Source organism: Myodes glareolus, chromosome 7 (genome assembly GCF_982192425.1).
Source record: "Myodes glareolus chromosome 7, mMyoGla1.1, whole genome shotgun sequence".
Classification (NCBI taxonomy): domain Eukaryota; kingdom Metazoa; phylum Chordata; class Mammalia; order Rodentia; family Cricetidae; genus Myodes; species Myodes glareolus.
Window position 1 is genome coordinate 41,249,632 of NC_142032.1, and position 72,089 is coordinate 41,321,720.

Here is a 72,089-nt window from a genome sequence, read left to right on the forward strand (position 1 = left end):
ATTCTACACAAGTCTAGTCTAGTGACCTAGTGAGTTTATTGGAATTGTTTATAAGAGCACAGATGATGACTTATTTATGTGAGCATGGATGACTTAAAGACAGCTGCATCACTTAAGACCCACCCAAGCATGGGTGATGACTCGCAGAAGCTGCATCCACAGAGCTCTTTGGGCCACTTGCTGGAAGCTCATAGCAAAGTCTCCTTAGCCCAGCAGGTATTTGCTGCTTTGACAATCTCAGGCAGGAGCCTTGAGCATCTTGAGATATTCTTGGCCCCTGAGCCTTATGGGACTCTCTCTTCCCTCTGGAAGTGAATGTTTTAAGTCAGAGGAAATGACTACCCAACAGAAATTTCTCAACAAACTAAATAGAACTACCATGTGATCCAGCTATACTATTTTTAGACATACCTAAATCAGTATATAAAACAGTCACTTGTTCATCTGTGTTTATTGTGACACTATTAACAGATGTATCTATGTTTATATGCACACATGCCTACACACACTATGAAGTTTCATTGATTTCTAAAGAAGTCATGTTACTTTCAGTAAAGTATATGAAACCAAAGATGATTATGATAATGTTATCGAAGCAAGTCAGACTCTGAAAGATGGGTATTGTCCATTACTGCTTACAACTAGGGCAGAAGATATGAAAGTAGAAGCTTTATATTTTGGAATAGGATGAGGGTCAAGGAAATGGAAGAAGACACTAGAGGGTAACAAGGGGTGAATGTGATGAAAGTGCATTACATACATGTGTGGAAATGTCACAGAAACTGCACTATTTTGTGTTTTTGTACACACTGATAAAAATGTAGTCTATACTGTGTAGTACTCTCCTCCTAACCCTGTCTAATCCAAACAAAGCACAGCAGCATAGAGTGGGAAGGTGACCAGATGGAAAGTGAGAGAGCAGAAAAGAGGTTCTTTTTAATTCATTATTTATTTTTAATATTTTTGTAGTTTTTAATCTTTTGAAAACTTAATTGATCACAATCTTTCCAAACCTAACATCATATTGTTTCTCTTAAAACAAACAAATCCAACCCCCCAAAAAAATCAGTGAATCAATTAATCAAACAAACAATAAAACAAAATACAATACCAAAGCAAAAAAAAAAAAGAAGAAGAAGAAAAAGCATGGAGTCCGTTTTGGGTTGACCAACTACTCCTGGGCATGGGCACTGCCTTGGTGGGTAGTTCATATACCCAGGGAAGCTCCATTAAAGAAAACTGATTTGCGCAACAGCTGTTTCAAATAGCTTCTGGGTGGGGTTATGGCTTTGTGTCTATCTCCAATTCGCAGTACCGGGATTTTATTTAGCAGGCTTTGTATAGGTCTTATGTTTTCTATCACAGTCTCCATGAATCCATGTGTGTATCAGACCTGTTACAACTGGAAGACACTCTCTCCTTGCAGTCACCCATCACTTCTGCCTCTTTTCTCTTCCTCTTCCATACAGAACTCTGAGCCCTGAGGAGAAGGCCTTGATGAAGACATCCTGTTTAGGGTGGAGTGCTCCAAAGTCTCTCATTCTCTGTCCTTGTTCAACTGTGGGTCTTTGTGTTAATTACCACCTATTGCAAGAAAAAGTTTCTCTGATGAGTCTGGAGTGATGAACTGTCCTTTGGGAATAACAATATATCAATAGGAGTCATTTTATTGCTATATGTGGGTCTCTTTACTCCTCAGGGATCACTGGTCATTGCCCTGTGCAGGAGGAGGGAGCAGAATCAGGGAATAGGGTTCAGATGATTGTGAGCATGAGTGGAAGTTGCCTTCAGGCAAACTGCTTCAGTGTTATAGCTCAACTATATTCCAGAGTGAGGAGAAATATATAGGATGGGAAGAGCACCAAGAGCATCACCTAATTTGCATTTGGCAGCATAATCCTATCATACAGCTGGGAGCACAAAACCTAATTATCATATGGGAGAGCATCTGTGGGGATTTGTGTCAAAGGTCCTGCTTGAGATAGGTCAGGCATCCAGGCTTAAGGACAGCTTCCAGATAAGGTCAGGTCTCCAGGCCCAAAGACACTATCCAGGTAGTGAGAAGCTCTCCTGGAAAGGGAGTCCTCCATTTTTCACTAAGCTCAAGGAGCTGTCCGGATATGGTAGACTACACCTTTAAGCACAGGGTACTCCAACAGCTATATTCATTTAGCAAAATGATAGTAGTAGATTTTCCCCTGGCCAATTTATCAATGTCAAGTATCTGTTCAATCTCATGGAGTGGCCTTTAATCCAACAAAAAAACTGATCACAATTGCACCTGTGTATCTTGCAGACAGGTCTCTGTTGTAGATCCCAGGATTCACAACTGTGTGAGAGTGATGATCCTTTGGTAGTACCTCCCAACACTGTGAACACTAATCAGTAGGGTGAAACTCCTAGTTAACCACCAGCTCAATTTTTCTATGTTTGATGACGTAAGTAAATGGTGTCTTTAGCAATAGGTCCTTACTGTCAGGTTGTGGAGGGTCAGTAATAGCATTACTGAGAGTCTATGGTGTTTGGGGGGAATCTAGGAGACCCTTTGGCCAACAACTTTAACACGAATATTAAAAACCGAAAGACAGAAATTGGGGGTCAACCCGAAAACCAGAAAAGCAAAGAAGCCAAGCAACAAGAGAAGCTTTTTCTCTACCAATGCTGGGTGACAGAAAACTAAACAACCTAAGCCTGTATCTTCTCTCACTTCATATTCCCTCTAGTGCTGGGATTAAAGGTGTGTGACTCCCTATTACTGGGATTAAAGGTGTGAACCACCACCCACCTGAATTTGTTTCTCCATTGATCTGTATATCCCAGGGTGACCTTGAATTCAGAGATCCATTTGACTCTGTGTCTCAAATCCTGGGATTAAAAATGTGTGAAACCAATACCTGACCTTTAGTGGATTTAGCTTTGCCTTTGTTCTCCAGGCAAGATTTATTTATCAAAATAGAAATAACATATTACTACAGTTTATCTCCTTGCACACCATTTACAGTGCATTAAGTGATAGTTCCTGATAGCTATTATGCACAAAGAACTTCCAGATCTAAGTTTAAAGAGAATCTGAAACCTTTATTATTACATCACATATTAAAATATTACATACTGGGGGCTGAGGAGATGGAAAGCAAAGGGCTTCCCACACAAGCATGAGGACCTGAGTTTGGATCATCAGAAACCATGTAAAACTTACCCTGTAACATGTGTCTGTGAGCCCAGTGTTTCTATTAGCAAGATGAACTGTGGAGACAGAAGAATACCCAAAGTTCATGCGCCAGGTAGCCTGGCTGAGAGACACTGTTTCAAAAAAGGCATAAGGCAAGAAGAAACACAGATGTGCATGTGTGTGCAAGCACACACACACACATACAGAAACTATAATACTTAAATGTTAATTAATACATATGAAAGCATTCAGACAATTGGGAAGATGCTGTACAATGTAGGTTCCAATATTTCTAATAACAGAAACTCTGTCGATAAACAATCTGCTTTGGGGCATTTGTCAAAGCTGTTTTATTTTTATTTATTTATTTATTTTTGTTGTTGTTGTTTAATGTAATTTCTGTCCTGGTTCACAGGCTTCATTCTCTGTCTAGGATTGGGACTTTAGCCTGTGTCTCAAATATGTTACCACAAGGTGGCGCTCAAACTTCTCTTAAAGTCTTTTTCTCACCCCAAAGAAAACTATGTCATCATCTCTGTGTGTGGCTTTTTACAGATACATAGGCATGGATAAAGTCTTCAGTTCCATGAGGCATTCTTTACACTTTCTTTCTTAAACTTGTTATTTTTCTCAAGCTTTTTGTTATTTAATATTCATATAAATATTGAAAATCACAATTGCCCTAAATATGTTTATTGTATTACAAGACTTAAATCAAATATGTATTTAAGTTAACCTATCCCAAATATTTAAATGGTCATAAATTTATTTTACTTTCCTCTTTTAAATATTTAATTAAAACCCAAACACCAGACTTGAAATTATCCTTATTGCTTTAAACATTTTTATGAAAATTTTGTTTTGTCCTTTATAAGGGTGGCCTTCAGTATCCTTTTTCTACATGCTGCCCAAGATAAATTTTCTACTCATATGATCAAAGACAGTCCAAATATGGAGGCACATTGATAAACATTTCAACTAGGATCAGCTTTGAACTGATTCAAAGAGTAATTGAGAGAAGTTAGGCCCATGCTGTCTATTTCAGTTCCTCTACTGGTGTAATTTAGTCAAGAAGCAAGGAATGAAGAATTCACAGTTCTGAGGTGCAGAAATGAGTCTGACAGAACACTGAATACTCAAACAAGTTTGTGCATCAGCAAAGTGTTTCTTAGGTGTTTATACTTTGCAGAAATTAAATTGCAGAGCTCAGTTCATAACTGAAACAACAGCAGAATGTTAAAGCAAAATGCACTTACCAGAGCCCTTCCAAGGCTTTGAACTCTGGAAACCAACTTCTTTGGATAAAGAGTTTGGAGTGTTCACAGATCACATTAGTAGATTCTGTGCTTATGACCTTTGCATCCAAGGAACTGGTTTTCATGCAGAAGAAACATGCATGAATGCACTGCTCTATTTTTGATGGTAAATTATTTCCTAGCAGAGCATCTCCATTTTGTTGAGGACAGACTTGATCAAAAATTATGTGATGGGGATAGGTGAAAAAGAACACGCTCACTTACATAAGACCTGCACAAGAAAAAGGCAGCCAACATTCCAGCATGAATGCAGGAGCACAAAAGTCACCTATGTAAGAGGAGCTATTAGCAGTTGGTGCCTGCTGGTAGAAGGGAAGTCAGTTTTCTTCAGAGGTAGATTGGCTCCTGGTATATTGACTGTCCCCAGTGAATGGCGCCACTCATGTGAATGTGGGCAGCATTAACTGGATTCAGTGAGGGATGATAAATGTAAAAGTGTATGGAATTGGGAGGAGGATGTACATGGATGCAGATCTGGGAGCCATAGGCGAGAGACGGTTTGAATATGATCCTTACATACTGTACATATATATGAAATTTTCAAAGAATAAACATTTATTTTAACAACTCAAGTTGAACAGAAGTCATGTGAGATTGCCTTTATTCAGCTTCACATTTTTAATTCCAGCTAGGCATTCTAGAAAACATTTCACAGCACTCAGAGGGGATAACCATAGGAATCAGAGCAACTTACTCTGTAGTCAATAGGCATACAAAGGGTCACTGAGGGACAGAACCTAAATCACTACTGGTCCCCCTTACCAAGTAAATATTCTAGACAAGTATCAACAGTGGAAAGCACCTGATCATGACAGAGTCACAAGGAGCATGTACCTAAATCAATCCTTTTCATATGGACTAGGAATTGGTGTCACATTAGGAGGCAAGTGATTCTTTCAGATCAAGCTACATGTTTTCTATGTGTGACATTAATACTAATGAATCACTTATGTTAAAAAAGTTAATAAAGAAAGAGTCACTGTATTGGTGACTACAGGAGATGTCCAATTGCTGAAAGGTTTCTCCTCACTCTGCTGGCTTCTTTATGAGTTCTTCTGAGATATTTTCATTGCGACTGTCTTGAGCTCAGTGTATTCATACATGCCTTGCTCACCCCTAGAGAGGAAAGAATATTGCATATAAACCTGATTGCACACTGAAAACAATTTGCTACAAGGTTTTTTTTGCTTATCTGAGTAGAGACAATGATAATATTTACTGAATACAGAGTAGTTCATATAGTTGCTAGCTGACCATAAGCTTTATAACCAAACATGAATTATCCAATGGAGAAAAACACTCTTAAACATGTCATTTATTTTAAATAATTATTTTCTCGGCTTATTTCCAGAGAAGATATCCATTGTTTACATTACATTATTTGGCCATATGGCTAACTACTACATAATTCAATCTGATTATATTTTATTGGACCAACAAACAAGGAGGAGGAGTTCATATTGCACTGTACGGTGACTGAAGAGAAACAATAAACCACCAGCTTCACTTGACCAAACATAAATTCTCCAATGGAGAAAAAATTCTTAAACATGTCTTTTATTTGAAATAATTATGTGCTTGGCTTATTCTCAGAGAAGAAATACACTGTGTACATTACTTTATTTGACCATATAACTAACTAATATATAATTCATCTGATTATATTTTATTGGACTAATGAATAAGGAGAAGTTCACATTGCTTCACTTGAGCCTGCATTCACAATCTGCATTGTCACAGAAGGGTGAGCAGGTAGTAGATGACCCAGATCCTCCTCCTTTCAGGGTTCTGTTCTTCTGAAGCTGTAGTTTTAACAAGAACTTTTTAATTTGGGCCAAACAACCCCTAATCTTCATAGGTCAGATTTTTGTTTCTTTGTTTCTTTTAGTTTTCTTTTATTTTGTTTTTAGAATACTTGTATTTCCTTTTAAGGAGAAAAAAAAACCTAAAGATTGGCTTGATGCAGGCTTTTCAGACTTTATCAGATGTTGGTTTTCTCAGTTATTCAATGTTAACAATACACTTCAAAATTTTCAAGTCAATCTCAAGTGATCAGAAGCTAAGTTGAGTCCATGTGTAGATGCCACAGTAACTTATTAGGGTTCTGCCTGAGGCCAACTTTGGAAACTGTTGCAAAGACGAGTGGCGAGTGGGCCGCCTATCGCCTAGTTCCCGGCCTCCTGGCTAATCCCCGAAATAATTATATGGAAACTGTATTCATTTAAACACTGACTGGCCCATTATATCTAGCCTCTTTTTGGCTAACTCTCACATCTTGATTAACCCATTTTTAATAATCTGTGTATCACCATGAGGTCGTGGCTTACCCGGAAGATTCTAACCTACGTCCATCTCAGAGAAGAGAGCCATGGTGTCGGCCTGACTCTGCTTCTTTCTCCCAGCATTTTTTTCGGTCTACTCCACCTATCTAAGCTTCTCTCCTATCAAAAGGCCAAGGAATCTCTTTACTTAACCAATGAAAGTAACACATAGACAGAAGACACTCCTACACCAGAAATCATAATTTCTTTTTACCTGATGGATGATTTAATTTACAAGGACTACACTCAGTTGTGATCTCCATTGTTTGGATAAGATCACAATGCAAGTATATAGGACTATTCCTAGGATCATCAAACCTATACACACACAGGTTTGTAAAGGAGCTGGTTACTTCTCTACCTACTGTGCTCAAGATTCAGTTTTGTATATAGACAATGTCTTATTCTCCTGAGCTATCAATAATGCCATATGTTGGTAGATTCTTTGGATAATTTAAACTTTTGTAATGCATGAAACAATTCCACACCAGTTTGGATTCAAAGGGTTATTTATTTGAGGGGAAAAAACTTACAGAACTCCACCCTATATGACAGCCAGGAAAGGAGTCTAGTCACTGGAGCAAGAGAGCTGCTGCTGCTTTTTAAAGAGAGAGAGACCATATCCCAGTGGGCTGGTATCTCAGCAGTTATTGGCTGAAGGAGCGGAAGAAGCTCCCACAGAGCCTCCCCCCTTTTGTTTAAGTAAGAGAGTTCTAAACCTACTACAAAATTATATACAATAAGAACAAATATCATATTCTAACCAGCTTAAGTCTAGTATAATAAATAACTTGGCCAAGTCATGAGAATAAAGTAACTACATTTATATAGTCTTTAACCCCATCTAAGATCTGAGAAAGGAAATAATGTTACCTGAGTAATTATGAAGTCAAACAACTTCCAAAACATGCAACAAATTACGGAGACAACTGGCTACCTGGGAAATCACCCAAAGTCACATTTGCAGCATTAAAGCAACCAACTATTCTAGGCTAAGGCCTAGAATAACTGACAGATTATCTTGAACAGGCAAGAAATTTTTTAAAACCGTCTTACCCTGTCTTGGCAAGATTTGACAGTTTTGTTTATCCATTTTTGGATACTATGTATTTTGTCAGTAGTTGAGGTATAGACAGTTCCTTGCCCCAAAGCCGGTTTTACCAAGAATACAAGCTCCAAGTAGAATGCCTTTGGTGCTCAACAGCCTCTCGGGAATAGATCAGTGTTGCCAGGAGTGATTGGGTCTCACTACCACAGAACTCTAAGATCAAATTAAATGCCATTTTCTACAGCTTTTTGAAGAGGTTGAAGATTATTTATACAGAATATAATCTCTATACATCTAAAGAACCTGATTAGTCTAACTATAAATATGACAAACTTAGATGACTATTGATCTGTAATTCTTAATACCTATCTAACTTAAAGACTACAAGAATAAACAACTGTGCAATAAATGAGGACAATGACCTCCAAATGTAAACAATGTACAAGTATACATTGTAATATGGTAAATATATATATATATCAATACATAAACGATACATGAGTATCTTAATTAGGGGTAGAAATGTACACTGCAATATGGTAAATATATATATATATTCAATATATATATATCAATACTATATATATATCAATACATAAAAATGTTTTAAACAGAGGTAGAAGCATGCATGTATACAATATTTAATATAATTTAATTTCGTATCCATATACAACAATCTATGCCAATGTAATTATCTATAAACAATAACTCACAAATACCAATCTATTATCCCCATCCAAGCCGAGCTGGCCAAGCCAAGATAGCAGCAGGCAGCCGAGCCAGAGGCAGGCAACCAAGCAGGGGAATGGAGGTGTGTGGGATGGTTCTAAAACCAAATGTTGGGCACCAGATAATGCGCAAAACAATCCCACACCAGTTTGGATTCAAAGGGTTATTTATTTGAGGAGAAAAAACTTACACAACACTGTCCTACATGACAGCCAGGAAAGTAGTCTAGTCACTGGAGCAAGAGAGCAAGCAGAGGGCTGCTGAAATATAAAGAGAGAGAGACCACGCCCCAGTGGGCTGATATCTCAGTGGCTATTGGCTAAAGGAGCAGAAGGAGTTCCCGCAACACTTTTGGAACTAGCTCTAACCTCAAAATCATGTTTGGAAAAACTTCAAAATCATGTTTTTCAACATAATTAAATGGCTTGACCCAGCTGTCTAAAGTCCTCTAAAATGTAGTGTTTTAATAAGTAGTTCATATCAAAGAGGCAGACAACTTAGTCCATAATTTTGACTAAATTGCTTTCCATTGTATTTAGTGTTACTGGGACACTGGACACTCACAGAATTCTATGTGTATTGTCACACCGAGGCTGACCTGATCCATCTTTCTCAGAAATGCTATATAAATAATTTTAATGTAGACCACAAGAGCATCTACCTCCTTAAATTTCTTCTTAGCTGATCATCACATGTTGATTCTGACTAAGCAGAACTGAATGATCTCCGGTAAGCCTGCACATAGCAGCTTTGCTTCTCATGACAGACCACCCAATGCCTAAAACAATATGAGACTAAGCTTTGTCTGCTTCATCCCTGGTGTGAAAAGATGAGCCTTAATGGAGGTACAGGGAAACATTTACTAAGCTGATTTGACAAATACAATAAAAAAAAATAAAAATTGATCTGAGTTCACTATTTGGGGTTCTTTGGAAACCCTGTTTTCAAATTCATTAATTTGGTTTCCTGCCTTTGAAAATAATTCATAACTCTTGAAAGAAGTCATTCTAGGGAGTTGTCTCAGTAATTCTCTGGGAGACATTTTGCAGCAAATGCTCTATTTAACAGATGCATCATAGTTATTAGGTAGACTTCACCAGAAGCAAATCAGCTTGTGATAGGCAACTTTAAATTATTTAAAAAATATATTCAAATATCTTGAGTGTTTCAATATTTATTTTCATTCATCTCAATGTTACCAGTTTACCATTTTACCTGCTTTCTGAAAATAGTTTCTATTTACGTACACCACAGAAAATCCTAAAAGCAGGCAACAATTTATTTACCAAAATAGTGTACTTACCATGGCCCTGAAAGGGTAGTAGGAACATAATTAAGTATAATCCATCTGCTATTGCTTTTCTGAACTTAGGAAGTACTTACAACATTGAAAAAACTATTTGATACTAAATACAGATGGAGTTTACCCTCAAAGTAGTGAAAACAGAACAGTTTCCTGGGAGTGGCAATTCTTATCACAAAATAAGTATTTATTGTAATATAAAGTTTAGCTTACAGTTCTCGCCCATTTCCAGACATCTTGAATCCACCAAAAGGACTCTGGACAGCCATAGCCAAATAGCAGTTCACCCTAAAACAAAGAATAGGTGGCTACTGTAGATAATACATAACACAGCCCATAATTTCTAATTAGGAAATTTAAAAATTCAGAAGTCTCTGTAAGAACTTCTTTGTTTTGGTCAAGTATGATCACTGAGATTAAAAGCAGCACTATAATCTAGAATACAGAAAGCATCCATATATGTTACCTAGAAATAAATGATACTACTATGAGTATGATTTTCTGTGCCTGCATGCGTGCATGTGTGACGCACACACACATACTGTTAGTTTGAATCACAACAGAGGGAAGAACAATATGCTATAAAAGGAAGTGTCTGAGGCTGGGATTGAATGGAGTTCTTTTATGGCATGTATGCATGAAGCTTTGTGGTAATCTTGAAGTTTATACATTTAGCAGTCTAAGCAACTTGCTTTAGCAATTATTATATGTGTCAATACTTATTTCATTTGTTTTATTCATTAATAAATAGACAGCTTAAACAGAAGTGGTGGCAGGAATCAGGCCCATTTATTAGGCTGGTAATCAGTTTTAGAAATACTTTGAATTGTTTTTAATAAACACACAGTAAAAAGTGTGACTATGACTAAAGAGAAGGTCATTTTAAATCAAGGAGATGGGAGAGGGTAATTGGAACGGAGTTCTGCAGGCTGTGAACAATTATTTTAATGCAAGTGCAGAGAGAATAGTGTTCTATATTTTATAGAGATGCTATTGAGCTCTGACAGTTGATTTATAAAAATACATGGGACACAGTAAGCCTTAAGCAAGTGTAGAATATGAATATGTATGAGTTAGTAATGCTGAATTTACTAGTGCTTTTATCATAGAAAAATCTGTGTTGATCATCAGTTAATCAAAGTTAATGGAACTTTGATTAATTTCCTTTAAGATATTGAGGAAAATGGCACGATAAGAAAAAGAATCAGGCTTTTGAGTTCCTGTGCTTAATGCTGATTGTATATTAAGATTTTATAGCAGTTTTAAAATGTTTCATTGAGGAAACCCCGGAGACATGGTGATTGAGATGTCTAATTCTCAACCACATTCCTCATTTGGTTGTTTATATAAATTGTGTGTGCATTAGTGTGTATGTATACATGTGTGTGTGTGTGTGTGTGTGTGTATAGGTGTGTGTATGTGTGCGTGTGTGCATGTGCGCACGTTTGTGCATACATGGGGAAGATACATGGAGGCCAGAGAAGAGAGAAAGGTAAATTGTTCTTTTTTTTATTTTTATCAATTTCTCTCTTATCTCTCAAGCACAACAATTTTACTAAATTGCCTAGCCATTGAAGTTCAGGAATTCTTCTGTCTCAGACCACAGTGATAAACTTCTAAGCAGAGGCCACTATATTTTACTTTTACAAGGAAGCTAGAACCAAAGTCAGTTTCTTACACTTGCACACCAAGTACATTTTTTGTTGAGCCATCTCTGTAGCCTTATGTTATATGTACTTAAGCTCTCAATGATACAGGCTTCGTATTTCTTCTCTGAAATTCAGGGAATCAGAAGTGTTTCAGTTTGAGGTGTTTTTTTTTCAGTCTATGGATTATGCACATAGGCTTTACTGGTTGAAAAATCCTTATTTGAAAATAAAAAATTTGAAATACCCAGGATTAAAAACTGTCTTAACATTATGCTGGCATATTTCACAGTATTTTGGATTTGTCATTTTAGTGTGAAGCTGGCTAAACTCACACTAAATAGACACATGTGGAGAAGGATGTTTTAGAGAGTATAGCTCTCACTCTGTTTACTGTATTGTAAGTTCCTAAATCTCAGCAAGCTCCCGGTTTTGATCACAGACAAGATTTGGGATGACAAAGAGTAGTTGTTGAGTAAGATAAAATGATGAGTGTAAGAAATACATTACAATTTTGAGTCAGTGGTACCTAGATGATGACTCTCACTTTGATAGGAGGAAAAGGTATTTCAGGTGAACAAGAGGGTCAAGAACTGCCTCGTTGTGTCCCTTAGGATGCTTATCAGTGCCTAGTTTTCTTTAACTGAACTAGGTGAGAGAATGAAAATAGTTTGTGCTGTTTCCAGGATTGAGGGAAGGGAGGCTTGATGAGGAAAAGGTTGCTGAGGAAATAGTCCATAGAAAGGAGATAATGGGCAAAGACTCAGAGTAAGAGGCACAGCCTGAGAATTTGTATTAAAGTTAAATTACAAAAATAAAAGAACAGACTACGTCAAAAGATATAGAAAGGGCTGGAGAGATGGCTCAGTGTTAACAGTCTTTGATGCTGTTACAGAGGACTTGAACTGGGCCCCAGTACCCATATCCTATGAATTACAACTAGCTGTCTATGACTCTGGTTCCAACAGATCAGATATCTTCTGGCTTCTGCATGAACCAGAAACTCACATGATGCACAGACATACACACAAGCAAAATACACATGCACATATATTAATTTAAAAATAATTAAATAGCACCAAGTCTATGGATGTAGACCTGTGATCCCAGCCTCTCAGAAGCATTTTGCAGGAGGATGAGAAGTCCAAGACCAGTGTGGGCCACAGAGTGAGTTCAGGGCCAGATTGAGAAACTGAGCTCTTTTCTTGTATTAAAAAGTATAAAGCAGACTAGGATAGAGCTCACAAGTAGAGCATATGCTCAGCTAATGTAACTCCTTCAGTTGATTTCAAATATGGTAATAAATGATAGTAATAGCAATAATGTCTAGTGTATATAAGGTACAATATATAGTTGGTTATAATAGAATTTTACTTTCATCTTCCTGTTCATATAGCAGACTACCAAGTGCCGTGGCATTATCTAATAATACATATATTATATAAATTAAACAGCCACAAAGTGGTCAATATTCTACATAAGTAACTTGTGAAGCTGAAAGATGATAATTTGTTTTTATTTTTTATTTATAGAAACTATCTGTCTAGCAGGTCAGATAATTTCTAGGAAAGTTCAAGTCTAGAGGAGGCCAATTCAGCCTGCCCATTTGTCTAATATAAAAAGGGCACAGCTTACTTCAGATGCACTTACCACACTATCCCGGCCTGCAGAGCAGAAGACACAGTGAGGGCCTTATCCAGGTCTTTTGTGAAGACTCCAGCTGCCAGGCCATAGGAAGTATTGTTCGCTCTCTTGATCACATCATCTATAGATTTAAACTTCATGATTTGTTGCACTGGTCCAAATATCTACACAAGAGTGACACAAACACAGGCTAACACTGTACACACTGTATATGCTTTAGATACACTTCCTTTGCTTTCTTAGAAGCCATTCTCCGTGTACTACAGTGTGGCCTCTCCTTTTTATCCTATGTGTAAGGATAAAAAAAGATAGTAATTCATGTGAACCTGGAAACATGTTCTGATCATGTTTGATGTTTTTCTATGGAACAGACCAGTCATCATGACAGTGTTTATTTGATGACATGAGAATATAAGAAGGCTTCATACAAACTGCTGTTTATTCACTTTGGAAGAAAAGCATGTCAATGATTGAACACATTTGTCTGGGAAGCATATCAAAGCTAACACTGTCAATGGGAAGCAGGTGGAGCAGGAAAACAGGGTTTGCTCAGAGTTGCAGTAACTTAGCTGACACTGTAAAGGCTACAGGTTTCTACTGTGAACCTGCCAATGAGATATTCTAGCGAGCACACTATATAAGCACAATAAGTGTTTCCTTGAATGAAGATTATTTTCTGCTTTCTTGTTCTTTGTAGAAATATTAACCAAAATTCATAAGAGCAATAAATCTGACCAAAGAAGAATTGACCAATAAGTGCAGAAATGCAAATGCAGTTGAGTACTGTATTGATGCAAATGTCCTAAGTGTGTTGGATGATCCTCTTACATTTGATTTTTATTTCTTCTCGTTATTTCATCTCCCCACAAAGCTGGATAGTCCCCTTTTCTCTTTATTTGTTTGCATTATGGAGGTAAAGAACATTAACCTCTCAGATCCTCTGCCATATCAGGGACATGTGTATAGATGCATTGAATGTTGAAATTATGAATGAGTGCCTTTGAGTCACTGTATCTTCCTATTTTAGTCTAGTACATGACACTTTCATTGTCCAGAGAGGTGCTCTTATCTCTGCATATATTAAAAGCCCTCATACTTGTGAAGTATATTATCTACCATTTTAATCACAAACTAGTCTCTCTTATTTATATGTTGAATATCTGGGTAATATCTTTATTATTGATGCTACCTAGAATGTGCCCCCAGGACTCATCCTCACTTCCCTTACATGACCAGTTCACTCTGTCTCTCTTGGTTGACTTTTTATGTGGATAATATAGATAATTCAGTGGATGCTGTTCTGTTCCTGGCATATGCAGCACAATATGTCCACATTTATTCCTATTTTTAAAAAGGACAGGGTCATTTTCCATTCCTTTAAGGTTGTAAATTAAGCACCTACAAAAGCTGATGTGGACTTTGTTCTGTGTCTGATATTAACTATTTGTAGCCCATTGCACTCCTCACTAATTAGTCTTGATCACAAATTACTTTAGACTTTATCATCAAACATTTCAGCGGAATGCTATTCAAGGAGCTGGGGGTTTTAAGGGAACATACAGGTTATGCACAAAGGAAGATGACAAGCCCGGAAATAGAAACAGGTAGGACCATTACCTCCTCTTTGGCAATGCGCATCTCATCGGTAACATTGGAGAACACTGTGGGCTGAACAAAGAAGCCTTTGTTCCCCCAGCGTCCACCACCACACTCCAGTTTGGCTCCTTCTTTCTTGCCACTCTCAATGAGATCAAGTATTTTATCATGTTGCTCTTTGTCGATCTAATAGAAACAAATCACATAAAAAAGAGTGACAATAAAGATAACATATTGCAAATGAGACCTTCAAAGTGCCTGGATATTCACGTGAAATCCAGTGTTTCAGAATAGGTGACAGATACTCATCTAATTCTTCAGTATGCTTTTTTTTCTCATGAATTAGAAAGGAAATCTTTATAAATAGAATATCCTTATATAAACTCTAATTTTTAATATAAAATAAGTAACACACCTATTATAACTGCTGAAAAACTCAAATACAATAAGTTGGTAATCATAAAAAAGAAGAACCTCCAAAATAGTAGAAATTGTTTTTTCTATACAAATATATATGGCTTTTGCCTTCTCCATACATATTTGGTTATGATACAGTATTAATCCCCAAACTCTGTTTTTAAAGACTTTGTGACTAAACCAGCAATGGATGAACAACTAGGTAAGTGTCTTTTCAATAACTCTTCCATAAGCTCTTTCCTGTTACGGATAAAGAAAGATAAAGAGAGAAAGAGAGAAGCATTGAGATGCCTGGAACTTCCCCCTAGCACTGGCCAAATTCCCAGCGTGCCTTTCTTTTCTACTTGCACAGCACTACTTGCCACAAGCAGCCATGGACTCACAAAGCCCTATGCTAATAACCTAGAAGATGTGATTGCGTGCTTTCAACTTTTATGAGTTAATGTTTTAAGTCTGTTCTAATGTATTCCCCTGGTAAGTTATGGAATATTAAAACTTAGTTTTTGGGGCTATTGATTTCTCTCCTGGTAAAGGAAAATATTGGCCCTCGTTCAGTATTATATATTACAGATACCCACGTCTTCTCTTTTTTCTTATATCCACCACGGTGCCATCAGTATATCAATTATCTGTCTTCCATTCATCTACTCTCACCATCTTCTATGTTTTTATTCATATATCTAATGAAACGTATTTCATGCTTCTATATACAGACCAACAGATACTTAGAATAAGGAACAGTAACAACAAAACCACTCAGAACTATATATTTTTCAGATCTATGAGAAACACAAATAGAAATCTGAAAAACTACCAATGTGATGAAAATTATAACTACTTTTACATAATCCGTGAACAAAAACAATGATATTAAAACAACACAATGATTCCTTCACTTGACAGTTACCTTATTTATGTCTTTGAGGTTTCACTACTCCACATTATTTTTGTGCTAAAGCTTTTCTATTTGTATGCTTGTGCTAAGAACAAAATTATGAGACCTTTTTGCAAGCTAATTATTTCCAGAGGAAGCAGTGACCATGTTATCTTTGGGTTTTATGACTTTACCAGGCTCCTATCTCAGGGTATAACTGGTAGCAATATACTGTAAGTTTTTCTTAATTGAATTTAAGTTTTATTTATTAAATAATTCAAAAATAAAGTTTGGTTACAACTTAATAGTGAGGCACTTGGGGAGAGTAAACTCCTTGTTGTGAGATTTTCCTGTTCACTGTTGGGTCCTCAGTAGCATCCTTTCCTCTGCTCACTAGTTTGAGTAGATCCCTTTCAATTTAACTTGTCTCCAGATAAGGTCAGTGGTCCCTATTGTGATATCCAGAAGAAGGGGTGAGCTCAGAAGGTCCAAGTACTTAAACAATGGCCCATGAGCAATAGTTGTGCAAGAGCAACAGTTTACATTGGGGTGAGAAAGACAAAGGTATTTGTATTTACAGTTGATGTAACTACAAAAATGAAACTCAGAGACCCCATGGAATGTTTGGGTTTTGATAAATAGAAGGAGAAGGTTTTTTGGTTCAGATACCAGGACTTTCAAAAACAATTATGACATTGTTACATCAAAGAAACTGAGGACCCTGCAGTGGGTTGGGGAGTGCTCTACTGCTTACAAAATGGCAACTGGGATGAAGGATTGATATGAGGAAGAATTTACAGGTATGTATACATTTCCAAACTAAAACATTGTATGTAGGCATTAAGAATTTTACCAATTAAAGAATGCAAGAAATAACAGCATTTTAAAATTTTTCTCCCTTTTTGTGTGTTTATGTGAGTGCAGAGTGCAGATGTGTGTGTTTGTATGAATATATATATATATATATATATATATATATATATAGGTATGAGCAAATACATGTACATGTATGTGCACCTGCATGTTGAAGAAGTGTGTACAGGTGCAAGTACATGTGTGTACCTGTTTGTGGATGCCAAAGGTTGATACTGATTGTTTTCCTCAGTGGTTTTCATTTTTTCCTACTGAGGGAAGCACTCTCACTGAACTCAAAGCTCCAGTCTAACTAGCCAGCTTTTATATGGGTGTTAGAATTAGAACTCTGGTCTTCGGGGTTGTGTGACAAATATTTTCTGTGTTGATCCATCTTATCAGCCCCCCTTTCTATGCTTAATTCCAGCCAGAGCTCCTAGAATGTTTCCAGATAGAAAGAAAAAAATGTCCAAACAAAACAAATTGATCTTTGCTGTTTGATGTTAGATTCATTAAATCAACAAATCAAGATAATATCAGCTACCAATGAACATTAAAAAGAAGTTAATATTACTTGATGAAAATTAGACCTAAAAAATTAGTTTTACATCCAAAATACTTGCCTTTCTGATGTTTACTTACCTGAGGACCTTGATTTATTCCTACATTCAGAGGATTTCCAAGAACATATTTCTTAGCCCGCTCAACACTCCTTTTCACAAACTCATTGTAAATTGACTCCTCAACAAAAAGTCGGGATGCCGCTACACAAATCTGACCCTGGTGTAAGAACACTCCTTGGTGTGCAAACTCAACAGCACTGTCCACTGCAAAGGAAACATTCACAGGAGAGGAAGAACATTTTCTAAAGAATACATACACACACACACACACATACATACACATACATATGTTTCAGATGCAATATGGTGATAGGAAAAATGATGAATCATCTGATGAGACATAGATCCAACACATTACACTGTATGGAAGCCATGAAACAATAGACCTCTTGATCCTTTCATTTACCATGGAAATATTAACAACAAGGGAACTCTGACAAGATAGTGTCTGTTATGACTTCTGACGAACATACATTTGATTAGAAGATAAAATATCACTGTAAATAATTTTACAGCTACTTCCATTTTATAATTCTTTAGTCAATTATATTTCTTTTAGGTGTCAGTTTTTAATTAACTAATAGAAGAAAACTGAATTATCTATTGCCCTTAGTAATTTCAAACATTACTGAATTCTTTCTCAATCAAAAAATGTTGTCTTTCTGAAAAATGACATTTGGACAACCAAAACTCATTCCATCAGAACAATGCACCCTCTCACCCTTACTACAGGAAAAATACTTCTAAAATTAAACTAAAGCCTTAATCACACAAGTAAACTAAACTTATTGATTAGAAGGTCTAATGTGCCTAGACTTTTGTATTAGAATATCTTTAATTCCATACAAAAAGATGTGGATTTTTAAGTAAGTGTGTGTGTGTGTGTGTGTGTGTGTGTGTGTGTGTGCTTTAGTTTTATAAATGAGGACAGCTCAGTTCATGATTGTAGAACCTGGGTGTGAAAATGTGAGCTAACAGTAGTTGTTGAAAGTAAAGTGGGAATGTGGAGGAGTGACAAACTAGATATCTTGCTAACCAAGTAGTAAGTCCTAATATTTCCAGGTCAGATTGCAATAGTGACGACAAGGAATTGCATGGAGCCCTTGTTTATAGCCTCATTTTAAGTATGATCTGAGGAACGATGGGTTAAAGGAATTCTTGACCACAAATTTCAGCTAAGTCGCTGCTATTTAGGAAGTAACATAAGGATTTCATCTGGCAATAAAATCATAACTATCTGGATCTTTATTAACAGGGTCTCATTAAAATGACAAACTTAACTACACTTAAAATTGAAAGAGAGAGAGAAATGACTTTACAGGTTCAATTTTCTTCTGGCCCTCTCAAAATGATGGTCCGGAGTAAAAGCAGAAGAAAATAGGAACTTGGTGGCAAACAGGATAGGATATTTTTGGTTCCAAATATCACAAAAATCTTGTACCCTTGATACAATTAAACATATGGAATTACCAAAACCGCATCCTATATTCTAGATGTAGCCCACTTATACTATCTCAGATTGACACTGGGAAGTAGCAATCTATCCCAACCCAGGACAAAATCTTCTCTGTGTTTATCAGCTGTGTGATATCGGAACAGTTCGAAAGCTTTGCAGAATCACCACAGACTCTAGTCAATTCCTTTTTACTTTGAATTTACTTTTACAACAGGTGACTGTGATGTCACCAGGCATCAGGAGGAAGAAGGTGAGACACTAGCAAGGGACTTGTACTCACAGTCAGCATCTGCAAACACAATGCAAGGACTCTTTCCCCCCAGCTCCAGGGTGACCCTCTTCAGATTGCTTTTCCCTGCAGCTTCTTTGATTAATTTGCCAACCTGAAATCAAACACCATAGAAGAGGAGGGTTAGTTTGTTTTGTGTGGATAGGTTGTTTCAATATTTTCTATTTGTAGGACATTTACACAACCAATTAATTTTATTTGGAAAAGATGAAAATATTCATGGGCAGATGTGGGAGCTGACTTCATGTGTGGACAGATAAAAGATTATTTTCATTTTTGTCAGAACGTCCTCTCTGAATTTGATCAGAAATACCCCTAAGCACCTCATGTATTGACTTCTAATCATCTTAGTGACATTCAGAGAATTCTGTGAAGTAGAAATAGTATTCTGTCCATCATCTAATTCTCAACCCTCTTCCTCTTTTCTTATATGCTCCCAGTCTGTATTGCCTCCAGGTTGGTCCTTTACTTGGATCAGCTCTTGGCGCATATCCTCTCTGAGCCTTGTTCTAATGAGAAGAAATGATTCTTTTCTCCTGGTCTCACGATGCTCATAAAGATGTTTCTGAGTCAACCTCAAATGATGTCATGTCTATTTGTGTAAATCTCATAAATACCCAGTCCCTACCAAATTCCACACTTATTGATCACAGCATCCTCACTCATTACTCATTATTACCCTCTCTTCTTCCTCCTCCTTCTTTCCTCTCTCTCTCTCTCTCTCTCTCTCTCTCTCTCTCTCTCTCTCTTTCCTCATTTTCTCTCTCCCCCCAACCACTCTTTCCCTTATCAAAAACACGTTGCTTTTCACAAGAAACTGGCTCTGAGCTCTTTGTTCCTACTACACTTAGCTGGAATCCCACCATTCTTATTTCTTCTTTAATTCTAGTTGCTTCTTCGAAGAAAAATACATTGTTTTTGTTTTATCTTGTTTTTTTTTTCTGTGGATTCTGCCCTGTCAAGTGTATTATCGATGATTATTTTTTGTTTTGACTTTTGCATCCTGTTTTGATTATTATTGATTCATATATATATATACATACATATGTAGAGAGAGAGAGCACAATAAGCTAAGATAGTCTACTTTCTATTTTTGAGGCAACCATTGTATTTCATTTCTTTTATTGAGTGACTTTCTATTTCACCAGAAAAAAATGAGATAATTATTTAAGTCTAGGTATGTACATCCAGATGGCAAATAAGAAGTGGCCTTGAATTTTCACAGAAAACAGACAATGATTTTTAGCCTACAATTTCATCTCTTTGCAAAGAACAATTAGTAAAGTGTCACCGATTTCCTAAAGAGACCTTCAATAAAGACAAAACAGAACTCTTAAGGCTGTGGTGGAAAAATGTGTTCATCATATAGTTGCATTGACATGTAGGGCAAATATAGCCAGTGCTTGCCACCTCTACAAAATGACTGTGTGTTACTTCATGGCTGAAGATCTATTTTAAATTAATGTAATAAAAGTTTCATTAGAATGGGTCTCGTTGCTGTTATCACCATGAAAGACACTGTTGCTACCTCTTACATATTTGCCAGTATCTTTAAAAAAACAAGCAAATGAGCTGGAGTAGGACCAATGCTATTTTTGCTCACTCAGGTGTCCTAGTGCACATTGCTAACACGTCATTATTCAGAATTAATTCACAAGCAGTTATAGATCTTTTTGTGGCTGACAAAGAAAAAGAGAGTCTTCAAGACTAACCAGGCAAGGGTGAGAGACTAGCTATGAGGCAAGGACACTCATGCCCATGACTACATCTTAGACAATGAGAACACAGATGGGAAGGCTTTAGTTCATGATTCCCTCTGACCTAAAGATGCTGGCATCCAGGCAGCACAGAATCAATGGGAGTCAGGGTAGAGGAGCTTATGCCCATATTCATGCCAAAGCCTGGGCAGATGTAAAAGACAATCAGGAGATGAGAGGGCACGTTGACATCTCCTAAATTAATGTGACAAAATGAGTGGGAGGAGAAAGCAGAAACTAAGAATGCTTCACAAACATTTTCCTGAGTGCTCAGCAGGGCGCTACATATCTTCTTTTACAAGCTCTTACTTTTATTGTGTGGAACTGAATAAAGTAGGAATTACAGTCCCTGTGCTTCTCAAATAAAGAATCTCATATTGGGAAAGGATTCTTCTCTTTTTCTGAGACACACCCTTCTTATTTGAAGTCAGAAGTTCCCTAGTCCCCTTATTTCATTGTTTCATCTTTAGAAGATAAATGGGCATAGGGATAGCATTACTGGAGTAGCAAAATGGCACCAAGTTGAGGACTAGTTAAGACAATCACACAACAAAGCTGCTCTCAGGTTCAAGGAACATCAGCCTCTGGCAGAGGCAACATGGAGAAGTGAGCCTAGGATCTGGGCTCATTGCATCCCTAGTGCAGAGGATGTGAAATCCTTGGCTCCCTTCTGCCTGCCTGTTCTATCTCCCTTGCTACCTACTTGCATCACCATCGCTAAAGCTATCAGCATATTTTGGTACCCTTGCATATTTTTTCCGAAGGAAATTGTGACTTTGTGGTCGATTTAGCCAATCTCAATCAGAGACTTACACCATATACTATTTTTTTTACTGTTTATTACGTACAATATACACACATTTGAAAGATGAAGAAAATAAAAATTCAAAGTCTTATTTCAATTTTCTGTGAAGTTTAGCTATGTAGCTAACTGCAATTATAATAAGTGATTCTCAATCACTACATAGAATGAGCTTTCTTAAATCCTGGAACAAGTTCCATGTTCACATAAGTTTCCATCTCTTTACCCCTTGAATAGAACTTTGTAAGTATCCAATCACCTTCTCCATTCTACCAGTTTCTTGTGTTGGCAGTAAGTTGTTGGGAGCCATGCAGCCTAGTCTCAGATCAGCATATGGCTATCTGTCCAGCAGGTTGCCTCAGGGCAAAACACCTGTGGAAATGAACTCTCACTTACTTGGCAAGGACCAGAAGTCCATGGGACAGCAAAGGAATTTGCAAAATTCATTCAGCTTGCATGCTTTTCTCTCTTGTTATTTTGGTGGTTCTCTAGGTGGTTTTTAGTTTTACTTTTCCAGTCACACATCCAAAAGCTGTAATTTCCCCCTGAAAATTCTGTTCTTTCTAGAATATTTTTCCCTAAGGATTGCCTAAGAGGGGGCTGCATCTCAAATCTCTTATCTGATTACTAACTACAACTCCTGATCCTGAGAACTTTTCTGACTCAATAGAGACATTTGAAAAACAATATTTGGAACATTAACAACAGCTCAAAGTTCTGCAAAGGAGAGCAGGGCATGCAGACACAAAATAGGGGAAAAGCCTCAGGAATACACATAGTGCCACTGTTGAGAGTCCTTTCCCTAGACACCAGGTATAGAGTCATTGGTAGGATCTGGTATGCTACAAGAGGAAATACTACAATGCAAATTGTGTTATGGATAGATTCATCTTTACCATATACTGGAGCTAAGATTTGTGGAAGAAGCATGGTATAATGAGATGGGAAAGAGTGGTTTATCAAAGTCTGTCTTTTACACAGAGATTGAAACATGGAACCCGCTTATAGAGAAGGGAACTATATGAAAACATAACTTGCAGGCATGAAAGAATTGTCAGAGTTTGAATATTGTTCTCTTTAATGCACTGTACCCACATCTATACTTTTTAACTTTGTAACCGCAGTTAGCTGCCAGCAGGCATAAGTACTGCTAGAATCAGATGTGTTTGATTCGATATTTAGCTAAGCCTGCAAAAATGCTGAACTCTATGTCTAGAAGAAGGTTATGTAGGGAGTAGGAAAGTTTATTTGAAGAAGCATAAAGGGAAACATTTAGGACTTCTATAATGATCACAATGTATTCCTTAAATTGCAATGTATTTATTAAGGTCAAAAATAGAAGTAGATAATAAAGTTGTTCATGTAACCCTGATACGAAAAATGCTATTTAAGTATAAATAAAGATGGCCTGAGCTATTCGGGGCCACTTGAGTGCAATTCACTTGGTGGGCAGAAGGGTTTTTGTTTTGTTTTTGTTTTTGTTTTTGTTTTTTTGCACCAACACCCCTTACCTGTCAGAACCTGAACTAAAGCTAAGGTTGGACTCTGGCAAGGTATATTCAAGCTCACCTTTCCCATCTATGTCAATGCGTCATGCAGTATTTTTTCTGTCAATAGTTAATAACATTCTAACCTGGCATAGTGATGTCAGCATGGCTTTGCTAGAAACAGCTTAATATCTAAATATCTATGTCTTCTTTTGTTTGTAATAGCAACTCCCTCGACTACCAGAATTCTGTTTCACATCTCATCCTCCAGTTCCCTCTCTCCCCTTATCGAGTCTTGTTATGGTTGTGGCTGGTTCCCATTCTTCAACTTTTATCTACTCAGGGCATAGTGGGGCACACAGAAAACCAAGGCTCTCCGGGCAGGAAAATGGAAGATAGTGGAATGTGTCACCCTCCCAGGGTATACTGTGTAGACAAAGTTCCACACAGGAGCTAGAGGTGAGTCTCTACCATTGACTTTTCTTAATCTAGAGGCAGTAGTTACATTGACTCATACAAATCACAACTTATATTTCCTACCATACACTTAACTAATCATCTGACTACCTCAAAGGCTGTATTTCTCCTAAGAGACACTAGTGATTACACTACAAATCATTTACTGTAATCTTTTAGATTTGTAACAGTATTTTCTTACTATTCAAAATCCACTTGTGCTTGATAAATATGTCTGGAGTCTAGAATAAAGAGCAAATCAACAAAGCAACTTTTCTAAAGAAAGTGTTGGCTGCAAGACAGCTGCAGAGTCCATGCTTCTGCTTGTGAAAGAGGAGATATTCTGAAAATGGCTCTACCTCTGTTGATCCTGTGAAGGACACTTTGTCAATGTCCATGTGTGAGGAGATGGCTGCCCCTGCAGTTGGTCCATAACCAGGGACAACATTCACCACACCAGGAGGAAATCCTGCCTGCAAGATAAGAAGCAAGGTGTTAATAAATCAAAAACTTAATTCATAAAAGTGGAAAACTGGGCTTTTTTCTTTATGCTCACCTTGGGGGTTCTTCTTTCAAGAAAATGCACTGAAGTGTATCTGTCTATTATTCATTGCTGTCTTTAATTTCTTATCCATATGAAACTATCTCTAAAGGTGGTAATATCTTAGGATACTATGTTCTATAGGCAAATCAATCATGATTGGCGTATTAATTCTTTCTCATTTGCTATGATGAAACATTGACCAAAACAATCTTGGGAAGAATGGAATATATCTGGTTTATAGGTTATATCTATTGTTGACAGAAGCCAGGGTAGGAGCCTGGAGCCAGGAACTAAAGCACAGACAATAGAGAAATTATATGTATGTATGTATGTATTATATATATGTATATATATTTTCTCTGGCTGGCTCAGCTACCTCTTTTATGCAGCTAGGGCAATATGCCTAGGTGATATGGGAGAATTGTCTGTATTCTGTCAATCATGTATTTTAATAAAACGCTGATTGGCCAGGCAGGAAGTATAGGCGGGTCAACCAGACAGGAAGTAGAGGCGGGGAAATGAGAATAGGATAAGGCTAGGGAGGAGAAAGCTCCCTCAACCATTCCTGCACAGACCACTGAAGAGGCAACATGTAAGCTGTCACACTGAGAAAGATACTGAGCCATTATGGCTAACATAGATAATGATAATGGGGTAACATAAGTTATAAGAGTTAACAAGAAGCCTGACCTAATGGGCCAATCAGTTTATAATCTTATGGAGTCTTGTGTGTGATTTCTCTTTGGGATTTGCCGGCTGTGGGGTACGGGTGGGACGGAAACCCCAACAAGCCGGCCCCCTCATGTTACACCTAGGGATAGCACTGTTCACAGTGGGCTGGGACTTACTACATCAAGGAAAACCCCAAGACATGGCTACAGGCCAATCTGACAGAATCAGCGTGTGATCAGCAAAGCTCAAAGCGATGAGACTGAGGCTGTAGGTGAACAGGGGACCCTGAATTCGCCTGCACGTTTAGACTCTGGAGACTTACCTCTTTTACTAACGATGCCATATGAAGAGCAGTGAGAGGGGTTTGCTCTGCGGGTTTGACAATCACTGTGTTCCCACAGGCAAGGGCAGGGCCTAACTTCCCAGTGAACACGAGCAATGGACCATTCCACTAGAAAGCAAAATTGAACAATGGACTCTTTGTATCGCTTGAAACTACATTTGTATTGATACTTGCCATCCTGATAAAAGTTGACTAATATTTTAGAAGTTGTGAGTAATTTTTGTTTATTTTACCTAAATTTGCAAGAAAAACTATGAAATGATAAAAAGTTCAAAGCAAACTATTTAGGAGAAGGGAACAGGAAAGAGCAAATCAAATGCAATGAAGTAATTTTATTCTGAATTCTTATTTTACAGGAAAAATGCTACTTCATGGCTTCACATATAATTAAGCATGTTGTAATTTACTTGTGTTTTAAAAGTGTGAAATCCATGTCCTCTTTCTTCCTGGAAGGCACTTATGGTATTTTATCTAATATAATAATTCAGAAAAATCCACATCCAGGAGATTTTTGTGTGTATGTGTGCTAGGGAGTGATCCCAAGGATTAAGCATATTGAATATGTTCTCCACTCCAGTGAGCTAGGCTCAGTGCAGGCAAACAAAATTGTTAAAGGCAAAGAGTTGTCAAATTCCCATCCCAATGGTAAGTGTTTGAGTTCAGATCATTCAGGCAAAACCACTGGCCACCAGTAGAAATAAGATATGTGACTGCTTCTTCTCTATTTAAGGCATTCGCCACCTGGGAGTTCTGAAAACAGTCCACTCTACTTTACATGGATATCTTATGGATTAATCAAGAAATTCAGGGTTATGGCATAGCACACATCTCTGTATCATGTGTGAAGGACAGTGTTCAATCCCCAGAAAAAAAAAGAGGACAAAAGGAGGAAGTTAAAATTTATACTTTTCTGATAGTCCTAGCTGGTAGAGTGATATAAATATGTTTGAATATTTTTTAAGCCTTTGAAGTACTGAACACTTCCATGAATACATTGGTATGTTCAGTCTTACTAATAAAGAGTGACTGTTGTTCCAAAGCCTTTCAGATACTTCATTGTATTTTAATTTAGCCATTTAAACTATGTCAGTTGTATGTGGCCAGTGTCCTGTGTTAACCTTCATGGAAATCTGTTTACTTCCAGAATAGAATTTTTGAAAGAAGAATTTTGATTATCCAAACCTGCTATCTACAGTTAAATATAGGCTACATACTTTCCTAATTGTTATGGGAAAGTTAAACTGAAATTTAAAAATAAAAAACATTTTCCAGGATTTAAACAGTCTTGCTTCAGTTACTCCCCACTGTGGGATGTCTCAAGGAGAAGACAGAAGTACTGGGAGCTGAGTTCCATTGAAATGTTCAAACATGGATGAGCTGTGATAAAGCTTTGTCATATAGTTACAAAGCACAGCTCATGAAACCAGAACAAAGCAAAATTTTCAGAAAAAAAAATGCAATAAGTACTTAAGGCTTATTTGTTAATATTGAAACATCCTCCACGGGTAAATTATTTTATTCTGGACAAGACAGCTCATATTTGAGAAGCAAAGTTATAGGAATGAGTGCTTCAGGTAGTCATGTTTATTGGATTTACTTCACACATAACCATCACACAAGCTTCACTTGTGTGGGAATGGGCTTCAGATCAAATGGAATTACAGCTTTTTTCCTCTATAGGAGTCATGAAGTAAGACTTACAGGGATGATTTGGCCACACACCCCAATAGGCTCACGTCTTGTATAAGTAAAAATATCTCCATCTGAAAAACAGAGCAAACACACCATCCAATAAGGCAAATGCAGGATCCACTCAGGGCAGGGTGATGTGTGATTGGTAGGAGAGGAGGTCCACAGTGACTAGCAAAAGGGAAACAAAACATCCTGTCTCCAAGGTTAATCACATAAGCAGCGGAGCTCTCAAATAACAATTTCATCCTAAAGACCAAGATACAGGTAAATAAGTGACAGGATTGGGGGGATCCCATAGAATGTTAACTCCATTCTCTGTATTCCAAGATGGCTGCCTTCCATCACTCTCATACAAGTAGTGGTTCAGAAAGGAAGTGGGAGGTGAGGTCCCCTCTAGATAAATGTAGAACCACATACAAAAGTTCCCAGTACTCAAATGTTCCAGGAGCTCTAACCTTTAAACAGGTACATGATTTAAAATAGTAAAACTTTTCCAAGGAGTAAGAAGTCTTTCTCTTGGAATTGTTATAGTTTTGTGGCTTCCTTTTTCCTACCAAAAATAAATGCAATCTCTTATTCTATGAATGGAATATTTGAAATGAAATGTGGTTCTTTTCTATCTTTATTTGACTGACACTTATGCCTCACTATCAACACAAACCTAAATGTATCTTGGAAGAGGAAACCTTAATTGAGAATGTGCTCCCATGAGATTTCTCTGTAGGCAAGTCAATGCAACATATACTCAATTATTGTTGAACGAGGGATGGCCCAGCCCACTGTGAGTAGTGCCAAAGCTTGGCAGATGATCCTGGATTGCATAAGAAATCAGGCTGGGCAAGCCATACAAAGTAACCATTATGTTTGTCCATGACCTCTGCTTCAGTTACTGCCTCTAGGTTTCTGCCCTGAATATAGTGTGGAAATACAAGTGAAAGAGACCATTTTGTTCATAAGTTGCTTTTGTTCATAGTGTTTTATCACAGAAAATATACACTATGGAGTGGTCTCATTTGGAGTTTTGCTGTTGTATGCTTTGTTCTGGCTTCCACAGGAAACTAATGCTAGCACACAACCGCTTTCCCTGTCCAGATCTGCAGGTACTTTGAACAGCTTCTCGTATGTTTCCCAAAAGAAGAGTAAGAGCTACAAAATAGCCAGGTTCATAGTACCGTTGTTGTCTCATTCTATTCTTATATCTTATTAGGATATAAGAACCTAATATATCTTATACTGTATCTTCCAGTTAGGGTGAAAGTGCCCATCAGACGAAAAACTTGAAGTGGATTATTTGTGTTCCTGAAGTCATTGTAGATAGAGATGTGAAACTGCCTCCAACCCTTCCCAAACTGATTCTTTTCTCACATAAAATATTTGCCTTGTGTCTGTTCTGCTACTGGTATGTCCCACTAAGGAATATACCACACTTCCATGCAAAGATTCTTAATCCTACTGATAATCAGAGTCTCATCTTGATTTGATGCTTTTGAAATACATTAGTATAAATTGGGTTGTTGAAGTCTATTGGACTAAGTATACTGGGCACAATCAGCACAGCTTACTCATTCCGGACATGCAAAGATTTTGGTAATAATATTACAGAAGAAGTACAAATGTCATTATGGGAATGGCACTCAATAAATAATTTCTGTGACCATTTTGAAAACTTGGGACCCTAAGACATCACACTCAAATTAGTAGGTGAGTCTATGAGAATGTACTTACTTGAATTCTGTCTGTACTATCCACAGTGTTTACTCTTAACAGAATGTCCAGCACCTGAAATCTTTTGGGTCAATGTGAAAAGTAATTATTTACCTAGTTGATAGACATTGTTGTCAGGAGAATTTGAAGGTATTCAGTTCTGCACAAATGGCCTCCACTTCTGCCATCATGCAGGGAGTTTCCCAAATGTACTTACCACTCGGTATTGTTTGGCCATGGATCTTGTCAGCCCAGCCGGCACAGTACTTTAATATTTTTATGCTGACTTCTAAATCCATCATGTATGCATGCGGAAATACTTTCCCAGCATTCATTGATTCCATTGTCTGAAAAATAGTAATATAAAAGTCTAAACATTCAACAACAGAAATTACATCAAGAATATACAGTCAATGATTATAGTAATTACATACTAGAATTTTAGAAATATAAGGATTCTTAAATCAAATGTTCCTATGAAAGCAACTTAAGAAAGAATGAAATGACTTGCTTGTGGTCACATAATAAGATCCTGATGAGAGAGGTAGTGACATTCTGATTGCCTGATCCTACTAATCTTTCTGTCCAATTCTAAGTACCTCTGGCTAAGCGTGTCTAAGAGTCAGTTACATAAGTACTCAGCTGAGAAAATGATTCTTAGTCTCCACCTCTATCAGAGTTCCATCAAGCTTGCACTTGTCATCTGATTGTAGCAACAATTCAGGCTCTGCAACTATGCATAATGTCACCATCACCATCCTATTCCTCTCGTGTATAAATGGTCTGCTCGTACAATTGTAAAACCCATAGCTGTGTGTTCACACAATTCCAACACCTACATAGCAGAGAATTTAACCATTAACCCCTTGTTTGGGAAATATTGTCATAAGTATTTCACTAATTCCTCCTCTCAGAGCTCAATTGCCACCATGGAAAAAAAGGTAGAGAAAGTTTAAGAGCCAGAGAAGATGGAGGACACCAGGAGGACGAGGCCCTCTAAAACAGCTAAAACCTCTAAACGAGGTGCACATGATCTTACAGATTGAAGCAGCAAGCATGGGGCCTGCAAGGATCTGCACCACGTCCTCTGGAGATATATTAAAGCTTTTAGCTTCTCATTTTATGGAATCCCCTGACTGTGAGAATAAGTGAGTCTCTGATTCTTCATGCCTGCTCTTGAGGCTCCTTTCCTTCTGTTTGTCTGCTGTGTTCAACTTCAATATGATGGTTTTTACTTTACCTAATTATATTTTATTTTGTCATGTTTACTTGTTATCTCTTAGAAGACTGTCCTTTTCTAATGAGAGACTGCAAGCAGTGAATCCACATGGTGGGTGGGGGCAAGAGACTTGGAGCAATAGAGGAAGGGGAGATAAAGTCAGGATGTATTGTATGAGAAAAGAATCTATTTTTATAAAAGGAAAAATAAAAGATTATGGAGTTCCGCATTTTTTTATCTTAGCAGTATCTTCTCCTCACCCTTTTATGCAGACTTTAAAGGATGATTTGATATCATACAATCCATTGGGTGTCACCCGGCAGGATGCACAGGTTTGATATTGTCCACTATCTTAAATTAACTCAAATGTTCCTTTATATCTATTAATATATCCCTATGGCTTTCAAGCTGACAGAGGAAGTTAAGACTTCTCACTCTGCAATTAAGACAAGTGAAAAGAAATAAGCTTTGGGAAATGTCAATTACTTTTAATAGAATATTTCATCTACTGCAGAGCTTTGAAATCTATTTTGGCATATTTTGAATAATGCATAATCCTAAAAGAATAAGAGATTTTTAATAATTGATGAATTGCTGATATTTTAATAAAATTAAGGCTTGATTCTTACTGCTACCTAAGATTGTAAAGCTAATAATATTTACTCTGAATTGTAACCTGTGTAACACTTTGTTTTCAGCTGACTTTACTAAAATTCAAAGCTGAAAAGACTAGGAACTATACCCTCCACCCATATTCTATACTGACTTACCTAACTATTGGAATTTAAAAATATAAGGCTTGAGTGCATAAAAAGATTTCATGAGTATAGCAAAGCTGGGTTCTGGACTCTGAGAGTTCTAGAAAAATGATAGAAGCAAGTTTGTCATTCTGGCCCTTAATCAAACTGACCATCCAGTTGGAATGGTGAATGCTCCCGGGAGCTTTCCCACTCTCTCCCTTTGGTGTCAGTTAATACTCACAGCCAGCAGTAGACGGTCTCTTTCCATTAAGTCAGTCAGCTTGTTCAGCAGCCGCCCCCTCTCTGAAGCGTCCATGGTGCGCCATGGGGAGCCAATCTGAAAAGCCTGTCGTGCAGCCTTCACGGCTTTGTCCACATCTGCCTGGAAGTCACAGAGTATTCAGTACAACTTCCTTGCCTGGATCACAAAAAATAATGGACAGCCTAGACTGCAATGCGTGGCCTCTGAGTAAACTGTTGTCTGATACCCAGTGTGTGCATGTGTGTGTGTGTGTGTGTCAGATACCAAGGACTCTTTGGCTTAGCAGGGCCCCTGCTATGTCCAGCCTACTTGGCCACCGGCCCATGTATACGCTCACCTGTCTGAACTGCTCTTTTCTGTTCTAGACCCAGTCTGGCCTTTGATCTTGGAGTTGAGCTTTGCATCTTCTCTTTGCCACCTCACACCTGATCTTTCTATGAGAGAGGCAGTTGTCACTAAGCACAGAACAGATCAGTGCTCATTGGCAAGGCTGCTGGGATGGTCACCAGTTTTCCCATCTGTGCCTTCGGAAGAAGGTAAACCTCACTGACTCCGCTAGCAAAGTCCTCAGCCTGCCTGACAAAGTTTCTACTGAACCCAGGTAGAGAGTTCTTTTCCTGATTGAACTAACACCAGTATCAGAGCAAAATGTCCCATGGAAGCTAAATGTTCAAGGCTTCAATGTTAAGGCATTAATATGACTTTTTTGTTACCTTATATCTACAGACTCATAGTCTTCTTTTTCAGTGTCATTTTATTGTCAAGGAAAAGGCATAATTAGCTGACAGATGTTGTATAATATTAAAGATGTGTTACATTTGTTTATGCTGTGGAACATTTGTTTCATTATACAAAGATGTGCTGCATTCTTCTACATTGCATTTGTTTAACTCTGTGAAGCTGTTACTTTGCCTGTCTAAAACACCTGATTGGTCTAAGAAATAGTTGAATGGTCCATAGCAGGGCAAGCGAAAGGACAGGCAGGGCTTGCAGGCAGAGACAATGCAGAGGAGGAGAAATCTCAGGGAAAAGATCAAGGAATGAGAAAGGGAAGATAGGATGATGCAAGGGGCTAGGACCCAGCTACACAGAAGCCAAGGGTTAAAGAAAGGAGTAAGGAGCTAAGAAAGGCCTATAGGATAAAGGTAAAACCTCAAAGGCAAAACAGAGCTGGGATAATTTAAGTTAAGGAAAGTTGGCTAGAAACAAGCCAAGTTAAGGCCAGACAGAATTTCTGCATATTTATTTGGGAACTGGGCGGTGGGTCCCTCAAAGAACCAAAGAGCCAAGAGCTAAAGAGGTCTTAAAAAGTTTTAAAAAACTACAGACAGGCACCTTAAATATGTTATTATATTAAAACCTCATGCCCCATACTAAATGCTAATGCTAACCCTTAAGAAAAGAGACACAGTATTTAACAATTAATACTTCATTATACTACAGTAGCCTCAGAACATCAACATTTTGAACCCCACCTCCCTGTTCTATATTCCAGGGTAACATTAGAAATGCTAACATCAGATCTATAGCCTGTGGATTTTTTTAATCGTTCCTGGGCATATTGAGATTTAATTTTTTAAGTTCTTATATATTATAGATATTTATTCTCTACCAGATGTATATGATGCAATTTCTTACACCAAGGACAACAGAACATTTACCCAACAGCCTGAGCAGCCACGTTTTCATGTCTTTCACTGAACTTGCAGTGGGCTTAGAGCTCAGAACGGTGAGAAACAAAGACCTCTGGTGTGAACTAGACCTGCGAGTGTTGAAAAACTTACCTTGTCCCCTTCTTCCACATGGCAGATGATCTCCTCAGTTGCAGGATTAAAGACAGGAAATTTCTTGCCACTCACTGAGTCATGCCACTCATTGTTGATGAAGATCTGTGGGGATGCAGCAAAGGCAGACAAAAAACATTTAAATACGCAGTATGGTGAAGGGTTTGATAAACTAGAGTTGAGGTATTAAGTGTTATCCAAATATTATGAGGCTTTCCTGTCTAAGAAATGCTTGCATATGTCATTTAACACACACACACACACACACACACACACACACACACAAACCCATAGAGGTTAGACAACTGGGAATTTAGGTGTGTGTTACTAGGACATAGTAACCAGGAGAGGCATCCTTAGATCCCTGGAAGAGGGTGGGAATTTCAGTGTTTGCGCCCTGAACTTGGGTTTTTCTTATTTTAAGAAACTGTTTTTATGTACATTTGACTCCATTTCTTCTTCTGCATAAAAGAAATCTTAGCCTTGTAATAGAGTCATTGTGAGAAAGCTAACAGAAGCTTTGTAGCTTATTCCATGTGCACAAAAATATTATTAGCTACTGACATGTTTGTGAGCATGGAAAGTACTGTCCCTTGCTAACTTAAATTCTTTAAAGATGGTGCATTTTTTATTTACACCTATGTTTTTTCCCATGTGAGTTTCATATGCATGCAGGTGAAAGAGGACAGAAGACATTGGCTGCCTTGAAACTGGAAAGTGGTTAATGTGTGTGAAATGAGAAAGGAGAAATAAGACCCCAAAGCCCAGAAAACAAAATCCTTGACTCCTGAGATCCTTGGAGAAGCCTCAGAACTTCTCTCTGATGAAGTCTCTGTCAGACAACACATGACTGTGCAAGATAAGACTGACGGAAAATTAGGAGAAAATGAGAGGAGAATGATACAGTGGGAAACAGATCTGGGAAAAGTCAGGTAAAACTATTCTAGAAGTTACAAACTATTCAGAAAAAAACACACCAGGGCTAAGATAGCTAATGTAGACCATTCCCCATGAGCCAGCCCTGGCCTCAAGTGCTTCCTTATCAATCAAATGCTCTGGCTGTTGTACCCCCTCAGGAAACGGGGCTCCTCATCATCCTTTATCAATGGTAAGAAGGCAGAGCCAGTTAGAGGTGACTGAGTTTGACCAGTGGCCCTGTAACTTTCAAATGAGCTCCTCATGCTAAAGCTCTGTAGCAGGAATGGAGGGCACATGCAGCGTTTCCTCACTGCTCCTGAGGAGTTACAGACAGAAAGCAGATGGGTGCACTTGGATTTACAGAGTTATAAAGGCTTCCAATACAAAAGGGATGTATTTTAAAAAAGAAAGAAAAGAAAAATAGTTCTCAAACACTGAACTCCGTTTTATCTACTCCAGTCGAAGAGGAACTGAACTAGGGGATGAGTCTTGGATAGGTGAGGTGATCATATAACGATGGCTTGTTTTGTGTGAAGAAAACAAAACAAAAACAAAAAACATTCTGAAAGTTAAGATTATGCGACTTTCTGACTATACCTGTTTTTCTTTCTCTTTTTGTTATTAATCTGCTTTTTCGTTCCTTTCCTTTTGCACGAAACACTGTTAGAGTAGGAAAAAAATCTTCTGGTCGAGAATAGATTCTCAGACCTGGGTAAAGGCTTAACATCAGAGTTGGACTGGTTCAATCACTTTGGACAACTCTAGGAAGTTGGGCTCCCCTTAACCCAAAATAAAGAGATAAGTAGAATAATTAGTCATTTAATGAAATACTGTACTTTTTCCTCCCAGAAAACCCACCCCTAATTCATAAGTTTGGACCAAAGCACTGTAGGATGATTAAACTTTTTGCTCTTCTGAATTATTTAGAAAAGAACAAATTTCCCTTTTCCTCTTTCTATATCTCCTTTGAGAATGCTTTTCTTAACAGTTTGATCCTTTCTCCCAACAGTTTGGACTTCCTATTCCTTCCTCCAAAACTTCCCTGCCCTCCATGTGGCTCTTTGCTGGGCATGTGTTCCACTTCAGTGCCTGTCTGAATGATGAGAATGCTCCCCTCCTCCTCCAGTAGCCTTCTCTGAGCGGCTTCTGAGGTTTCACATCTAGTTTATGCTGGGGTTTCCTTCTAAGTTTCAATAATAGTACTCCAGATTTCATTTGAGTCTATTCATAAATTATTCCATCAATGATACTGAGAACCCCAAGAAATAACCCTGAATTTCCCTGACATCAATACCATATACCTCTTGCAATAATAAAGAAGAAAATGAAAACAGTGAGAAATATAATACAAAAATTGAGACACTGATCAGACAAAGCAAATTGACAAATACTTCTCCCACCTGCCTTTCTGGTTAGCAACTAGGAACTTAGTTAACAGTCACTATTTCTACCCCTCTAAAGTGAAAACAAAATATAATTCTCCAGGGGATGCAGTAAAGGAACATGCAGAGAGATAGAGAAAGCTCCCCAATAAGATTTAAATGCATACATAGCATCAATGTCTTCCCAAATGTGACAATGCTGTAACCAGCACATCAAATTATATAATGCTTAATAAGTAGACCAGACTTACATAGAAAATAAAAATTCACTGAGTAGTGTTGCTTATTATTAAGTAGAGAAGTGTTTGAACATCAAATAAATGTGTTCTTGACACTTAAGTACTTAGTCTCTCCATTCTTCCTAGGATGTCTTTATGAACCGTTTGCAGTGAAGAAGTTTCAATCTGAAAACGTCTTTCTATGTTAAGGGATAACAGGTCCTGCCTGCATTTGTACATGGCACTTTAAAAAATACCTTATTTTTCTAGTACTTTCACCTCATTTTTCATTAGGTAAGTGCTAAATGAAACAACCCAGAGAAAAGACAGCTCACTTTAAAACTTCCTTGAGATACACACACAAACACACACAGTCTTGGGAAAATTCATAAATGACAAATGAAGGAGAGGAGGAGGAGCTTTCTGATGATCAAAATACTTTTCCATTTGAAACCATGCAAACCAAACTCTTCTTAGTGATTAAACTGTAACTATATAAATGGTGTGGACAGTTCCCATCTTCTTGGAATACCTGATTTGTAGATTGTGACAGGTATTTCTTCCAAATGAGAAGAGGGTCAGAGTCTATGAAGTACACACACGTTGACAACTGTGAGCTATTGGAGAGTGTGGACACATTCTAGTTCATATTCTTTCCTTTGTCAAAACCAACACTGAAAGCATTTTCTGTCCAAGAAATCCTGGTGAAATCATGCCTCAGGGCATGTCTAGCTGCTCATGGATCATGGCCAAGATTCACTCCGCTCTACAGACCCCAGCCTAAGCAAAGAGCCCTTAAGCCAGGCAGCTCCTAAGGGTGCTTGGGAAAATGCAAAGGCTTCAGGGATTCGAAACCAACTACATTTGCTCACGAGGAAAACAAAATAGATGAGAGAAGACATCAGGTCTCCTCACTATCTTTAACACTCTCTGATGTCCTTGTTTGTGTCAGAACCCAGCATGGTCCTCCCGAGATTTGAACAGTTCGTCTCTCACTTTATTTTCTGCATCAGGCCATAACATGGCTAATTTTAAGTGACTTTCTAATAACTTGATTGTGTGTGTGTGTGTGTGTGTGTGTGTGTGTGTGTGTGTGTGTGTGTGTGTGTCTGAGAGAGAGAGAGAGAGAGAGAGAGAGAGAGAGAGAGATAGGAAGGGAGGGAGAGAGATTTTTCTTAATTTTGGAATTCTAAGATATGTAACAGAAGTAGGCATAAAACTGTTCAGGAGGCAAAATGATGAAAGTCCCTCAGGACAAGCCCAGTCTAATCATCTCCTCTCCCTGGCTGCAGATTTCCATGCCGGGGTCAGATTCCTGCTCTTCTGTCTCCAAATATTTAGCGGTTAACAATGACATTTTTTTTTCCAACAAAAGCAAGCCTCCCTGGAGAAATAAACAACTACTAATTATATTTCAAAATAAGAAAAACAATTCAATTCCATTCGGGGGTTTTGGCAGCAGTCTCCATTCAATGTCCAGGGTTAAGTCCACCAACCTTAACACCGTCAACAAACATATAGCCCTATTTTCCTGTTCCACTGTGCTATTTTGAGATAGAGAGCCAGAGAGAGACCTTGCCATGTGCCTGGCTCTTTCCAGTAAGTTCCTCTGTTTGACTCCACATAAGTGCTCACTGCGCAGAGTTAATAGACCTGCTGCTCATTCTGCTTCACTGCACTCTGGAACAAGAATCATTCACACAAGGTGAAATCCTTTTTCTTTGGATGTGTGTCTTATGAGAAGTTGTCTGATATGGCTTAAAATTCACCACTGAATCAGGCCACTTGATTTTCAAACTTTTTGTCTTTCTGTCTGCAAAGAAGCCCCAATCGACCATGCTTTAACCAGGACCCCAGGGAAAGCCCCACCTGCAAGTGTCTTTCTTACCTTGGTGTACTGAATCTTCAAGTTGGCCAGCGGGGCAGGGATTTCAGGTTTTGCAGGGGAAGACATTGCTGGTTTGGCTCCTGGAACACAGGCGACAGGCTCAGCAATTTGGTTCTGTTAGGGCACTTGCTCCTTTTTATCTGCATGCACTAAGGGTCATTTGCATATCCGGATATGATTGGATGGGCAGACTCAGAGCAGGGCAGAAAGGACTCTACTCTCTTCTAACACTTAAGGCTGGCAGGGAGTCTTAGCTTTTAAATGTGTATCTTTAAGGAACCTGCACCTCAGCCCTGAGGTCCCATCTGGAGAGACTGCTCACTATTTACAGATGAATTAGTTTACTAGAAAGAACCTGTGCTACTTGCTCTGGACACTCGAAGGCAGTTATCATTTTCTGGCTTTTTCATGACTTTTTAGGTTACCATGTAACTTTCCCTTCTCTGATAGACTGGGAAAGAGGGAATTTGTGAAGTAAAGAAGAAATGGTTCTGTTCTCAATAGGAGCTAGGGGAAGAGAACAGTTATAGGATATTATTTTGAGATGTATTACATTTGTTTATGCTGTGGAACATTTGTTTATATTTTAATTTATAAGATTTTTTTTTAAAAAAGTACCAATTCAAGTTCCCACTCCTTCCTCTCATTCCCTCCACACACCCTCACCCCCCCCCCATCTAATCCTCAGAGAAGGTAAGGCACATTGCTTTGGGGAAGGTTCAAGGCCCTCCCTACTATTTCTAGACTGAGCAAGGTATACATTAAAAGAAAATAGGTTCCAAAAAGGCCAGTACATACAGTAGGTATAAATCCTAGTAGCCCCTCAGTATGTTCCAGCTATGCAACTCTCAACCACATTCAGAGGGACTAGTTTGGTCCTATGCTTGTTCGTTTCCACTCCAGCTGGAGTTAGTGAGCTCCCATTAGTTCAGGTAGACTGTTTCAGAGGGTGACCACGGTCTTGACCTCTTTGCTCATATTCTCATTCCTTCCACTCTTCATCTGAGCTTTGGCAGCTCAGTCCAGTACTCTAACTCTCTGTCTCAACTCTAATTCCAATTCTCTGTTACAAACGCTGTTCCAATTTATTCTTGTTCTAATTACTCTGCATTCTTCAATTTCCTACATTTTTATCCTTCTACATTCATTGCTCTTCAATCTTACTTCTTCTCCATTACAAACTCCCATATATATATATATATATATATATATATATATATGCATATATATATATATATACATATATCCCTCTGTTCAGTAACAACTTGTTAGTAATGAAAAATTATACAAGGAAAATTCTCAGGGATGCAGGCATTTTTTGAACACATGTAGCAAAACTTATTAAATAGTTTGTAGCTAACCATCCAAACAGCTGTGGGGAGGTTCCAGCTATCTCTTAAAGCAGCCTCTACAAAAGTTACAAAGGGAGAAAATTAAACCATTGAGAGAACTAAGAAAGACAAAAAGTATATGTGCATTATTCTACATTTCTTAAGTGAGATTAATAATATCTGGACATGGTTAGTCAATTAATAGCCTTTTTTATCACCTGAATCCCAGGACCTAATCAAAAACAATTATTCTATTGCATCAAAAGCTGGTACAGAGTGTTGATTGCTTTTCTGAATCAGAGCAGAAAGGTGTCAGTGAAGGAAGCTTAGGTCAACACAGGTGCTATTGATCTCTTGAAGGACTATGATATAACAAGGACAGACACCTCCAATATCATCCTAATTTGTTATAAATCTATGAAGAACTTAGATCTAGCAAGACCAGATACCTGCAATTCTGCTGTGTGAAAGTTCCCCTGTGATCACCCCACAAGGACTTCTGATTGACCAAATAATACTGTCAGTGAGTTAATTATAGAGAACAAGCTTCCACGTTTTTGTTTTTGTTTTTCATCTGTTTGTTTTTTATTTCAGTATGGTACAAAAGATTTGACTGTCTTATTTTATTCGCCAGAATTACATACTTTGGGAAAAAAGTCATCCTACTAACAGAACACAGGAAGATTGTGCCCAACATATGAGGCATTCATTGCTTAAGGGTCCCAAAGCTGGGTTAGAGAGAAGCATCTTATCACACAAGAGAATTTATAGTTAGAGACAGCCAGGCATTCAAAAGGCAGCATTTTCTACAGGCCATGCCTGTGTGAATTTATCGTCCATCAGATGTGTAACTCTCTGGTGAGTTGGCCTTCTAAATGTCAGCTGATCTACTGTGCAACCTTGTGGATCTCATGATTTTATGTTGTGTTTGTTAAACTCTGTGAAGTTGTGTTACTTTGCCTCTCTAAAACACCTAATTGGCCTAATAAAGAGCTGAATAGCCAATAGCAAGGCAGGAGAAAGAATAGCTGGGGCTGACAGGAAGAGAGAGAAAACAGGAGAAATTTGAGAGGGAGATTGAGAAGCAAGAGAAGAAGGCGGAGGGCATTAGGGTCCAGCCATTCAGCTACACAGCAAGCCAAGGAGTAAGAAGTAAAGAAAGGTGTATAAAACAGAGAAAAATAAAAGCCCAGAGGCCAAAGGTAGATGGGATCATTTAAGTTAAGAAAAATTGACTAGAAATAAACCAAGCTAAGGCTGTGCATTCATAAAAAAGAAAAAGTCTCCATATGATTTATTTGGAAGCTGGGTGGCAGCTTTTGTGGTCCCTGAAAGAAAAAAGAGTAAAAAAACAGCCACCTACAGAAGACCATGAATCTTCAGGCCAAAGCTGACAGAATATACTATGTCCAGATAGAATGCTGCTGGGTGTTGCTGCCACCTTGACCAGCAAGGGCGACATGACACCGGAACTCTTCTTGCACGCAGTTTTTATTCAGGACCTTTTACAAATCGCTTCTCTCGCTTCTCTCGCTTCTCTCACAGGGCAAGCCCCTACCAGCCCTAAAGTAGGCCTGGGCCACCAACCCTGGATTGCCACGTAGGCACTGTCCATAGGTCCACACACACACGTGCAAGTATCTTGTGATCATCAGGTGAGTAACGCAAGAGCCTGGCCTCCTCTAAATATGGGGTTGTTTACCCTGGAGAGCATCCGCTTTTGGGATAATGGGGCAGCAGAAGCCAGCGCCATTTTCAAGTCGCGGCTCCACACAGCTCTCCACAGCTCCCCCTTTTTTTGTTTTGCAAAGCAGCAGGAGAGAGTAGAGGTCTGATCTCTGTTAAAAATGAAGCATGTACTATTGTCTATCCAGGTGTCCTCCACCCAGAAAACACTAGACCCGCTTGGTGCCCTTTTTACAGAGGTGGGACATAGGCACCGACCCACGTGCAATCAGACTTGCTCTCCTTGAGGTAGATGTAATTACCCTCAAGTGCAATGCATAAGCCTCACATCCTGTGCTTACATCTCTTTTAAAGTAGTTAGCCAAGTTTGAGGGGACTGTCCTGCTTCAACAGCCATGAAGGCTTGTATGATCAGGGCTGCACTGCAATGTTATGTGGTTCTCATGCGACAAGTGCACCACAGACATAATGGGAGGCAAGCACCATTAGGCCTGCCAGGGTTCCTATTCCCACCCACTCCTTAAAATTACTAAAAGTCCATTTCAGCATATTGAGAAAAGCATTAGCAGTAGGTAATTCCGGCCGTGTGGTGTTCAGGGAAATAATCTGGTTGGTCAAGGTGTCCGTCAGGTTCTCGAACTCCTTGCTCCACTTTCCCTGGAGGTGCTCAGCTGCCAGCTCAGGCTACCGTTCTGTGTAAAATTCTCAGCCAGTCTGGAAGTAATACATAAAGAGGAGAGGGAATGAATACATCCTATACTGGTTAAGGTTACTAAATCATCCACTTGCTCTTGCAAGAGATCTACTATTTGGTTTACTGTCAAAATGCCAGCTTTTAAATGACCATCGATGGATTTCAAAGTGGTCATTGTGGAGGCTGTTCTCTCCACGATTTCATTAACTGTCTCTGCAGTCTGAGTTGTTGCAGCCATGGCAACAGCAGCTGTCGTGGCAGCTGCAGCAGATGCAGCAATTGTGGAGACTAGGGGTGCTGTTATCCCAAAGTCTCGTTTTGTTCTGAGCAAATGAGTGATTGGGAAGGTACTGGTATCAACTCTGACTGGGATGGGAACATATGGGGCAACTCTCATCACCACGGCTATGTTATAAGTACCATCCCAGCATTGACTTGCGAGGCAAGTTGCCTTGGAGGTATTGCAATAGATCACATCCTCTGTGGCATTGGAAATATTGGTCAGCAAAAAGAAGAAGGATGCCTTTAAGCACACTGGACTGGCAGGAACAATAAGGTTGTTATTTTTCTTATTGGTCTTCTGATCAGTCTGATTAGCAAGATTAAAGGGATATCTCCCTAAAGGAGGGGTAAATTCAAAACCTGGTGCAATCTACTTTGACCTATGATCTGGGCTTTGACATGGTGTCCAATGAGGGGGGTACCCTAAATTAGGGGCACAATAAGGTAACACTTGTCAAGCGGTGGAATTCCCTAATCCAAAGTGTGAACTTGAAGACTGAAGCCCTTCCATCAACATTAACAGGGTAGTAATACTTGTGGCATCACCACCATTTTTACCGCTGCCTGTGTCTGAGGAAGCACCCTTATTTATTGTTCGCAGTGCTTCTGTGAGCATGGCGAAAGGAACATGATCATCGGTTAGCAGGTCAAGCCAATTACCCACTGAGCCATTCTTCAACCATATAAATGGGTTAGAATTATTTTCAAGAGAAAAACATAAAGTTCCTTGAAGAGGAACATCAGTTGTATTATACATAGCCATGCTAGGGTCCAAATTTACACAGGGTAAGCCTAATTCACAACTAGTGGGAAACAAGACTGGTAAAACCTTTGAGGTAGGATGAAAAGGTATAGGAATTGGCCATGCTTTTGCTATGGTCCACAAAATTTGTTCATTGGCCTGGATCAGCAATGGAGACATCACCATCGGTAGGATCACAGTCGGAGGCTTCATCTTGCTTGTCGTTCCTCTGCACTTGCACTTTTCTCACCAAGTGCTCTGGTATCCAAATAGGGTCCAGATGATCCTGTGGAAAAACACAAACAGAACCTCGTGCCCAGGCCAGCACGGGATCGGGTCCATTCCAGACCCCTGTCAGACTATCCTTCTAAAGCACCAAGCCTTTGGAGGTACCAAACCAATTGGAATGCCTGTCCGCAGCTGATTTGGTGGAGTAATCCAAATTTAAGAAATTTAAGGTGAATAGGGAAAGTCTATTCTTAGGGGATTGTGCATGTGCTATTCCCCCTTTTTGTTCTAAAAGCATCTCTTTTAGGAACTGGTGGGCTCATTCTACAATGCCTTGTCCTTGTGGATTGTTGGGTAGGCCATGTATGAATTGTACACCCATACGCTGACAGAACGATGTAAACTTTTGTCCCGTAAAGGCGGGCCCATTATCTGTTTTAAGTTGAGAAGGCTTGCCCCATGTCGCCCCAGCCTCTAGGCAGTGGGCAATAACATGGTTGGACTTTTCTCCTGTCATAGGTGTGGCATGGATAATGCCAGAACAGGTATCAATTGAAATATGTACATATTTCAAAGTTCCAAAGTCAGAAATATGAGTAACATTCATCTGCCAAACCTTTTGAGGTTAAAGACCTCGGGGATTCACTCCAAGCGTGGGAGGATGGTGATGTACCACACAGCTTGGACAATCAACAACTAACTTTCATGCATGAGCACAAGAGAGAGTGAATTTATGTTGTAAGGTTTTGGCATTGACATGATATTCCTTTTGAAATTCATACGCCTTTTGCCAAGCGTATCATTCTTGTCTGGTACACTGATCAGCTTTGTCATTGCCAGCAGCCAGAGGGCCTGGCAAACCTGTATGGGCACGTATGTACTGTGCAAAAAAGGGTTGCTTGCACTGATAAATTAACAACTGCAACTGAGCAAATAAAGAATGTACAGGGCTGGAGGTTTTGATAGGTTCAGTACACTCAAGATGCTTCAGAGCGTTTACCACATAACAGGAATCAGAAACTAAATTGAACGGAAAAGGGCAAGACTTAAAAACCTCTACTATAATCAATAAATCTACTTGTTGAGGAGCTCCAGGAGAAAATTGGTGTTTAACAGGATCACTGGAGTCTATCATATATGCTCCACACCCAGTTTTTGACCCATTGGTAAATATGACACTAGCACAGGGAATGGGATGGGAGGCAGTGATCCTGGGAAAAATCACCGGATGTTCCTTAAAAAGTCATTAAGGGATGCTTGGGGAATTGACAATCTATGGATCCTCCGTAGGTACAGCATAGAATTGCCCAATCATCTATGGCCCCACATAATGTTTTCACTTGACTTCTGCCATATGGAGTAATTAATTTTTCCGGCAAGGCTCCAAAATGTTGTATGCAAGTTTGAAGGCCCTGCAAAGCAAGTGTAGCAATGGCAGCAGGATAATGTTCTATAGCCTTTTCAGGGGAAATCCATGGATGAATCCATAGTAAGTGTCCATCCTGTCATAATAACCCTGTGGGCTGTAATTTAGTGGGTAGAATGCTTAATATAACCTCTTTCATTACGTCCACTCGTTTTAAGAAGGTCTGCACTAATCGTTCCTCTAATATAGACAGCATTAATTGAGCTTCATCTGTTAATTCCCTGGGGGAATCCAAGGCTGCATCACCACTCAAAACATCATACAAAGGTCTTAGCTCATAATTTGTCATTTTTAGACTTCCTCTAATCCAATTTATATCACCCATAAGGTTTTGAAAATCACTTGAAGTACATAGATGGTCTTTGCGCAGCTCCACCTTTTGGGGTACAACATGGTCATGTGTTAATTTTGAGCCCAAATAGCTTACTATTTCACCATGTTCTATCTTTTCAGGGACTATAGCTAATCCCCTTTTCTTTAGGTTATCCACTAAAACAGCATAAGCTTCCTGCAGCACAGTTTCCTTCTTGGCCATTTTGATTATTAGCAAATCTGCCTTGTCCTAACAACATGTCCACATCCCAGACAGCCTGGGGTCCTCCAGTGACCTGATTTATAGCAGCCTGTGCATGCGCAAATTCAAATAGGAAAGCTTTCCATTCTAAATACTGTCCAGGGGACAAACAAGCTTTGGCAACATTTGTCCAATCAGTGGGTGTCATAGTAAACCTGGTTAAAGATTCCACCTGGGCCATGGTAAAGGAGGCTGTAATGCCATATGCCCGGACAGATTCAGCTAAATTTTTGACCATTTTAAAATCCAATAATTCATGGTATCTGTTTCCCTGCTGATCCTGGAAGACTGGAAAAGCCGCCATCATTCTTGCCCCTCTTTGAGCTATCATTTCAGTTCTGACCTCTCTCCATACTGCAGGATTAAAGGAACTTCCTCCAGCGGATGTAAAAGGGCCTCCTGCCACAGCCCCTCTAGTCTCCACATAGGGAGGAGGAGCCGTGGGAGTGGGATCCCTTTCAGTATTATGTTTATAGCCTTTCCTCATTCTCCTTTTACGGCACAGTTTTACTCTTTCAAAGGCTTTTCGAGCTGCCTCTATGGCCACTCGATCATCCGCACTCTCACTACTTCTCTCAGACTGATTGACACTAGGGCTATCAGATTCATCTAATTTCAGAAAGGCTGGGATATAATTTTGCTCTCCTTTTTCCAGGATCCTTGCCTGAATGTGTTTCTTCAGATGTTGCCTTTTCAGATCTTTCCTCTTGTAGCACTTCCAATGCCGCCCGTCCATTTTCCACTGCTGCAATGCATCTCTGATCACTCAGGCAGCTTCATATCAGCTTCCAAACTGGTCTAACCCCACCTTTCAACGTTCCCTGCTCGAATGCAAAATCAAGATCTCTACCTAACTTACCCCACGACAGTAAGTTGAGATGCCCCGAGGTTGCAAACCAAGGAGCAACCACATCTACCTCCCCTAAAAATTGTTCAAGGGTACTTTTTTTCAGTTTTAAATTCTTGGAGCATAGCAGCTCATTGAGAGCTAAGAAAATAGGGTACGAAGACGAAGCACCCATAATCGAACTATCTCCCTTCCTTTCTTCTCTTTCTATTTGTCTACCTGCGGACTCGCTACTCTCAGTTTGACAGCTTCCGAAGCCACATGCAGTCTCGATTTGACAGCTTCGGTTTGAGAGCTTGCAGAACTGCTTCAGTTTGACAGCTCGTGAAACCACTTCGTTCTGACAGCTCGCATCAGCACTCTTACAGCCTGCGACAGTGCTTTCACCTTTGATTCCCTACCTAGACTATCTGCTTCGTGAAACTCTAACCCCGCTCTGGACACAGTCACTGATCCCTGCTCTGGATGCGGTCACTAATCCTGCTTTTACCGCAGATCCCCAAACTTACCCCAGGACTGTATTGGTGCACCCCTTGACTGCGGCAAGTTCTGGACTCCGTGGAAAGAAAGTGGACGAAATCCCCGTACGTCACTTGTTCCCATAACGTTCCCAGGTTTCGGCACCAATTGTCGCTGCCACCTCGACTAGCAAGGATACCAGAACTCTCTTGCACGCAGTTTTTATTCAGGACCTTTTACAAATCGCTTCTCTTCTTCTCTTGCTTCTCTTGCTTCTCTCACTTCTCTCACAGGGCAAGCCCTTCCCAGCCCTTAAGTAGGCCTGGGCCGCCAACCCTGGATTGCCACGTAGGCACTGTCCATAGGTCCCACCCCACACACACACAAACACGCAAGCATCTTGCGATCATCGGGTGAGTAACACAAGAGCCTGGCCTCCTCCAAATATGGGGTTGTTTACCCTGGAGAGCATCCGCTTTTGGGATAGCGGGGGGGGGGGGGGGGGGGGGGGGGGGGGGGGGGGGGGTGGTGGTGGTGGAAGCCAGCACCATTTTCAAGGTGCAGCTCCACGCAGCTCTCCACAGCTGGGGAGAAAGGTCCTCTGTCTAGATTGTCTTTGGCCACCTTTAAAAATTCAGAAAATCAGGTCTATTTCCAGTCTGAGTAAAATCAGATCCTCAGACGATATTTGCTTTTTCAGTGGGAACAGAAAATTGTGCAGGCCTTTTCAGTCAGAGGTCATGATCACTCATAGACCCTAAAGAGCACTACACGATTTGAAAATGAAAAATCTTTGGAAGTGAAAGGAATGTCAGATTTTGGAAGGATTTGCACTTTTGAATAATTACTCTAAGACAGCAGTTCTCAACCTGTAGGTACCCACCCTCTGGGAGAGGGAGGTCATGTATCAGATCTCCTGCATATCAGATATTTATATTTCAACTCATGAAAGTAGCAAAATTATAGTAATGAAGTAGCAGTGAAATAATTTTATGACTGAGGGGGTCACCACAACATGAGGAACTGTATTAAAGATCGCAGCATTAGGAAGGTTGAGAATCACATTGTTCCACTAAGTATAGGTGGTGTACAAAGAAAGACTGTAAGAGTTTGAATCCAGAATGTTTTAAGCCTTGAACTTTGTAAATGACCATTTTGACCTTCAGTTTTCATTTTGAACACAATGCTACTCTGTGTAGACACTCTAGCACAAGATATGGAAGGAACTAGATAACAGTCTTTAGATGCTCTGGTTATTAAAAATGAACAATGACAACCTCTTTGTAGCAAAGTTGGCCTCTACCCTGCATGGGGACTTAGGTAGGGCAGGAAAAAAAGCTTGGGAACCCAATTCTCTTTCCATCCTAACCTGAGCTTCTCATTTGCTAAACACAGAAAGGAATACAACTTACGATCATAGACCTTACAAGATAAGGCTGAAATCTCATTCCAGGCAAAGCATCCTGGTCTATTATTCCTCCTTTTCATTTCTACCTTGATAACTATAAGGTGATCCCCACATAGGTTTGTAGTAGGAAGGCTGCTTGTTTGTTCCTGGCTGTTCAGTCCTGAAATAACCATACAGAAACTGTATTAACTAAATCACTGCTTGGCCTATTAACTTTTGTATATATTTAGCTCACTCTTATCTCTTAAATCAATTCATTTTTAATATTTTATATTTTACCACGAGGCTCCTGTCCTACTGGCAAGGCTGGTGACTTGCATCTTTCTCCTCTGGAGGCTCCATGGAGTCTCTCTGACTCTGACTTCTTTCTCCCAGCATTCAGTTTAGTGTTTCCTGCCTACCTCTATTCTGCCCTGCGAGGCCCAAGACAGATTCTTTATTCATTAAACAATAAAAGCAACACATACAAAGGAATTCCCATATCATAGGAAAGATCAGCTTGACATTTCCACATAAGTAGTTACACTCATGGAAATTATGTTGAACCTTTTATTCATTTGAGCAGAGAATGGCAAGCCTTTCTTATGGAACAAGTAATAAATATTTTCCTCTTTCTCGGACATGTCAATTCTGTTGTAACTTAGTCTATGCTCATAAAGTTTATTTATTTATTTTTAAAAGAAAACAAACTATCTTGTTTCATTATACATACCAATCTAAGTTCGCACTCACTCCCTTCCTCCGATTCCCGTCACACACCCTCCCACCCCACCTCCATCCAATCCTCAGAGAGGCTAAGGCACACTGGGGAAGGATCAAGGCTCTCCCTACTATATCTGGGTTGATCAAGATATCCATCCAAAGAAAATAGGTTCCCAAAAGCCAGTACATGGAGTACAGATAAATCCTAGAACCACTGCCAGTGACCCCTCAGTCTGTCCCAGCCATACAATTGTCAACCACATTCAGAGGGGCTAGTTTGGTCCTATGCTTGTTCCGTCCCAGTCTGATTGGAGTTAGTAAGCTCCCATTAGCACGGGTAGACTGTTTCAGTGAGTGTACCCATCATGGTCTTGCCTTCTTTGTTCATATTCTCATTCTTCCCTGCCTTCAACTAGACTTTAGAGCTCAATCCAGTGCTCTGAAGCAGGTCTCTGCCTCTGTTTCCATCAGTTGCTAGATGAAGGTTACTATGATGATATTGAAGATATTCATCAGCTTATGCAGGAGAGGATGGGGAGTAAGGGGAACACTCATCCATTGCTGGTGGAAATCCAAACTTGTAAAACCACTTTGGAAATCAATATGGTGGTTTCTCAGAAAATTGGGAATGAACCTACCTCAGGATCCAGCAATACCATTCTTGGGCATAAACCCAAAAGATGCTTGCTCAATCATATTACAAAGACATTTGTTCAACTATGTTCATAGCAGCATTATTTGTAATAGACAGTACCAGAAAACAACCTAGATGTCCCTCAACCAAAGTATGGACAAAGGAAATGTGTAACATTTACACATTAGAGGCTAAAAAAAAAAAATGGTTAAGAAAAAAAACAATGACATCTTGAATTTTGAATGCAAATGGATGGAATTAAAAAACACAACTCCTGAGTGAGGTAATTCAGTCCCAAAAAGATAAATATGGTATGTACTCACTCATAAGAAGATACTAGCTATAAACATTGAGCCTATAGTTCGGGATCCTAGAGAAGCTAAGCAATAAGGTGAGCCCTAAGAAAAACATATATAGATTCACCTGGAAAGTCCAAAAGGACAAGATACCTGACAAAATTGGGAATATGGGGGTGGGGAGAAGGAAGAGTTGAGAGGAAATTGGAGGGTAGAAGAGGAGGGGTGAGGAGAACTTGAAAGAATGGGATTGTCGAGAGGGAGGAAAGACAGAGATAGGAGCAAGAATGAGATGCTTGACTGAGGGAGCCTTTATAGGGTTAGCAAGCAACCTGGCTTTAGAAAAATTCCCTGGAATCCAAAAGGATGACCTCAGCTAAGAACCTAAACAATAGAGCAGTGTGTGTGTGTGGGGGGGGGCTAACTTGACTTGCCCTGTAGTCAGAGAGATTATGTTTTTAAAATAATTGTATTTGGGAAAAATGGGAGACAAGTCAGGTCTGGAGAACAGAACTTTCTTCTACATTCTCAAACAGTATGTTTTGCATGTCCTTGAGTATCCTGCGTCTCTCATTTGAATTAAGATAGAAGCTTCCGCTCCTCTAATATCTTGCTCCCTTTTTATTTTAGAAACATGTTTTTTAACTTTAGAAATGTCCTTTGAGTTAAATGTACAATTGCACAACGAGTATTACAAAACATGCAGACTAGGGTTCTGAACAATGTCCAAACTGCTGCATTTAGCAAGGGTCACAGTTGTTTGTGGATCCAAAACTTGTTTATTTGATGTCGAGGAGGTAAAACCACAGGTTGTAAAACATTCTTAGCGTTCCCACTTACTCTCTGAGTACGTACATCATTCACTATCTTTCACTAGATAATTTTGTAGTAATGTACTCCTTAAACCGAGAATCACAGCATGTAGTTAAAAAAAACCTTTGAGGCATCTACCTTGACAGGCTGTTAATTTTCAACAAGTTCTTACGAGCCATTATGTGTGCTTTCCAAAACCTTGACTTCCTTTGCCAGGATTATTTTTTCTGCTCAGTACTGAGCTATGGCAGGAATTTTGAAAGTAACTGTTCCCAAGTCCAGAATTTACTTCATACAAAAGGTTATTTATAGGGATAATTACAAAAGTCAAAGACTTTTTCTTTCATTTTTCCCCTTAAAGAGAAAAAATAAAGTTTTAGTAAAATGATGGAAACTGGGTAGGCTCTCCTCATGATTAGATCTCGAGCTTTCATTTGATGAGAGAACAGGTACTTTTTTTTTTTTTTTATTATGTAGGGTTTTTTTTTTTTGGCATTTTACGACAGGGTATCTCTGTAGTTTTGAAGCGTGTCCTGGAACTAGCTCTTGTAGACCAGGCTGGCCTCAAACTCAGAGATTGACCTGCCTCTGCCTCGTGAGTGCCAGAATTAAAGGCATGCACCATCACTGCCCTGGGCAAGCTGGTACTTTTTAAACATGGGGTCCCTGCAAATAATATTTAATTACTTCCTTCTCAGTGATAAGCTAAATTTCGTGCTCATACACACAAACATGCAAAGAAATACAGGGTTATATTTAAGTGATAGCTTCCAACTCTTGTTAAACATGTACTTATACCAAGAAATGTACAGACCATGACTTCTGCCATCATTGAAACCAGCTCGACAGACAACACATCAGTGCACAGCTCCATTGAACAAGCAGTTTTTACAAGAGCAAAGCTCTTCCTTACATGGGTAGTAAAACCTTCTACTAATAAGAATAATAGAAATTAAAATAAGATTAAGTAACAAAACATAACTGAATGGTGGAATGAACTCTTCTGCAGTGGGCCAAATGTTTGCGTCCTCTCAAAGTGCACATGCTAAAGTCATGACTTTCAGTGTGCTGCTGTGAGAAGTGAGAACTATGGGAAAAAAAATGGGTCATGAAGGGGAAGACCTTATCAGCGAGATTAATGACTTCATAAGAAAGAACCCAGAAAAATGACTTTATAGGAAATAACCCATAAAAGCCTCTTGGTGATTTTTTTTTCTAGTCCCGGCCTCATTGCTTTGACTTTTTCCATCTCTCTTTCTTTTCTGGTACTGTAGACTGAAGCCAGAGCCTCAGACATGATGGGCAAACATCCTAACACCCAAATATGTCACCAACTTTTCCGGCAAATGTCTCCATTTTCAAATATTAGTTCATAAGAACAATCAAATGTTGAATCCCAGGGTTTTCCCCTGCTCCTAGGGGCCAAAGCACAGGATGCAAGAACTGTTTATGCTAAACCAGCCTAGCTTCTTGTTAACTTCTCTGCTCCATTCTGCCAGCCTGGTGGATTAGCATAGAACCCTGTTTCATCTTTGGTATGGTAATTTCACCTGCAAAGGATGATTCCCATGGTGCCTAAATCTTCTCTTAACTTCTCTTAACTGTCTGTCACAGCTCCCAACCCAGTACCCCCTACCTGGAATAACCTGCCACCAGGCTCTCAACGCTGTGATCTCACTCCTGGCTGGCAGGGGGTCCTTCTTTCCTGAGGAAAGAGGTATATTAACCTGGCAAAAGCAAAATAAAACTTGGCATTCACCTCTTGGTGAATGACCTGGACTCTCTATGTGTGTGTGTCTTGTGTTTAACCCCTAGGCCCTTGCCCAATCTCGTGAAGGTATGGAGCCGAGGTCCATACTGGGAGGGTGGTGATCCAGACCTCGGGTGAATCCCGCATTCAAATACTTGTAAGTTAGGAGCACATATCACAATACATGCTTATTTATTTATGTGTTTGTTTGTTATATTCTCATGTTCTCTTGGTTAACCAGAGAGGCCTGGATTTCAGTGTTTTCTGCCTAACTGAGTAGCTGGTAGGGTCCATTCTGACTGTGTACTCAATACTCAATTCTCTTGCCCCTGTATTACATATCAAGTGTTCATGAAGTATCTGGGGGAACTAACTGCTTAAATAACTTTCTTTCTTATAGCTTAGGATAAATCTGCAAAGCGAACACTATTGTAGAAAATATCTATTCCCTTAGATTTCTCTTACGGCTAAATTTTTATCTTCGGAAAGAAAATTCATATCAATAATAGCCTATCATCAGGTATTCAGATGGAGTAGAGAAAAGTATGTTAAAGTAACAAACACATTTATTTTACCTAAGGACTTTAGTAACAAACTAACATGACCCCAATCATTATATGTTGACAAAGCAATGTGAGTGTAGCATTGCTTAAGTCTGGAGCAAGGTTTTCCCACTAAGCAATTGTCCCTGCTATCAGACATTGTAAAAGTCATGCAAACAGATTTCCACCCCTTCCTTTCACAAAGTGCTAAGTCATTGGGATGCCTGGTCACAGAAGGTACACCCTCAGTTTCACTACTCACAATGCCAGCAAGTGAAAATCACCAGCTACTTAATTCTTGACCCGAAGCAAAGATTGTTCAAGGAAAGCTGAAAGCTGCTTAGTCTTAAATGTTTTTAACAAGGCAAATGAAAATGTTATGTGCACACAGATATGACTGTGGACATAAACTGTCTGCATTACATTAAGCAGAGAGTACCCTTTGTGGTTGTTACTGAACCATTCACAGAAGTATTACTTACTGTTCTCCTGCTGTGACAGAACCCCTGACTATAGCACCTGGAGACAAAAGGGCTTCTCTTGACTCCAGCTTCCTTCTCATTCAGGAAGTAGAGCAATGAATGCTGCTTCTCAGTAAAACCTTTATATTACAATGGACATTCTGAAAAAGAAATCACATTTTTAAGAGTTAGCTGATATTAAACATTCGGGAAGTCGTCTGTATTCTAGAAACTTATTGGAGTCATTGACCTCTATAGAAGGCCCTGTGCTTTAACATCCATCTATGTTTAGTAGCGTCAGTAACTAGATAAATGTTCAACAGTGTGTGTGAACATTTATCAGATGTACTTTTTTGCTCCCTGATCTGTACATAAATTCAACAAATCTTAACCATAAGGGTAATTTTTCAAATAATCTATTTTGAAATAACCTTTCTGGCATTATTGTTTTATTAGTTTGTAATCCCTGGGGAATATTAACCAAAGTTGTCCATTCATCAATTTTCTAATCAATTGGTATATCTAATCAAAGATGATTATATCAATAGGTATATATAATCAAAGGTCTTTGAAAAAAGGAGCAGCCTGGGTTGGTTTACAATAGATTACGACTTGAAATTACAGAGGAACCTGGGGAACAAATATGTGAATGTTGAAGACCGAAACATCACTATGATCTGGTTGAAGAAAAGACCTGAGAGAAGCTGGGACTGATCCTCCAAGAATCCAACACTGACTCTTTCCATCAAATGTTTCGTTGTGAGATTTGTAGACTCTAACAGATCTCTGTGGTTCTATTTCCATAACTGAAAGACTTGTAATAGTCCAGAATATTATGCTGATTGTACAGCTGTGCCATCCCTTCTCAGAAGTTTGCACCATTCAATGTGTCATGTGATCTCTTTTAAATCCTACTCTGGGATGATAATCAACCTGACATTTAGTTTCCAGAGATTATGACTTACATGCAACTTTATTTCCAACAATTAATCATAGATATAATGCATAAGGTGGATATTTTCATGCCATCTTGAACATACTTATAGATACTTATATATATTATGTAATATATATATATATATATATATAACATTTTTAGCAGTGTATTTGAAGAAAAGTTCATGAAATGATATTTAATTACAATACATAAAATGCACAGGTACATCTTATATTCTATTGCATTTTATTTTTCAAAATGCTGTTCTTAACCCATTAGGCTTATTTGATCCACTGAATCAAAATTATCTTTGATAATTACTCTGATTATTGCTTTATTAGGTTAAAACAATGAACACTCCAAGTGAAAATGAAATGATATCCAGTGTGCTCAGGATAAACTGATAGTCTCTCTACCAAAGTAAAGGAAAGAGTTGGTCCCAGAAATGACTTACCAATGCTGCACCACATGAGAAGACAGTGTGCTTGTCTTCTCAAGGAGTGAACAAAGGTTTATTCTGGTAAATGTGTCCAGACTATTCTTCTAGTCAAGGTGCATTGTGTTACGTCATCAAAACTGAAAACTCAAAATGTCTCTCACTTCAAAGAAAATAAGAGACAGATTATTCTCAAATGAAACATGAATTGCCATGGCCTAATATGACCCAAATTGCAAGCCCCAGTTGGAAATGTTTTCATTTTATAGGTATATGTTTTAGGGAGTCCATGCCAGACCGAAGTACAGCCAACACTAAAGTCCAATATGGTGAGCCAAAAATTTTTGGGAGTTACTTATAGGAATATGGATGAGAGGTTGCTTACAGGAGCATAAATGACTTGAAGACAGATGTATTATTGAAATGTACCCTAGTATGGATCACAGCTCACAAACCTGGAACCTGGAGCACACTGTATGTTCTGTCGGCAGCTCAACTGATAGAAAAGTGTCCTTTCCAAGTGACTCAGTAGGTCTAAATTACTTCTAGCCAGCTGGCCTGGCTTCTGTTTCTTCCAGGTGACTGGTCTTGTCTCTTAGTCTTCATTGCAGCTTGCGTCATCTAATAGTCTTGTTTCCAGCTTGCCTTCTCAGAGTAACTTTTAGCAGTCTCTACTGTTTACTTTTGAGAGGGAGGGGTAATTCAGTGAATCTGGACAGTTTCAGGAAGTTCCTTAAGACAGGCTTATCTTCTCTGTTAAGGAGCTTCCTAGAAGATTACGATGTTTAATTTACAGAGAAATCTACACAACATTCTAGAGCAAAAAAGTCATAAATCAAGACATTTTCAGATACATTGATGAGTGTATCACATAGGCAGTTATAGAAAAACGGGAAAACTCTGTAATGGGTCTCAGAGATATCTGATGAAATTCTGAAATTTGAGTTGTTGGAAGATTTAATATATTCTGAAAGATGTTACCTGAAACTTTCAAGGTTGTCAGATTAGAAAAAGAGGTTGTCAATGAATAGCTATGGGATTGGAGAGGGCTCTTGCTCTGGAACACTGAAACTCTCCATAATCATAAAGCTCAATATGCCAATTTGTCCTAAAAAGTACTTAACATGACGCTTTTGTTTTTATTTTTGAATGTTTAATTCATGAACAAATGATATGAAGAATGGTTTGTATCATCATCAAGATAGAGGTGATTTGTGCATCTCTGAACTCAAGCACCCATTTAGCAGTGTGTTATTTGATGGTAGCTGTTATGAATTTGTTCAAAACCAGCAATGATGTATTTTTTGCAGTTTGTTTATATTGGGACTGTACAAGTGATGTGGCCATAGAATTTTGGAACTCAGAAATTTGATTTCATGTCCAGGAGATGATAATAAATTGATGACCAGGGTCTGTTTCCTCCAGAAACTCTAGGGGAAAAACCATATCCTTGTCTTTTCTACATTATACTCTTTTGCTTCTGACCCTTTTGTTCTTTTGCTCTGGACCCTTCAAACAGCTTCAAGTCAGCAGCACAGCATTTCCTTTCATTGGTCACTTTGCCTTTATCTATTATAGTTAAATCTCTTCCACTCTTATATTGAGACTATTGTAATTGCATTTGGGACTATGGTGATTTAAGTAAGAAGGCTTCCACCAATTTTAACCATGTGTGATTTCAAGACATCAGAATTAACATTGTATTAGCTGTTTTTCTCTTTCCTGGAATCAAGTATCTGACAGACAAAATTATTTGCTTTGGCTTATAGATTCTGAAATTCCAGACAATAGACTTTGTTCTATTTTTTCTGGTCCATGGGAAGAGAGATTAACATTCCAATAGGAATGTAGCAATAAAGATTCATCTTTTGATACAAAGAAAGGAGATTAGCAGTTAAGTAGAACCATAGCCGTCTTCCTGCAGCTAGACAGCTGTGGGATAATGGTCTTTTACACTGTAATGATTTGTCACTTGTATTGTTTTAATAAAACACTGATTGGCCAGGAGTCAAGCAGAAAGTATAGGTGGCACAATCAGACTAGGTGAATTCTGGGAAGAAGAAAGGCAAAGATGAAATCACAAGTCAGACATAGAGGAAGCAAGATGAGAATGTCTTATTGAGAATAGATGCCAAATGGTTCCCAACCATTTGGCAAGAATTTCCACAGAAAGCCCAAGAAAGCTTAAAAATAAATAAATAAATAAATAAAAGCATTCTAAGTATTTTTCTACCACCATCAATGGAGGACTGTTTCACTTGCTTCACATCTTCACCAACATGTGTTGTCACTTGTGTTATTGATTGTAGTCATTCTGACAGGTGTAAGAAGGAATCTCAAAGAGTTTGATTTGTAGCCAAGTGGTAGTGTTGTACACCCTTATTCCCAGCACTTGTGAGGCAGAGGAAGGTCTATGTCTGTGAGTTTGAGGCCATCCTGGTCTACAAAGTGAGTTACAGGACATCCAGGCTGTTGCACAGAATAATCCTATCTTGAGAAATAGGGGAAAGTTTTGATTTGCATTTGTCTGTGGGCTAAGGATGCTGAACATTTCTTCATATGCTTTTCAGCCATTTGAGATTCCCTATTGAGATACATAGTAGAACGGAAACTTCATGAAATCTGTGAAGGTGATCTTATTGAAGACTTGTAGTTACAGAGAATATAGAATCTCAAAGGACCATCTCTTATAGCTAGGCAAGCCTTCCAGGGGAGAAACTGGGTTGCATTAAATTGAATTATCTGCCTAACAGTCCATGGAAATCCCTAAACAACCAGGGGTAATGCTAAGACAAAGGATTACTCTCTGAAAACTGGCAGAAGAACCCCATTGTTGAGCACACCATCCACATACAACTTGCTGAAAAGGAGAAGTCACTGGTGCCTACATGAAGCCTTGATCACTATATTCTAGTCTCTTTGGTGTGAAAAAAAATACTCTACTGGGAGCCAAAAGAGAAATGTAAACAGCAACACAGTTGCAAACCTTTGACCTACTATCTTTCGTGCCTAGAAAATATGCTAGGGAAATGGTGGCACAGAATTTGTGGGACTAGCCAATGAATGTTTGATTTGACCTAAAGCCTACTCCACAAGAAGGAATCCATACTCAACACAGTTTATGTATCCAAGAATGACTGTGTAGCCAAGAACCAGAGATGATAGACTAGGGTAAACCCAAATTGAACTGAACTGATCTAAATAAAATAAAACAATAAAATAATTCCTAATGATACTCTGCTATACTCATAGATATATGCCTTAGCCAGTCATTATCAGAGAGGCTTGCTCTGTCAGCAGACAGGAACAGATACAGAGACCTACAACCATACATTATGCTGAGATAGAGGCTAAATGGGAAGCCTCTATTAAATACCCTCCCACCCCCAGAGCTCAGGGAATCCTGCAATAGAGGAGGTGAAACAATGTTAAGAGTCAGAAGGCATGGAGGACATCAGGAGAACACAGGTCTATGAATCAACTAATCCAGGAACCTTTCCACTCACAAAGACTGCAGCAGCAATTGCAGGATCTACATGGCTCTGCAACAGGTCCTATACATACCTCGTGAAGTCCTATACATACAAAGTGAAAGAAGTATCACTCATGACTCCATAAGAATTTGAGGATGACTTTATATTTTTATGAGGAAAATATCTTCAGAGTTTTGATAAATGATACTTAGAATGTTTTTATTTTTGGAGAAATTTCCATAAAACCTTTGGTTGTTTTAGAGACCAGGATATCTATCCATTTATTAATGCAGTCTTTAATTGTTTACACCTATGATTTACCATTTCCTATATAAAATTATTGTTGCACTGCATTGATAAAGAAATAGAATAGCAGAAATAAATTCATTTATGTTTGATATGGTCGAAGTTATGTAAGGGCTAATTGTGTGTGCGTCCAAGTGTACACATGTCAGAAGTCAATGTTGAGTTTCTTTCTCAATCACTGTCTAACTTGTTATTGAGGCAGAGAGTCTCATTAAATCTGAAGAACAATAATTAGAAATATTGACTGCTAGCAAATCCTGGGACTGTTACTCTCTCCGCCTTCTATGCTGGAATAACAAGCTTGCAGTGATGTGCCTGGTCATTTTGGTGTGCTCAGGATATGGAATTGTGACCTCATGCTTGTGCTATAAGTTCAATGCTGATTAAGTCATCTCCCCAGACTCAAATGTATTTTTTTTAAACATACTTTATATCTGAGAGAGGTAGAATCCATAGCTATGAAACCTGTGACTAGAGATCAGGTTGGGGTTATGCTGAAGAAGTCTGCACATCTCGTATTTGATGTAAATATTCTTCATGCTAAGTTATTTTTTATTTTCATTATGTTGTTTTTATATTTTATTTTTACTGAGATTTTTCCTTAGTTAAATTGCTTCTTTTGTGTAACAAAAACATGAGCCACGTGTATGTTATAAGTAGCAAGCATCACTCAACAGAGTAAGAGTTCTTATTGTTGTTTCTAGTAATCACTGTGTACCTTACTACTTCACATTCTCATTTGAAAGATATGTAACTGTGATAAATCTGGCAAGATGAACATCATTTAGAATGGAAAATAAACTTCAAGAAAAGAAAAATATTTTTTATTTTTCTCAAATTGCCTAGAAATAATTGGAAACATATGACCTTGAAATGTAGAAAACACATATGATTCAGCTAGGTTATTTTAATTCTTGAATATTTCAGGATTGCTTTACCTTCAAATAAAAAATTGGTAAATATAAAAAAAATTGGATAAAGTAAGATGAAATAACTGAACTATGTGTGTTAATTATTTATATTCTAATAATCAGGAAAGTCAGTCCAGATCTTATAGAACATAATTTTAAGAAATGCTGGTTTCTTTAAATCCGTGTACAGCCTTTATATGAAGACACTGAAGGAGCTTTTTGGAAGAGAAGATATTTCAGAGTAGGGGGTGGGGGTAAAGGAGAGAGGGGACAGAAGCAACACTCTACTTCCTGAATGTGAAAGAAGCGCGAGTCCAGGTAGGCCCTTTTGTCTCCAGGTGCTATTGTCAGGTGTTCTGTCACAGCATAAGAAAAGTAAATAACGCTTCTGTGCATGGTTCAATAGCAACTGCATAGGAGCCTCTGCTTAATGTAAGGTGGACAGTTTATGCCCACAGTCATATCTGTGCGCATATAAAATTTTATTTGCCTTGTTAAAAAGACTTAATACTAAACAGTTTCAGCTTTCTTTGAACAATCTTTGCTTCAAAGTCAAGAATTAGGTAGCTGATGATTTTTACTTGCTGGCATTGTGAGTAGTGAAGCTGAGGGTGAGTTCTGTGATCAGTTATCTCAGTGACTTAGCACTTTGTGAAATGAAGGCTTGGGAATCTGCTTTCATGACCTTTGCAATGTCTGATAGCACCAACAATTGCTTAGTGGGAAAACCTTGCTCCAGCCTTGAGCAATGCTACACTCACATTGCTTTGTCAACATGTAATGATTGGGTCATGTTAGTTTTTTACAAAGTCCTTAGTTAAAATAAATGTGTTATTTGCTTTATCATGCCTTCTCTACTTTATCAGAATACCTGATGATAGATGATTATTGATATGAAGCTTCTTTCCGAAGATAAAAATTTAGTCTTAAAAGAAATGGATATTTCTAAGATAAGGAAACATATGGTTAACTTTGTGTATTTATACTAAGTTATAAGGAAAGGAATTATTTAAGGGGATAGTTCTCCCAGATACTTAATGAACACTTGATCTGTAAGACAGGGGCAAAAGAATTGAATATTGAGTACATTGTTAGAATGGACTCTAACTAGTCTTCCCTCACTCCCCATTTCATCACAAATTAGAACAAACTCTATGAAGTCCAGGTCCATTGACTGTCCAATGGCTCTCACGACCCTTTGAAAGATAAAATGTAAGCTTCTTGGCATGTGTTCAATATGCTTTATGGTAGGCCTGACTCACTTCAGGCTTCTTTCTCAGTGCCTTTCCCCATAAATGTTGAGCTTCAGATCACTGTCAAGAACAGAAGTCTGTGTCTTGAGTGTGTGAGCTAGAATATGAAGGCTGCCCATTTGTCTTCTCACTCCCTCCCATCATCTTTCGTTCCCTCTCTCAACCCCTCCCTTTTTTCTGGGATTACAGGAGAGATCCATCATGCTCAGCAAAGTGACTCATTTCTTCCTATTTTTCTCTCTTCTTTGCATTTTTGGCTAAATCCTTACTGTGTTAATTACTACTTTGGGATTCAGTCTTGATTCAAGGAAATATTTCTAAACTCCTAAATCCACAGTTCATTTGCATCCTTCAAGGTCTTACTGAGTTAACTATTTCCCTCCTTTTGGTGACTATTGATCTAACTTGTCCGTTGAGTACTTGTAAAAATAGAAAAGATTCTACAGGTAAATTAGTCAAGGCCTGGGGAAATGCAACTCAATTTCTTTCTTAGCCTTTCCTCAGTACAGTATCCTTGTACTAGGGTCTGAAAATGTGCCTAGATCACTTTCAGAAATGTGTGCATTGACAGTGGTTGCTAAACTAAGACTTAAGATTTGGAAGCAGTAACCCACTAACTATGTACATTTAAACTATAAGGTGTAGGGATCCTTCATGGATCCATGACCTGATGTAGGCAGGCCCATTTTATCCTGGTGTTGCTCTCACCAGAGGTTGAAAATTACTATGTGACTTTGCAACAATCTTAGTTATTGACATCACCAGGGTTATATAATTGCGTGGCACCACAGTGGATATGATCACATGAGCCGTGATGTCAGCACCCACATTATTGCCTCAGATTCCTGATATCACCAAGCCCTTAACGCACTTCTTTGCATCTTTGGGAATTTCTTTGTCATTCATATTTAATCCTGCTTCCCAAACTTCTCCCAATTTCTTTCCTCCCTTCATCTTTCTAAATGATCCAGCACAGAAGTGACTCTAATGCTCCAGGTGCTGGCACCTTCTTGAACAACACTCAATGATGTACAGTAGGGTATCTGATTCTAAAGGCCTGAAAGAGTTGCTTTTTACTAGGTGGCAAGGTCCCATAAGAATGTTGAGACTTTAAATCATGGTCTACTTTCTTTAATAACTACATTTAAGCACACTGATGTTTGTGTAGTCCTGATAATTGTGTTAATGTCTCCATAACCTTAGATGATCTGGAAATTCAAACTTAGGCCATATACAAAACATATTATCACATAGGTAAAGTTATGTGCAATGTCCTTCTGTACGTGTTGCTTTTATTGGCTAATGAATAAAACTGTTGGGTCAACGGTTTAGCAGATTAAAGCCAGGTAGGAAATTCAAGCAGAAATATAGTCAGAATGTAGGCAGAATCAAGAGGATGCCATGTAGCTGCAGAAGGAGAAAGACGCTGCTGCTGGAAACTTTTTGGTAAGTCATAGCATTGTGGTAATACACAAATTAATAGAAATGGATTAATTTATGATGTAAGAGTTAGTTAATAAGAATCCTGAGCTAATAAGTCTAACAGTGTTGGACATAATACAGTTTCTGTGTGGTTATTTGGTTCTGAGTAGTCAGGAACAAAAGAGCAGTCTCAATTTGCAAAATGGCACCCAACATGGAACATGGATCCACCTAAGGGCTAAAAAAGCTTAAGAATCAAAAGTGGGGATTTCTCAAACCACAAAAACAGGAGCCATGAGCAACTTCTTGGTAGTGACATTTTTCCAGATAGGCTCTGTTTGTTGGTAGTGATCAGACACATGACTCCATTGATATAAGTCTTCCTGACTCAGCATTAGCAGCAAAAACTGTACAACTTCTTTGAGAGAGAGCTTCCTGGATCATGCTGGCAGCACAAACCTGGCTCTTTTGAGAGGTCCTGCACTTAAATGAGATTTTAGAGCAGAATGCTGCTAGTTACTTAATAGTGACATAGAACCCCTGTGTCCCTGAAGCTGGGGGCAGTAAAAATGATTCACAGAGCTGGCAGTAAATGTACCTCTGCTATTTTAAAAGGCCAAGAGAGGCATAGTCTGCATCCAGGGTCACTGAGAACAAAATGGTTACCATTTTAAAAGCATTCCTGGTCAAAAAATGAATACAGATATGCAATAAAGATAGGTTCAGACAAAAATAAGCCTCTTAATGGATTTTAAAAATATGCATAGACTTTCTCCAGGGGTTAAACTCCTTCCTAGAACAATTAAAGAACCTAATACCTATTATAAAAACAAAAAAATGAAAACATACTGCTCTAAATAGAAGAGCTTTAGAAGATTAAACAAAAACTTCAGGAGAAACATAGAGCAAATATTTTAAAGATTAGATTTGAACAAGAGAGATCTCTTGATTACAGTAAGTGATAGTTTAACAAAGACCATGACCATTCAATCTAAATTAATTTTTAAAACTAACAAATGATTATCATTTCAACAGATATAACTTGCCATAAGGAAACCTCCCCAAAATCAGGGTTGGAGCATAGTTTTGTTCTTGTCTTTTCAGGTAAATGAAGACAACCTGCTAAAGAATCTTATGACCACTGGGCAAATGAGACATCTGAAGGGTAAGGAATATAAGGTTCCTTTTCCTTTTAATGGAAAAGAGAATTATCTGCTCCTAGCAATGCCAATCTACTACAGAGATGAAGGGCATCAAAGAAACTCCATAGAAACTTACTCTCTTTGTGCCAAAAGTTTGACAGTGGGCAAGAAACTGCCCTTGTGTTGACTGTTAATAGTATGCTGCTCAAATTAGACAAACAAGACAAAAACGAAAGTGACTGAAAAAGTTTGCAAAGACAAAGTGGGACAATTCTACAAAATTCATGCTTCCAAAAAAATCTGTCAGATATTTAAGGCCTTCAAGCTGAATATGGATGTCCCAATGTTACAGAGGAACCTTGGGTGAGTATCTAGACAGCCAGCTTTCTCTGTCATTTTTTTAGTTTTGAATGCTGTTTACTCTGTACTTCCTGTTTACTCGGGTAATATTATATTTTTCTTAGGTCTCTGATGGAGTTGAAGACTAGACAGTTATAATTTTAGCTTTCCTTGTTATGAAATTCAGAAAAGAAGCTTACAAAAGAAGTATAAACTATATAAGGTCGAGAAACATAAATAGATAATTTTAGGTTGGTAATACCAGTTAAGATAAAAGGTGAATTAGGTACAACACTTTGGACTCACCAACATAGGATAGATAGTGAAGTATTTTTTCTGAACTTGTCAAATTCAAATGGACTAGACATTATTAATGTAATTTTTGATATATATATACATAGTTATTGTATTTATTTTATATAGTTTTACTATGTTAGTTAAAACCTTTGTTATTTATTTAGACAAAGGGGGGAAATGTGTAAATATTTTGATTGTGTCTTGATAAATAAAACTTGCTTGGAGTCAGATGGCACATTTGACCAGTAGCCAACAATAGAGGTCTGAAGAACTATAGACAAACAGGAGACAGAAAGAGTTACATGGGATGAAAAAGGATTGTGGCCCTTCTGGACAGAGAAACAGTAGAAGTAGCAAACTAATGTGGCTGCTCCCCTGCTTCTCTGATCATTTTACCCTGATATCTGACTCTCAATTTTTATTTATAAGATTAATTACATTAATACTTCAAAATACTTTATTCAGCTCAGCTAGAAGTAGAAATTGTACCTTTAGATTCCTTTTTTTATCATTAATATGTATATATAGCTTGAAATTGTGAGATGTTAAACAGATATTCCAATTATAGCTAGGGAAAATACCCATTTATAAATTATTCAATTACATTCATTAAAATATGTTCATTGGCATTGTCCTTCCTTCATCTCTGAACTTAAACAAGGGATGGTTTTCTCTATAACTGAAAATACTTTCTGGTAAAGTTCAATTATTACATTTTAGATAAAATTTTTTGTTAATGGATTATATTTGCTTTTTCTTGTTAATATGTATTTATTTTGTCTTATTTCTTACTATATATAGCTAATCATATTAATAACAGCAATGTATACACAATTTACTCACTTTTATTCTTTTAGTATAATGCACTAGAGCTTCTTGGGTGAGAAATTCTGGTATGGAAGCCATGTTACCACTTTATCCTCATGCTAGATTCTTCTTTTGCTGTTGCTGTGTTGTCAGTTGATGACCTAAAGACCAATTCTTTGAGCCTTTCTATTGATAATCTTGGTGGTTTCTTGTCATCAGCTTCATTAGTACTGCTGCTTTTACATTACCAGGATGTTCTTGTCATTCAGTTTCTTCTGCTTCGAGGTTATAAATTTCTTAAGTCTAAAACTCTTCCTCTGATTGCAATTCTGTTTTTTGTCTTTGGTTCTTCAGGGATCCCAGCATGCCTTGCAATATCACATCACTGAATGCTGCCTTCGTCTATCTTATCTTATCTGCTTTGGTCTGTTCTTTTTATGCTTCACTTTGGAAAGACTCTTCTACCCTAATCAGTTCACGAATTCTACCCTCAACTGTGTACTATTTGTTATAAAAATTGGTTCACTGAGTTTTTGACAAAGATCATTTTGTTTAAAAAAAAGCTCCTTGTTAACTTTTTTAAATTCCCATGTATCTTCTCAAAAACTCACCTTGACTTTTTAATCATGGATAATCGATTATTGTATCTGATACTTTCAACCATATCTGTTTATATTATCCTTAAAATTATAGAGTTTGTGGATGCTTTACTCTTCCTCTACTAGAAAAAAAAATATGTGCTAGACACTAATTTAAAAATTTGTTTGTAGAAATAAGTAGAGAACTAGGACCATGTGATTTTCAGAGGCATATGTGTATTATCACTGTAATGCTCCCAATGTCTCCAGTTATTTCATACAGATACTGGCATTGGTGTTCTAGGGTCAAAGTAGAAAGCATCCATCAGAACTATTTTACACTTTGCATGCTATAGGCTAAGTATCAGAAGGTTGTAAGGTGTGGGACATGACCTCACAAATGTGCAGTTTGACTCTCTAAAAATAATCAGAATTGTCTGAGAACACTTTCTCTAATCCTCATACTCCTCTTCAAAAACTCTATGCATCTATTAAATTTTCAATAATACTATGTTGCTATCTAATTAGCATATTTCATAGACTTAAGAGATTTGTTTCAATATTTTTTATGATTATTTTTAGAAAAAAAAGCATTTATTTTGGCTTACAGATTGAGAGTCCATAATGATGAGAACAGCATGACAGCAAGCAGGCAAGCATGGTCTTTCTTAATGTTCTTATCTTATAGCTCCAGTCTACATTATTTGTTATTCCATTATCAGAACCAGAAATTAAGGAAACTCTTCCTTTTTTTCCCCTAAAATTCTGGGGCAAATGATATTTCTATTGCCAATTTATTTTCTTTCAGCCATTGGCTATAGCTCTCTTTTATGTGTGTATTCTTTTTTCCTGTCATTATTATTTTTACTATGATATGTCTGAGTGTGTTTCTCTGCATTCATTTTGACACAAAAATCTGGGTTTCATGACATCCCTTCATTTTGGAGGTTTCTTAGTTTTTATTTTTACTTGTCAAATTGAGAGCCTTCTTATTAAAACTACTTTTGACATATTTTAAAATTCTGTGTCTTCCTGCCCTTTTCATGCCTCCCAAATTAACTTCTCATATCTCTACTCTAGGTTACCAGTTCTCTATTCTCGTGTCCTTACTGTACTACTTAGATCATCCATTGCATTTTTTTATTTCAATAACTTTCATTTTTTACAAGCTTATTTACACTTCCAATGATTTCTAATGCTTCATTTACTGTTTTTAAATTGATTTAACCAAGATATATTATGTCAAAACATTGCCTAACTGAAGGATTCAAGAGAGCTTTCAGTTGTACTACAAGTTTATACATAGATGAATGGTAAATAAGACAATCTGAAGTTCTCCTCTTTGATGTGGGAGGTCCTTCTTTCTATGTGTTTTATTTATTAGTTAATGAATAAAGAACTGCTTTGAGTCTATGGCAGGGAAGAACAAAACTAGGTGGGGAAAGCTAGGCTCTATGCTAGGAGAAAGAAGAGCACAGTTAGAAAGAAGCCATGGAGCTGCTAGAGATAGCTGCTTGGAACTTTACCTGGTAAGTGGCAGCCATGTGGCAGTATACATATTAATAGAAATTGGTTAAATTAATCTAAGAGATAGCCATTAAGAAGCTAGATCTAATGAGCCAAGCAGTGATTTAATTAATAAAGTTTCTGTGTGATTATTTTGGGTCTAAGCTAGCCGGGTGGCTGGGAACCAACAAGTGGCACTCTCTCCATCAGTGGTGCATGGCTCTCGGAAAAGAAGAGCAGCTCTGCCATGTTGGTATGGGTGGAGGAAGATGAATTACCATATTTCCACTAGCAATGGTGAAACTTAAATTTTTAAGAAGCTACTAGCATTTTAAAAAGTGCCCCTAGTCAGGAACCAGAAATCTCAGCAGATCTAGACATGAGTCTGGGACCTCAGAGAGAGTAGGCTTGAGTCAGGACATCTGTGAGTCCAGGAATTGGTCTGGAACTTCAAAGGGAATATGCAGGAGCCAGAAACCTTTGTGGTTCAGAATATGAGTCTTGGACCTCTGAGGGAGTAAGCCTGAGCCAGATTGTCTGTGGGTCTGGGCACACCCAAACCTGGGAACTCCAGGGGAGTAGACCAGAGCCAGAGACCTTGGAAGGACCCACTCCAAGCCAGGGACCTCTGCAGAGATGGATCCGGACCAGGATTTACAGAAAAAGGTCAAAGACATCAACCGAGGACAGAACAAACCTGAGACAGCAAACTCCAAGTGAATAGAGCAAAACCTGGGAGTGCTGAGCAACCTCCTGGAACACAGAGTGACCAAAAAGGTAACTAGAACCATGACACTAACTGTACCACGAGAAATAACCATCTGAGCTTTGAATGCACTAGCACCTAGAATATTATTCAACAGAATCACTGACACCCCCAAATACACCCATTAGAGGAAAAGATGAGTAAAAAAGGTAGGAACACATGCAACACCACAAAGAGCAACATGGCACCAGTAAAACTTAATGACCCTACAACAGCAAGACATGAACAACCAAACATAGATGAATCAGATGAAAATGACCCAAAAAATAACTTCAGGAGAATGTTTGAAACTTTTAAAGAAGAAGTGAGAAATTTCCTCAAAGAAATTGAGGAAAAGACAAACAAAAAATTGGAAAACATCAGCAAATCCGTTTAATGAAAACCAAGGAAAAGAAATCAAACATATGAAAGAAACTATTCAAGAATTGAAAACTGAAATAGAGATAATAAAGAAAACACAAGCCGAGTGAATTATAGAAACAAAAATCTTGAGAAGGCGATCAGGAACCACAAACAGAAGAATGAACAGCATAATACAAGAGATGGAAGAGAAAATCTCAATTTTAAAGATACAATAGAGGAAATAGTCTCGTCAGTCAAAGAAAATATTAAATCTAACAAATGTTTAACCCAAAATATCCAGAAAATATGGGAGACCACAAAAAGGCCACACCTAAGAATAATAGGTATAGAAGAAGGAGAAGTTCAACTGAAAAACACACAAAAAAATATTTATCAAAATCATAGAAGAAAACTTTCCTAACCTAAAGAAAGACACACCTATGAAAACTCTAGAAACTTACAGAACACCAAATAGACTGGTGCAAAAAAAGTCCCCTCACCACATAATAATCAAATCATTATACATACAGAGTAAAAAAAAGAATATTAAGAACTTCAAAGGAAAAAGGACAAATAATATATAAAGGCAGACCTATCAGAATTATACCTGACATTTCATTAGAGACAATGAAAGCCAGAAGGTCATGGTCAAGTGTTATGCAGATATTAAGAGACCACGGAAGCCAGCCCAGACTACTATACCCAGCAAAGCTTTCAATCACCATAGGGGAAAAAAACCCAAGATATCCCATGACAAAACCAGATTTATTTAACCAATACCTAGCCACAAAACCAGCACTATACAAAATACTAGATAGAAAACTCCAACCCAACAAAGTTGGCTACATCAACAAAAACACAGAGCAGTAAATCCTAAAGAAGGGAAAGATGCACAAGTTAACATCACCAACATTGAAAACTAAATTAACAATCACTGGCCATTAATATCTCTTAATACAAATGGACTCAACTCACCTATAAAAAGGCACAGGCTTGAGGAAAGATGCTTAGAAGAAATCCCACACTAGGTCAGGATTGAGAAAATAGATGGTTATTTATTTAGGGGTAAACTCACAAATCAGAATCTTCTGTTGGAACTGAGACCAGAAACTGAAATCTGCAATCATAACAGAGAGACTAGAAAAGAGGCTGGACTCATGTTCTGCATCAGCATATATAGTATAAGAGGCCACACCCCAGTGGGCAGGTAACCACTAACTGTAAGACTTCCTACAGCATCTTCTCCTTTTGCTTACATAAGAGAGTTCTAAGCCTAATATAAAATTATATACAATAAGAACAAATATATTTAATAATTATCCTATCTTAACTAGTTTAAGTCTTGTATAGTAAATAACTTGACCAAGACATGAGAGGAAAGTAACTACAACTGTCTAGTCTTTAATCCATCGAAGACCTGAGAAAGGAAATAATATTACTTGAGTAAGCAGGAAGCGCAATCAAGCAACTTCCAAAATGTTCAATAAATGACAGAGACAACTGGGTACCTGGGCAATCACCCAAAGTCTCATTTGCAACATTGAAGCAACCAACTTTGACTAAGGTCTAGAATAACTAACAGAACATTTTCAGAGGCAGGAAAAATTTCAAAACTGCCTTATCCTGTCTTGACAAGATTTGACAGTCCTGCTTATTCATTTCCAGATACTGTGTATCTCGTCAGTGGTTGAGGCATGGGCAAACCTTTGCCCAAAGGCCAGCTTTCCCAAGAAGAAAACAAGCTCCAAGTGGAGTGTCTTCAGTGCTTAACATTCTCTAGGGAATAGATCAGTGCTGGCAGGAGAAATCATGTCTCACTTCAACAGAACCCTAAGTTTTTTCAATGCCATTTTCTACAGCTCTTTGAAGTGGTTGAAGATTATCTATCTATGCAGAATATAATATCTATGTATCTAAAGAACCTGATAGTCTAACTATAAGTATGACAAACATAGATGACTATTGATATGTAATTCTTAATACCTATATAGCATAAACACTAAGACAATATTATCCCTCTGTATTAAAATTCCTGTAAGAGAAATTCTGTAAAGCTATATGATTAGAATACAATTAAGATTTGGATTCACCCTATCCACATGTGCCTCCTGTAATTTTTCCTCAACAATTGTCAATTACTTTTCTGCTTCAGCTGTTAATTCTCTGGAACTATTCAAATCTTTATCACCATCTAAAGATTTGTTAAAATGGATTACTAGATAAGGTATTAGCCCAACAGCCAGTCATAGACTGAAAATGTCTCCTAACAATCTTTAAAAGTCATTAAGAGTCTGCAACCAGTCTCTCTTAATTTGTGCCTTTTGTGTACTATTTTTCTGCAAACCTATTTTATAATGTAGGTAATAGACAGAATTTTCTCTCTGTACTTTTTCAGGAACAATTTGTAATCCCCATTTTGGCAAAACTTTCTTTAGTTCTTCAAACATTCTTTATAAAGTATACATGTTTGAATCAGATAGCAAAATTTCATCCATGTAATGGTAAATTATATACTTAGGAAATTGTTTAAGTAGTATTTCCAATGGTTGATTTACAAAGTATTGACACAATGTGGAGATATTGAGCATTCCCTTTAGGAGGACAGTCCATTGATATCTCCTAGTAGGCTGAGAATTATAATTAGGCACTGTGAAGACAAATTTTTCTCTTTTATTTTCTCGTAAAGGTATAGTGAATTAACAGTCTTTAAATGAATAACTATAAAATGCCCTTCTTTTGTAATAGAGAAGGCAGAGGAATTCCAGGTTGTAGAGAGCCCATATGTTGAATAACCTTATTGATAGTTCTTAGATCTGTCACCATTCTCCATTTACCAGATTTCTTTTTTACAACAAATACAGGAGAATTCCAAGAGCTGGTTTGTAGAAATAGGTTACATAATGCTTTATTAACCTTGAATTTTCTCAATGCTAGTGAGAAGGGAACAATGGCCATAGAAAGACATTGGATAATGGAAAAGTCTGCTGAATTAAATCAACCAATTTATTTCAAGGATGTGCTGACCTCGCAATGGAAGCCAGGAGATGTGCTGCATTGGGGAAGGGGTTTTGCTCTTGTCTCCACAGGAGAGGAAAAATTGTGGATACCATCAAAATTAATAAAGGTTCGGTTTGAAGAGGAGAAGCATCTTGAAAGAGGTAAATAACAACTCATTCACAAGAATAATAATCACATCAAAGGTAAGAAAAACATATAGGTTGGGGGCAGGGTTCTTTTCTTATCTCCACAGGAAAACACTCACCTTCCAAGAATTTAAGGAAGTCTGAATATTTGAATACTGATGGATGGAAACTAGTTACAAGCCAATATGAATCAACAATAAAACTAAATAGGTTCAGTAAGTATGAACATTTTTATAACATGTATTTATAGACAGAGCTGGTTTTGAATTTGGACTCTGGCTCAGTCCCTCTCCAATTCCAAGCCTGTTGTTAAGAGATACCTCAGAGTTTCTGTCTCGTGTCAGGAGCCATGATATGGGTCAGAATAAGAATAATAATATTAATAATAATTGATAAACTTTCTTTGTCCTTCCTCATATCTGTTTCTGTCTTTATTACACCTTTCATTGAATATATATATCTGTATATGTCTTTGTAGACAATGTTTAACTTTCCCGTAACAAACAATAAATTTTCCTGCAATAATCTTTAAAGTTTCCAGAATGAAGATGGGGCCCCACAACATCAACTCCACCTGGTTAGTTTAGCATCATAATGTTGAAAGTGCTACTATTAGACCTATTTTTTGGTACCAGCTGCACAAGACAGTTTCAAATGGTCAGATTTTTTGACAACAATCTGGCTGGACCTCCTCAGAATGTTCAAAGACTATTTGCAATTTTCTCAGACCAAATATTGATCTTGGGATTTTACCACCATTTCCTTTCACGGGATTCCCCCTAAGAATTACATTGCCCCCATGACAGCTGGAAGCTATCTTAGAGAACAATGTCCCCTCTCCCAACAGAGTTTGCCCTCAGGTTTAGGGATATCATTTAGGGGTTGGCTATAATTGGTATAGGGTTGAGGGGATAGGGGAAGTATTTATAGGTTCAGGGATATATATATATATATATATATATATATATATATATATATATATATATATATTGGTTTAATTGGTTTAATTGGTGAGGGGATAATAATATATTGGTATTTGTGAGTTATTGTTTATAGAAAATTATATTGGCATTGACTTTGTATATTGATATATTAATATATTGAACATTGTATGTGAGTATGCTTCTACCATTGTTTAAAACATTTGTTATGTATTGATATATTATATTTATATATACATATATTTATAATATTGCAGTGTACATTTCTACCTCTGATTAAGATGCTTGTATATTATTTATGTAATGCTATACATTGTTTACATTTGAAGGTCATTGTCCTCCTTTATTACACAGTTGTTTATTCTCTTAGTCTTCAAGTTAAATAGATATTGAGAATTATAAATCAATAGTCATATATGTTTGTCATATTTTTATTTAGGCTAATCAGGTTTTTTAGATACATAGAGATTATAGTTAGTATAGATAGTATAATCTTCAACTTCTTCGAAGAGCTGTGAAAAATGGCCTTCAATCTAACCTAGAATTTCGTGCTAACAAGACACAATCACTCCTGGCAACACTGCTCTACTTCCAAGAGAACATTGAGCACCAAAGACACTCCACTTAAAGCTTGTCTTCTTCTTGGCAGAACTGGCCTTTGGACAAAGAAAAACCCATATCTTGACCACTGACAGAGTTATAGAGTATACGTAAATGGATAAAAACAGGATTGTCTTATCCTGCAAAGACAGGGTAAGATAGTTATAAAAAGTTCCTTGCCTTTGAAAATGGCATGTCAGTTAGGTTAGGTTTTAGTCAAAGTTGATTGCCTCAACATTGCAAATGAGATTTTGGGTGATTGCCCAGGTAATCAGTTATTTCTCATTTGTTGTTCATTTTGGAAGTTTCTCGCTTGTATTTCCTGGCTGCTTAAGTAAAATTACTTCCCTTCTCAGATCTTTGATGGAGTTGAAGATTAGATAGTTGTAGTTACCCTCTATATTATTTAGACTCCTTAGTAAAACTTTTGCTATATGTTTCTTGCTTAATACTGTTTTTTGTTTGTAATTTTATATTTGGTATATGTTTCTACTGTATATAGTTGTATTGGGTTTAGTTCAATCTTGTTTAGATAAAGGGGGAGATGATGGGGAACTTAAACCAATCACATTCTGCTTAGGGTGTGTCCCCCTGGGGCCACACAAAACAAATAAAAGATTGAAGTGCCTTGCCACTTCCTCTCTCTTTGTCCCTGCATTCTCGGATGGACCGTTGGGAGTGTGGTATAAATTTTCCTTCATTCTGCTTATTAAAGCTGTATCTTTTACATTAAGTTAGTCTGGTTAATTTTTAACTACTGATCAACCTTGCCACTGTTAGCCTCTGCACTTTTCTGTGGATACCAAGGTCCGATCCAGGCGCGCGCTTTCCCGAACCGAGTCCACGAGAATGGACGATTGT

General features: G+C 38.1%; 1 protein-coding gene and 1 long non-coding RNA gene across 2 annotated transcripts; both read right to left on the reverse strand.

Moving 5' to 3' along the window:
• Positions 1–434: 434 nt before the first annotated feature.
• Positions 435–4,421, reverse strand: LOC146893608 (uncharacterized). The gene is made up of 2 exons (XR_015003235.2): positions 3,200–4,421; positions 435–1,584 (listed from the first exon to the last, which is right to left on the reverse strand). It is a non-coding gene; the product is annotated as an uncharacterized LOC146893608 (long non-coding RNA).
• A 651-nt stretch (positions 4,422–5,072) lies between these two features.
• On the reverse strand, positions 5,073–37,292 carry LOC125403389 (aldehyde dehydrogenase, cytosolic 1-like). Its single transcript, XM_048438691.2, has 13 exons — positions 37,155–37,292; positions 32,749–32,853; positions 30,944–31,084; positions 28,961–29,090; positions 27,049–27,110; positions 25,327–25,455; positions 24,148–24,261; positions 19,278–19,380; positions 17,561–17,745; positions 14,797–14,961; positions 13,186–13,343; positions 10,103–10,177; positions 5,073–5,604 (listed from the first exon to the last, which is right to left on the reverse strand). The coding sequence occupies exons 1-13, from the start codon at positions 37,218–37,220 to the stop codon at positions 5,532–5,534; spliced, it is 1,506 nt and encodes a 501-aa protein (XP_048294648.1). The 5' UTR covers positions 37,221–37,292; the 3' UTR covers positions 5,073–5,531.
• Between the last annotated feature and the right edge of the window lie 34,797 nt (positions 37,293–72,089).

What these genes read in the sequence shown, in the direction of transcription:
- LOC125403389 (XM_048438691.2), bottom strand. Translation starts at nt 37,220, where the DNA reads ATGTCTTCCCCTGCAAAACCTGAAATCCCTGCCCCGCTGGCCAACTTG. An exon ending in TGGCCAAACAATACCGAGTG is followed by an intron (nt 27,111 to 28,960) that starts GTAAGTACATTT and finishes TCTGTTTTTCAG; the next exon opens with ATGGAGATATTTTTACTTAT. An exon ending in CCTTCACAGGATCAACAGAG is followed by an intron (nt 19,381 to 24,147) that starts GTAGAGCCATTT and finishes GTTTGATTTCAG; the next exon opens with GTTGGCAAATTAATCAAAGA.